The 70058-nt window shown below is 44.8% G+C and overlaps 8 protein-coding genes across 10 annotated transcripts; 4 read left to right on the top strand and 4 right to left on the bottom strand.

Annotated features, from left to right (window-relative positions):
- The first annotated feature begins 109 nt into the window (after window positions 1–109).
- Window positions 110–11683, top strand: LOC133917074 (cell division control protein 2 homolog). 2 transcript variants are annotated; one of them, XM_062361031.1, is made up of 8 exons: window positions 112–421; window positions 511–695; window positions 981–1101; window positions 2758–2931; window positions 10752–10915; window positions 11003–11090; window positions 11226–11279; window positions 11368–11683. In XM_062361031.1, the coding sequence occupies exons 1-8, from the start codon at window positions 413–415 to the stop codon at window positions 11455–11457; spliced, it is 885 nt and encodes a 294-aa protein (XP_062217015.1). In that variant the 5' UTR covers window positions 112–412; the 3' UTR covers window positions 11458–11683. The 2 variants fall into 2 exon arrangements, with proteins under 2 accessions (XP_062217017.1, XP_062217015.1); XM_062361033.1 differs by lacking the exon at window positions 2758–2931 and having other exon boundaries at window positions 110–421.
- Window positions 11684–12670: 987 nt separating this feature from the next.
- LOC133917073 (uncharacterized) lies at window positions 12671–15765 on the bottom strand. 2 transcript variants are annotated; one of them, XM_062361030.1, is made up of 5 exons: window positions 15391–15765; window positions 14264–14525; window positions 14047–14144; window positions 13680–13867; window positions 12671–13201 (listed from the first exon to the last, which is right to left on the bottom strand). In XM_062361030.1, the coding sequence occupies exons 1-5, from the start codon at window positions 15498–15500 to the stop codon at window positions 12915–12917; spliced, it is 945 nt and encodes a 314-aa protein (XP_062217014.1). In that variant the 5' UTR covers window positions 15501–15765; the 3' UTR covers window positions 12671–12914. The 2 variants fall into 2 exon arrangements, with proteins under 2 accessions (XP_062217014.1, XP_062217013.1); XM_062361029.1 differs by having other exon boundaries at window positions 13945–14144; window positions 15391–15763.
- Window positions 15766–24185: 8420 nt separating this feature from the next.
- On the top strand, window positions 24186–24871 carry LOC133917072 (uncharacterized). The gene has a single exon (XM_062361028.1). It carries the CDS (start codon window positions 24293–24295, stop codon window positions 24629–24631), a length of 339 nt encoding a protein of 112 aa, XP_062217012.1. The 5' UTR covers window positions 24186–24292; the 3' UTR covers window positions 24632–24871.
- A 3854-nt stretch (window positions 24872–28725) lies between these two features.
- LOC133917070 (uncharacterized) lies at window positions 28726–32150 on the top strand. Its single transcript, XM_062361026.1, is given in 4 exon segments — window positions 28726–28900; window positions 29049–29153; window positions 30848–31003; window positions 31006–32150. Coding segments are annotated over 3 exon segments (825 nt in total). The 5' UTR covers window positions 28726–28900; window positions 29049–29152; the 3' UTR covers window positions 31674–32150.
- A 755-nt stretch (window positions 32151–32905) lies between these two features.
- Window positions 32906–34902, bottom strand: LOC133917071 (uncharacterized). Its single transcript, XM_062361027.1, has 4 exons — window positions 34609–34902; window positions 33941–34188; window positions 33649–33835; window positions 32906–33176 (listed from the first exon to the last, which is right to left on the bottom strand). The coding sequence occupies exons 1-4, from the start codon at window positions 34813–34815 to the stop codon at window positions 33054–33056; spliced, it is 765 nt and encodes a 254-aa protein (XP_062217011.1). The 5' UTR covers window positions 34816–34902; the 3' UTR covers window positions 32906–33053.
- A 7702-nt stretch (window positions 34903–42604) lies between these two features.
- On the bottom strand, window positions 42605–48725 carry LOC133914910 (phospholipase D beta 1-like). Its single transcript, XM_062357875.1, has 10 exons — window positions 47832–48725; window positions 45668–45784; window positions 45397–45591; window positions 44998–45246; window positions 44842–44910; window positions 44601–44748; window positions 44245–44393; window positions 43941–44111; window positions 43588–43785; window positions 42605–42898 (listed from the first exon to the last, which is right to left on the bottom strand). The coding sequence occupies exons 1-10, from the start codon at window positions 48723–48725 to the stop codon at window positions 42605–42607; spliced, it is 2484 nt and encodes an 827-aa protein (XP_062213859.1).
- Window positions 48726–52252: 3527 nt separating this feature from the next.
- On the bottom strand, window positions 52253–55038 carry LOC133917069 (subtilisin-like protease 4). Its single transcript, XM_062361025.1, has one exon. The coding sequence runs from the start codon at window positions 54738–54740 to the stop codon at window positions 52497–52499; it is 2244 nt and encodes a 747-aa protein (XP_062217009.1). The 5' UTR covers window positions 54741–55038; the 3' UTR covers window positions 52253–52496.
- A 7866-nt stretch (window positions 55039–62904) lies between these two features.
- On the top strand, window positions 62905–63481 carry LOC133917068 (histone H4). The gene has a single exon (XM_062361023.1). It carries the CDS (start codon window positions 62983–62985, stop codon window positions 63292–63294), a length of 312 nt encoding a protein of 103 aa, XP_062217007.1. The 5' UTR covers window positions 62905–62982; the 3' UTR covers window positions 63295–63481.
- The last annotated feature ends 6577 nt before the right edge of the window (window positions 63482–70058 follow it).

The raw sequence follows: 70058 nt of genomic DNA, 5'->3' as shown, positions 1-70058 counted from the left end.
CAAATATAAAAGAGTCAAAACTTTAAACCCTAACACAGCCCAACAAAACCACCTAGATTACCAGTGAAAACCCACCGGAAGCAATGAAAGCAAAGGAGGGTTGGGCAGCAGCGAGGAAAGCTGCAGTCAAACAGCACATAAAAGCCACGAGGGCACAGGGCAGGCAACAGCAAGAGAAGCAAGCAGCGGAGCGAGGAGGAGGACCAGCACCCAGCCGAGCGAGGCGTCCCCAATGGCAGCAGCAGCTTTGCCCGCCGCTGCCGCTTTTCCCCACCTCCTCTCCCTCTCCTCCTCCTTCTAATCCCCTTCCCTCTCATCCATCCCCTCCTCCTCTTCCCTCCCTCACCTGTCTGTTTCGCACCCGTCGCCGTCGCCGTCGCCGCCGCCGCATTGGGCGCCGAGGGGAGACGCAATGGAGCAGGTAAGCGAGCGATCTGGTTCGATTCGGATTCGAGGGGTTGATTTGGCTTTTCTGAGCGTGTTTATGCGCTGTGTGCCTGTGTGCTGCAGTACGAGAAGGTGGAGAAGATTGGGGAGGGCACGTACGGGGTGGTGTACAAGGCGCTGGACAAGGCCACCAACGAGACGATCGCGCTCAAGAAGATCCGTCTCGAGCAGGAGGATGAGGGCGTCCCCTCCACCGCCATCCGCGAGATCTCTCTCCTCAAGGAGATGAACCACGACAACATCGTCAGGTCCGGTCCATGGCCTTGGCCCCCCTCCATTCCTTTGCATTGCCCGTATTAGTAGTTGTTACTGCGGATTTAGGAATGATCAGCCGAGCTATCCCGGATTGATCGATTGGTTGAAGTGGGCAGTGGCTCGAGGTAGTTTTGCTGTATGCAAGAGTGGCTAGGTGCGATCTAGGACTGTTTGATGGATCAGAACGATGGTGTTATCCAATGAAGTAATGTTGCATCATTGATGGTGAGGTGGTCTGATATGCTGGTGTGCTGAGAAGCTTTACTTGCTGCGTGTAGGTTACATGATGTCGTCCACAGCGAGAAGCGCATATATCTCGTCTTCGAGTACCTGGATCTGGATCTGAAGAAGTTCATGGATTCCTGTCCGGAGTTTGCGAAGAATCCCACTTTGATTAAGGTGAGAAGTGCAAATTATGAATGTGTTTGGCTGCAGATTGCTTCTGTCAATTTCCATATATAGCTAAACTTGAAGCGTTGGCTTGAGCCTGTATTGATCACAGATTTCGTATGTATCTACAACTTGCTAGTCTTGGAATCAAGCTTGCGACAGAACAATATCAATGCGGAGCAGGAAACTAGTCTAACTAAGCATAGCATAGCACATGGTTGCAAAACCACAGTGCTCATCTAGCGTCTTTCCATTGCATGTAAAAGAATTTTGGTCCATTGCATGTAAAAGAATTTTGGTTCAAAAATTTCAAAAGAAGACAGGTGGAGTCCACATCATTTTGTGAGTTCCATATATGGGTCGCCTGTTGTCTTCTTCCATTGAACGCCACTGTGTTTTTGTATGGTACCAGGAAAGAATTTGTTTTGACGCTCACTAGGCTGGAACTTAGCATAAGCTAGGATGCACAATTGGGGAAAAGGACCCATGTGTACATTGCCTCATGCACCTCTCTGCTTATGAACTTGTTGCAGTGCGAACAACTGAACATCAGTGTTTTTTTAGGAAAAAATGCACATCTACTGTTTGGACATTTTTGTATTTTAATTAAGTAAATTTCAAAAACCTACAACTATTTTGACATATGTTGCAGAAAACTACAACTTCTAGTGTCTATTTCAAAAACCTACAACTATTTTGATATATATTGCAAAAAACTATAATTTTCTCACAATGGGCTCACCTGTCATCCTCTATGACATGTTGTCAAAAGATTAACTGTGGGCCCACCTGTTGCCAAAGAATGACATGTGGGCCCACGATGAGAAAATTGTAGTCTTTTTTTTTCCACATGTGTCAAAATAATTGTAGGTTTTTTAAATGGGCACCAGAAGGTAAATAGTTGTAGGTTTTTGCAACATGTGTTAAATAGTTGTAGGTTTTTGAAATTTACTCTTTAACTTTAGAGATATTATGGAGTCATGGAATTACATTGTTGTGGTAAGATCGGACTGCTCTTAGCCTCAAATGACTCTCACTTCAGTAACATTGTAGGACCATTAATCAGTATTTGTGATCCATGCACTGCATATTTCCTTATAAAGGTTCCCTGGGGCTCTACCGAGCACATGGCTTATCTCCTCAAATAAACAGACGCATCACCCACGTGACTGACATAAATCAGCATAAGCTGTAAACACAATATGTTTCACTGCTAATGCTGGTTCTTTGCTGTAAAATGACTGGAAATATGGCCAACCAGCACCACCCGGTCCACCTCAATACTGTATGAACCCTACATGGGCACCACTGCTTCATTTCCTGTTGTTTATGTGTAGCAATGGCTGCAGCTATTTAGTGCACACAGAACTGGCACTGTATTTCTTTCCTCAAATTTCTCTCAGAACTACCATTTCTGACAGCAATAGTTTTGGATCTTCTGTAAACCTCACAATATCATTATATGATCTGACCTGTTTAAAGATTTGCTTGTTTAGACTCTAGTAATGAGACACAATGTGTTAATATGTTTCAATCATCCATTTTGCTTTTCTTATATACCAACGTAGTGTGAATCCCTTTTTTCCCATTCCTAATATATTTATGCATGACCAGTAGCAGCTTTTGATTGCATTTTGGAATGTGACTATTTTCTTCTTTCTCCAGTCATATCTCTATCAGATACTCCGAGGCGTTGCTTATTGTCATTCTCATAGAGTTCTTCATCGAGATTTGAAACCTCAGAATTTGTTGATAGATCGGCGTACTAATGCACTGAAGCTTGCAGACTTTGGTTTAGCCAGAGCATTCGGAATTCCTGTCCGTACATTTACTCATGAGGTACTTTTCTTATATTTGAGACTCGAAGTTTGGATTTTCCTGTAGAAAATACATAAACGTTTGGTAGGATATGGTGTTGGGGAACGGGTTGGCTACGTTAGCCTAAAAACAAAATTTTTCTCTACCGCGTTCAATCAAGGAACAATACGAGTAGGGTATCATAGATCGTTACCACTAGACGCGTAGTGCAACAAAAGAAAAGTTGGAGTAAACCAATCTAACGTCGTGCGCGCCAAACTCCTCGAGCAGCTTCTCGATCAGATTCGCGACCAGTCCCGCATAGGTAGTCACGCTCCTCGATCAGCTCCGAGCAGGTGGTCATGCATCTTGACCAGTTCCTCGACCAGTCCCGACCACAGGCACCACGTCCTCGAACGGCTTCGTAACCACGTAGAGGAAGTAACCGATCATATCGACCACCTCATTGACCATGAACTGAAAGCCTCGACCACGTCCTCGATTGCAATTGAGGAAGTAGTCGAACCAGTCCTAGTGTCCTTGTCGTTGATCAACACCGCAACAATCGTAGTAGTGTCTCCACGGTATCCACACGTACAAGGATGGAATGTCGTACGTCGGTGTGCTAACACCGCGTGCCCGACTAGGATTTCGCAGGGAGTTCGGGAAGAGGTGTCGGCTAGGGTTTTGGTGGTGAAATCAACTCTTGCGTCCACGACTCTTACCTCCTCTTATATAGAGTACGCTAATAAGCCTTTAATCACATTAAATGTCATCATGACTCTAAATCCTAATGTGTATTCAATCATATTAAATCTCATTCACAGATCCAATCTGCATATGTGATCGTCTCTAGGGCATATCACCAACACTCTCCCACTTGCACTAAAGTCGATTCATGCAAGTTTTGAATTATATCCCTTTAAGTGTGTGACTCGTTAGGTTCATGTGTAAACGGTTGCTACTTGGAAACCCTTTGCGAATTGCAAATCAATAGCGGTACCTAGCAACACATATTGATTCCTGAGCACACATAAATATCATATCGGCTGAATTTTGATATACACATGCACCAATCCCTTTATCACACGATACCAATCAAGCTTGAGGCGAGATTCGTGCCACCCTTGTGATAGCTCGACAATTCACTCAATCAAGTAGTGGATTTATCATGATTAACTTTTTAATCATATTAGCATGACTATGTACTTTCTCAATTCAACTACCTCGAGGGCCTCAGAGATATCTCTTCCGTTATCTAAGAGAGGCAAATTTCGTCTTAATAGCTCACATCCCACGACATGTTTCATAACATACTCAAAAGCAACATTTATAACTACCTAGTTACGGAGTAGTGTTTGGAAGCCCCTGAGTGTGTTACTACACATTCTAGAATCAATGATGATCTCAGGTCCAAGGATTTTGTAGGTACACCATTCGAGATCACAACTGATTGCACTTTATATAACTATCCCAGCAGTGTCTCGAGGTGGCCAGGTCCAAGGATTCTATAGGTACACCATTCGAGACCACAACTGATGGCACTTTATATAACTATCCCAGTAGTGTCTCGAGGTGGCCAACACCATGTCTCAAGGATCATCTGTCTAACACCATGTTCGCTAATATATGCATATATTATTGATTTGATATTTTCATATCTATGATCCATGAAACATGATTATCAATCAATACATGTGTTGATTTGTGAATCATCATTATTTTACATGATGATATGAAATTAGGAACCATTTTAGAATGACATCAAACAATAAGTCTTAGGAGCAAGTCACATATTTACTGATCAATGTCTATAATGATCATTCAAGGAACGGAGTAACAAATTATTCGAGACAATATAAACATAAAAGTGATATAATTATCCTCATGATCGCCTTTACGGCATATCACCAAAACTTTCCTACTTACACTAGAGCCAGTCACATAGGTATCTAATACCTATTGTTCGATAGTGCATCTTTTTCAGGCTGTAGGATAAGATAGGCTAAAGATCCAATCCGATAGGTCCAATGCCAATTGCATATATTTACATCACTTCTCCATTTAATTTAAATGATGTATCCATACCAAAGTACATGTTCAAAATTATAGTGGTACCAATGTACCTAGTGCTCGGGCAATAGGTCAACTATCGACAATAGAGATCCATTGGACTGAACACATTGCGAACCACACATAACTCATAAACTAATTTTCTGATCCAAGTAGTTTTCAATGCGACTTTAAAAGCGGTGGTGTACTTAGCAATAATTGTAGAGTAGGCAATGGTTCTTGCATAGAGTATTTCTAGCTAACTATTTCATCATTTACATAAAACCAGATTTCACATCATGATTTCTTTGTTGGTTTGGAATCTAGCATCGATGTAACCATTTACGACGACTTTTTCTTTCCTCCAAAAACCATGGTCACATCTTCGTTCTTATCTAGTACTAGAGGATGATTTTTCCTGATGACTATCAACAGGACTTTCTCATCAAGTGTGACAACATGCCGAGTCTTGCAAAAATTGATGCTACATGGCATTGGCAAGAAATTTTACTTGGAATCTTGCATATTGAACTATTTCAATACCTTATCAATGTGCGTTCTTCAAATTAATCTCATTAGCCTTTTTTGGGTTTTTTTATTTAGGATATCATGCTCATTAGGTGTCACCACACATTGATTCTCGCAAATGCAACACTTTGGCCTCCTTTTAACTATCTCTATAGATCTTTATTTCCTATTTATACTGTCTTTCTTAAACTTCATCTTGAAACTATTTCTCAATGAAGATTTGAGAAACTTAATGCATTGGATTGTCATCTCGATTAATAACATGTCATACATATTGATGAGATCAGAAACACAAATATGCTCCCACTAGTCTTGTTATGAACACAAGGTTCTTGCTCACTCTTGATGTAGTCAAACTCTCTTGGCCATTAAGTGAAAAATCTAACTTCGAGATGCTCACCTCAATCCACAAATAGACTTTTAAAGCTTGCATAGCTTCCTAGCATATTTTAGTATCATCAAAACTATTAGCTTGTATCACATATATGCCTCAACTTATGTTTCCATAAAGGAAAGTTGTTTTGACGTCCATTTGCCATATCACAATATGTAGCAATCGCTAGGATGATCTCAATACACTTTTAGCATTGCGATAGACAATGTGTTTCATCATATGATCAATACTTTGAATTACCATGAAACTTCTCACCACCGATCGTGTTATATAGACACGAACATTTCCATCAGTGTCTACTCATTTTCCTTCAAACAAATATATACAATAGTTTTTTTTACACCATTGGGTGGATCGACCAAGTTTCAAACTTGGTTTTTTGCATGGATTCTAATTCGGATCTCAAGTTACCTCTCAGAGTCTGGTCTCATCATTGCTTCCGTATAGTACTTGGGCTTATTATTATCCAACAATAATATATTGCGCTGCTCCGTGGTTAGGAACATAAACTTTTCAAGTGCACGATTGACCTTTTTCGATCGACATGAGGCTGGTGTCTCCACAACATGTTCTGCAACATTTAGTTGTGGTTTAGTAGGAGCTGAAATATTTTCTGATAGTTTCCGAATCTCTTCGAGTTGCACCGTGCTCTTACTAATTTTCTTTGAGAGAAACTCTTTCTCCAGAAAAACTCTATTCTGGGCGACAAATATTTTGCTTTCTTCTCGGTTATAGAAATAATATCTTTTGGTTTCCCTTGGTTACCTCACAAAGAAACACTAATCTGATTTGGGAGTGAGCTTATCAGACATCAAACGTTTTACATAGTCTTCACAACCCCAGATCTTAAGGAAAGACAACATGTGACACTTCTCAGCCTTTATCTCATATGGCGTCTCCTCCATAGATTTAGATGGAACACTATTTAACGTAAAAGCAACAATTTCTAAAGCATATCGTAGAAAGACAATGAAAGATTAAATTGGCTCATCATACACTGAACAATGTCTAACAAAGTGTCATGGGCATGAAGTACTGTTCACCCACTTACTGTTATGTGGGCAGGAGATCAAGCTTGCCGATAAATTAGGAAGGAAATAAATTAGAATTAGAAGGGGTATTATAGAAAGAGATAAATTAGATTTGGAAGGTAAGATTAGTAGGGATAAGTTAGGGAAGTCAGAGTTTGTTTAGGAATTAAATCAGAGTCGGTTTAGGAAAGAATAAAGGAGTTGTATTTGGTACTGTAGCACGTGGGTACTGTAGCGCAAGGTCCGTTGGCCGGCTGTATATAGTTGGCAATAGATGTGTATTAGGGATCAAGCAATGAGAACTAATCTAATCTCCCTCAATATTCGTCTCTCTCATCTATAGTCTAAATCTCCCATCTCTAGCAGCTGACGCCGCCTAGCTATCCTCTCGGCGGATGTTTCATCTCTAGCAGCTGACGCCGCCTAGCTATCCTCTCGGCGGATGTTTATCCCCATTATGATCCAAGGATCACAACACAAAGTATGGTTCGTTCGTTTAGACACCCATTTCGTGGAAGCATGTCATGCGGAGTCAATTGCGAAACAATTTCACATTGCTTTAAATGAGCATCAAATCATGGCTCAAGTATTCATCTCCACGATCCAATCGCTGGAATATAATTATTTTGTCCGTATGATTTTATACCTCCTTCTGAAACTCACTGAACTTTTCGAAATATTCAGATTTGTACCGAGAACCACTTTTAGCTATAGAGCTCCTTAGCTCGCATACATTTGTATGTAAAAGAGCTAATAGCTCACTCGCTCTTTCTCTTAGACCGGTGAAAAACAACTTAGTCATCTTGCTAAGTAAACAAGATTCACACATGTCAAATGATTCAAAATCAAATGAATCTTGAAGACCGTATCTATGGAGCTTTTCCATGTGTCTCTTATTCATATGACATAAGTAACAATGCTAAAGAAAAATGGGGTCAATATATATTATAAATTCACATATCCTCAAAATCCATTCATCAATGGATCATGACTGGACTAAGTTGCTAGAAAGCTAAACAATGTTTGTCTAGAATTCTTTACTTCCAAAGCAGATTTTATACCAAATTCACATTTTGCCAAAAACTCAAGTTTGATTCTAGTATCAACTACCCAAGACTCACAGGAGAAAATAGCAAGATCCAAGTCTATATCATTGGTATCTAGGTCTAGAAGTCATATTTCATTTCCTTTTCTCGAGAACTTACAAGTATTCCCGGTTTCCCTTTGAACTATTATCGTATAACTACGGCTTTTTAAGTGATATGCTCCACTTTTTGAACATCTACATAAACGAGGCTTTCATGATCAAGTATTGTTTAACCAAGCTTGATTCTCCACAAAGCAATATGCCATTCAATCATATTGAAGTCATATTCAATGTGAGGTAATAGACATAAAGTGAGTAATCATAATGTTTTTTATAAATTCCACGAGTTACAAGATAGCATCTTTGAGCTAGTTCATCAGGATAAGAATCTCTACAACACATCATTTACATCATTGAGTGAGAACAATTTTTAATTCAATTTGATATCAATCGTTACAATTTAATCCGGAATTGTAAGGGGAACTATTTCCAAAATCTATAGCAAAAATATATGCAACGATTTAACACAATGTTTGTGCGTATCCTCTAATAAATAATTTATCAGAAGATACTCCTACTGGATGTTTTGGAACCGTTTACCTCTAACGTCATACAATGAGACAAGATTCATATTTAAGTAGATTCTAGTGAGCTTTAGCATCACTGTTAGAAACCTAGATGACATAGGTAAACAACACATTGCTTATCACATCTCTATGTTACTCTTGTTTGTTGGGTGACATCTAATGCCTCGGCGTCCAACACCATGCCTCAAAGTCTAAAACCGTTTTGATAGCTTTGTTAAGTAAACTAACACTATACGTGTGGATGTCTGACATCCACCATAACTGGTTAAGATAAACGATGGTACTCTGCTTTAACAGACCTAACAAAAAATAATCAAAACCAATGTAGGTGCAGCTATTGGAAGGGTATCAATTACTCTTAATTTTTCTGAGGAAAGCTATTCTATCATGTAAACTTATCTATTTCATAGAAAACATGAATAAAATATCACGATAAGGACATAGATAAACATCACAGGCAATCATATTAATTATAACATAGTATGACCCCTTCACATGGTGACCTTCATCGCCACGGTCCTGTCTTTCGAGTCATCATGCTTGAAGTCTCTATGATCATGTACTAGACTACTACTCTTAATAGCTAGCAACGAATTACATAAGAATATGAAGAATCGCAAGTCGACACGTAGGTTGTTATACAAAAGTATGACAACATTTGGCTGCAATTAACCATGACATACAGACTATTAAAATTACACACATGCATTACATACATAATAAGACCATACCAGTCAAAAATAGTCAAAAATATTCTCTGTAAAAACGAGTTAAGCGTAGAAACGAATTCTAATATCGCGATATGAACATATTATAACGATCTATGCGTGTATGTTACGCAACGGAAATACATAGATGGTATCTATGAAATCGTTATGAAAATTTCATCGATCTGATCATATCAAGCCGATTCTAAGTCATTCACAATACCTCAATTTTCACTAGATCAATCATCGCGTGAAGTTTTTCAGAAACGACAACAAACACAACCTCGATCTGTTGTTCTTCTAACCATGCAGTAACACGCGCTGTTAGCCTCGATGATGATTCCAGTCAGTAGGGGCAAGTCGCACGCGCAGCCAGGTGGAAGATCGAGCTGATCTTTTTGGTCGTGTGATTCTATCAACTCACACCTCATTTCAATCCCAATTTTACCAAACCTGCATCGATCGATCCATCCTATGAATCAATCACAAGAATAATAATAGATCCTATCTATTGCTACCACATATCATCTATATATGACCGATCAAAATAAAAAACTACGCATGTAGGCTCTAATACCACCGTTGGAGAACGAGTTAGTTATGCTAGCCTAAAAACAAAATTTTTCGTTCACTAAGGAAATCATGCAAGTAAGAGATTATAGATCGTTACCACTTGACGCGCAATGTAGTGAAAGAAGAGTTAGAGTGGATTGATTCAATGTTGTACGCGTCAAACTCCTCAAGCAGTTTCTCAATTAGATCCGCGATCAGCCCCACGCAGGTGGTCACATTTCTCGACCAACTTCGAGCAGGTGGTTGTGCTCCTCGACTGGTTCCTCAACCAGTTCCGACCACGGGCACCACATCCTCGACTAACTCCAACCACATAGATGAATTAGTCGATCACGTGGCCACCTCATCGACCATGAACAGGAAGTCTCGACCACGTTCTCAATCGCGATGAGGAAGTAGTCGAACCCGCTCTAGTGTCCTTGTCACCGATCAGCACCGCAGCAATCGTAGCAGTGCCTCCACGGTATCCATACGTATAGGGATGGAACGTTATATGCCGGTGTGCTAGCACCGCGCGTCTGACTAGGATTTCGCAGAGAGTTCGGGAAGAGATGACGGTCAGGGTTTTGTTGATGAAATCAACTCTTGTGTCCACTACTCCTGCCTCCTCTTATATAAAGTATGTTAATGGGCCTTTAATCACATTAAACTCTATCATGACTCTAAACCCCAATAGACATTTAATCATATTAAATCACATTTGCATATCCAATCTGCATACGCTATCGTTTCTAGGGTATATCACCAATATATGGATCATAAATCTATGCTCATTGCTCGATATTTCTTTTCTCGTAGCACGTCCATGTGATTTTACATCTGTGTAAGCTTATTTTTCTTTCATCTACTATAATCCCTGTTGCATTGACTCGCAACGGATGTCTATGGGAAGTATTTTTTCAGGTAGTAACATTATGGTACAGAGCTCCAGAAATTCTTCTTGGATCGAGGCAGTATTCCACACCAGTTGATGTGTGGTCGGTGGGCTGTATCTTTGCGGAAATGGTGAACCAGAAGCCACTATTCCCTGGTGATTCCGAGATTGATGAACTATTTAAGATATTCAGGTTCCATCGTTGTGCTGATAATCTGATTTTCAATTTTCATTTTTCAACTCGAATCTGATTTTGTTTGTATTCTGGGTACCTTTGAAGGGTACTAGGTACTCCAAATGAACAAACTTGGCCAGGAGTCAGCTCTTTACCGGACTTCAAGTCCGCTTTCCCCAAGTGGCAGGCTCAGGTATGAGACAACAGCATAGGCATGTAGTTAGGTCCGTGTTGCAAGTAAAACTTGTTTATATGGCTGACAGTTTGTGCTCGCTATGGCCTATACACTCCAACCCACTGAAATGCCCTGTTGGAACGTTCATTCCAGGACCTGGCAGCAGTCGTCCCAAATCTTGAACCTGCTGGTTTGGACCTTCTCTCTGTAAGTCAAATGGATTTTCGATGATGATCCCAACTATGGATCATATAATATCATTGCTTTCAATTAACTTGTTTCTATTCACTGACAGAAAATGCTGAGATACGAGCCAAACAAAAGAATTACCGCTAGGCAGGCTCTTGAGCATGAGTACTTGAAGGACCTTGAGATGGTACAATGACCTGCTACGTGCTCAGCGTTGTGTTGGCATATGTATGAGCTGACTCGCTCGTTTTATTCCTTTCATGAACGATGTGCTCTCTCTCTCTCTCTCTGCATTTTTTACATTCAGCTGGAATATTTCGAATCTGGTGTGCTTTGAGATGTATCCGGAATGTCAAATAGATTACCTCCTTGGTCTCTATTTGTTCAAGTAAATATTCTTTATATGTTTCTATTTTTTTCAAGCACCAATTGCACCCCTTTTTATGAACCAACTGTAAACTTGTTATAAGCGCGCTGTGATGTAGAGTGCCCTGCTTCATGCAAGGTGGAGCGACTCTTCCTCAGTCGCGTGAAAACCGAATTAGTAGTAGATAAATATCAGCCTTATGATGAGCATCGGACGGCTGGTCTCCTTCCTCGGTCTTTCTTCTCCACCAGTTTCTTGATGTCTTCGTCACCATGTATGCCTCCACTGCGTCGTCATCTGGCTCCTCCGCCCTGCTCTCCTCCCCACTGGATTCGCAGCTGCCATGCTAACCTTTCTGTTACGCTCACCTTGTCGCTAACATCTGCTCTTGCCCTGCCCTCCTCTCCGTTAGATTCACTACTGTCATGCTAACCTTTTTGTTATCCTCACCCCGTTGCCAACATTGCCCACCGGCTGCTTGCCTATCCAACGACTCTTAGGGTGCCATCGCCATCTCGTCACCCCTCCCTGTCGCCGCCCACCAGCTCTCCTACCACCACCCTTTGTCATCCCTCTAATGCTTCCAGACTTTTTTTCTGGCTTTTTCTTGAAAAAAAACAGAAGTTATATAAGAGGTTAGTTTTTGGCTTCGACTTCTAATGATTTTTTACTACTGAGGAAATGGTTATGACTAAAATAAATTATATAAACTGAGAAACAGATTGTGAGTAGCTTTTTTATCTTTTAATGTGCTGAGAAGCTAAATATTTATCGTAAAAACCAATAATTAAAATTCAAAAACCACAACCGTTTTCTCGTACAACCAAAAACTCTAAATCCACAGCCTATCCATATAGGACCTCCCAAGTCACAGAGCAACGAATGGCGGTCAGCAAGTTGACTGAAATTTTAGGGATTTTCAGTGGACTGACGGTAAGACTTTCCCTTATACAGTTGTTGCATGTTATAATCACACGCCGACCTGTTCAAGATCTCCAAGGAATAACAAACGGAAGCAAAGGAAAAACATTGTTATGGTACATCTATAAGAAATGACAGCACGACCTACCAAGTGTTCAGTTGCCTTACAAAAATTAAAGAATATAAGTGGCCACTTAAACCATATGGCCTTTTGAACTAAGGCAAGAAACATTGTGGAAAAAAGGGCGATAATTCACATACTAAGTTGCCTAAAATTACATGAAAACCTTCATCTTTACAAGGGCTGGGGCAGTGAAGGCATAGATTATCACACAAACGGCAGATGGTATTTGCCCTACCAGGCGTTATCGTGTCTTCTTCATGATTGCTGATGTGCGCACCTCAGCATCTTCCTTGGCGAAGCTCCACCAAAGGTACGACAGGGGAATAGCCACAGCAAGGCAGATTACACGGCCATCCACGTACCCCCATTGTGGAGGGATGTCATAAGCTTCCAGAAATACTGAAACGATGCCCCCAATAGCTACAAATATGATCTTCATGCGTGACGGATGCCTAGCCATGACAGCCCACAATGCCCACAGGAGAAACTGAGATATGCTAATAGCAGTACACACCTTCATGTTGAGGCCTGCAAGGTTTAAAAGGTAAGACATTGAGCTGTGCTGCATGTGTTGGCTGTTCAACATTCATATCCCGTGAAAATGGGAAAGAGTTCGCATTTACAAGGTAACAAGCTCAAATAAAGCACCACACTATTCCACCTACGCTGGACCAAAGAACAAATTCGTGAGCCTGAATTCAAATTTGATATTTCGTGGGGTTTCTCCATCTATATTCTGACTCCACCATTTATATGTATTGCAGGAAAATTCAGAATTGTTAGCAGAAGTTCAAACTTGAGTTAGAAAAAATTTGGTCGAGAAAATCCAGTAACCAACCATCCAGGTACCAAAATTTTGATCCCTGCTCTGATGAATTTTTAAGGATCAGAACCTGGACTAACGGTACTTAGTTCTAAAAAAGAAGTGCTATGCTAAGTGAACCGGAAAAATGCCACTATTCAGAATATCTGGGGTGCAGTTATCAGTTGTCGTGCTGAAGATTACCTTTGTCAAGTTCATAAAAGTTGAGGTACAAAACGTGTGTTGTCACAAAAGCCAGAATAGGAGCTGCAACCATAACTCTAGAAGCTTCATCCCTCAAATTCAAAGTCCGCAGTATCGCCAAAATGAGAGAGTAACCCAGAAAGGCAGCAGCTGATGAAAAATATAGCTTCTCTGTCCAAATGGTATCACTGTAATAGATAGAAGATCTGGGTCAGTGAGTTACCGACAGACAATCTATCTTTATTACATTGTGGATTGAACCTACCAACTGTGATATATGAACCTCCAGAACCACGAATTCATGGCTAGGAGCCCATAAATGTGCCACAAACTAGTATATTCATAGTATGTCTTATGAGTTACTGGCCTTAGAGGTAGCTTGTAATAAAGCAACAGGAAAAATGATAGCCACCCATTAAATTGCACAACAAGAGTGAGAGCAGAGAGAGCAGCAGATAAAGGTTCCTGTGAATGAAAGAACAGAAGGCGTGTAAGAAAGTGAAAAGAAACATGAAAGACTAATAAGATACAAAACTATAGAAGTGAAGAAATGATAACAGTAGCTCAAAGTAATAACAAACTACCTGAAACACGGAAGCACGCTGCAAAGGCCATTTGCCATGATACTTAACCGGCTGTAGGCTAAGCTCTTTCCTTTCATTTTCCCTTTCCATCATACAGTGGTACCTGCATTCACTCTTGCAGTTCCACTCTTTCCATTGCAAGTACAAAGGCTCATGTGTGTACCATGATTTATCAGCAGGCTGGCCATTAGTTGGCACCATACAGTGTTTAACAGAAGTCTCCTTCAGGGAACCCGTCCTTTGACATTCTTCAACACAAGCTCTGTTAACATAATGGGGAGCATGAGTGATTAGCATGACGGTTTCTCATCAATTCATTACACCAGAATATCGAAAAATCAATATGTCTGCGCAAGGCTAGTTGTTAGGACGAAGAGACGGTGTGAGGTTATCTTCCAAGGTTTATCATTGCTGTCAGCTCCTGAATTTAGTCAAATACTAGTTAATTTGGAATTGAATCGGACTACCATGCACAGCTCTCCTAGTCCAATATTTGGAATCTTAAAATGAAATCTTGCACAGGTGGAGTCATGTAAGCTAACTTGAACCCACAATGGAATATGGCCAGAATGGTACGGAGTAAGCATGGCACTGAAATGAATGGTATGTCCCGTTCCTTTGAGATTTTTCTTCACACCATGCAACTATGCTGGGCAAACACCGAATGCTTGTGCAAAGAACATAACCAGTTCAAGTTTCAGTTGTCGAGAAATTGTGATACCAGCGAGTACTCCTCAATTTTTTTTTTTTAACGATGCTTCTCCATAGCGTGGTTTTCGTTGGAGACCTGTGGGGTGCGGGACGGAGGCTAGAACCCCGTCGGCTCGGCTCCATCTGGGAGCATTGCCACCGAGCTCCATGCTCGTCCGCGAGTACTCCTCAGTTGATCTCTAATAATACAGCAATCATCTGGAAGGCAGTATATAACACTCTTAACTAGAACCGCACCGCGCGGCCGTGCATCGTTCCCGCTCGCGTAAACTAAAAGGAGAAAGAAAAAAAAAAGGGAATAAAAGGCGTCTTCTACCTCCAATCAATTGACACGACGTAGACAGCAGCACCCGCGGGATCGGGACCTAACCAATGAACAGCACAGATAACAGAGGATCTCGACGAGAGAGGCGTACTTGTAGAGCGGATCAGCGTCGCCCTCGGAGGCTTCCACCACGGCGACGGCGAAGGCCGCGAGGCCGAGAAGCAGCAGCAGCAGCAGCCACAGCCTCCGCCCGAGCTCCATCCCGTCCCCACTCCCCGGTCGTGCGGCCTAGTGCGGGAGGAGGAGATCCATCGGCGCTGGTGGGGAAGAGAGAGAGAGAGGGGTGGGGGGGGGGGGGGGGACTTTTCTCTCTCCAAGACCGAGGGAAGGGTGGTGTGTGATTGATTGATTCTTGCGTCCGTGTGTTTGGGGGGGAGCAGATCGACACGGGAGGATGATGAGACGATGATGATAACAACAGGCAAGGCGGGCGGGGCAGGGGCAGGGGCAGGGGCAGGGCCGGTGGCGAGGAGGAGGGATTTCTCTGGTGGATGTGTATGTGCCTGGCTCGCCCTTGATTGAGCTGTGCCTCGCGCTTTCGGTTGTGTGGGAGGGCGCCACGCCTGCAGCACTCCACCAGTCCCTCCACCTGCAGCCAATAGGCTACCGTTTGGTTCAGGAAACGGGATAAGATCAAACGAATCATCCTGTTTTTAATTATTTGGATAGAGAGTAGTATAATGGAGTAGTTTATAATTAATTAATATTTTTAAATATTTGGAACGGAGTTGTTAAAAAATGATGAAACCAGCGTCCCATTTCGTACATAACACTGACAGTAAATCCGAGATGCTAAAATATACTCGTTTTATCACACCATCAAATATATATATATATATATATATAATTATTTAGTCTTCAAATATATAAATAGAATCGTTCCATCTCATTTTACTCTCAAACCAAATACTACCTAATATCAATATTGCACCGCACTTGTCCTGTACATATGGGAAAAACAAATAGGTCGGATCACCATGGACCTCTTGATTCCTTTCTCCTGCCATCTTCGTTGGCTACAGGTAGCATATCGGTAGGGCTTCAGCATCTGTTTGGTTTCATCTAATTTTGTTAGTCTAATATTAGTCAAATGTGGTTTGTAAAAATGTATGATTAAGAAATTTTTAGCTATAAATATAATAAAGTTATTAAAAAATAAGCATATAACATGTAGATCAGAAGGCTAACAAAATATAATTTACCATAATTATAATAGTCAGCTAAAAAACTAACTAAAAATCTATATAATAATTAAATTTAAACATGATAATTTTATACGGGAAACAAAAAGATCCTTAACAACCAGAGAGGGGTCAATCTTCTTGGGGTCATTCCCCATCGTTTTGCATGGGTGGTCAGTGGCAACTCTCTCTTCTGCCGAGGATACTTGAATCGCGTCTCCGGCCACTGCTCCGGAGCAGTAGGAGCACCCTTTTGCAAAGATATACTAGCAGATACTAACACAAGTACAGAACTCAAAAATAAAGCCAGTTAATATAAACAAAAATATGCCGGATTTCCGGGGAGTTTTTAATTTTCTGTAAAAAATAATATTTGGCCACTCCCTGGGCCCACGAATCACAGTTCTTTCCAGATGGAATCACAAAGATTCCTACCCGCGCTATACCACTCGTCTGTTGGTGGGCCGTAGAGGCTCGGGAAGGTCAGGTGCGGACGTACGGGTATCGCAGTTGTTGGTGCCAAAACTAATCATTCAATCAAAGCCTCCCCGTGCCCCACGTTACGGGAGCGAACACAGAACGGTACTACGGTAGGTGCAGATCAGACGGTACGGATAGGGTCAGGGCACCGGCAAGCTGTGCATCGCCGTCCGATCGTATTCGTGGACCCTGCGTCGGACTATTCCTGCACCCGTTTTTAAAACGGGCAAGGAAAATCAGTGTAGCTGACACGTTAGGCGTTGACTCGAAGGAGCCAATGATCCTAGAGTCATATTATGAATTAACTTCCAATGATCCTAGAGTCATATTATTAATTAACTAAGGAGAAAAGATTGAGATGTCAGATGCCCAAACATTCAACAATTCGAAACAGAAGGGCTTGTTTGGGTCTGCTCCTAGAGCAAAATTAGCAAGAGCCCTGTTGTATGATATTTTATAGTTTTTAGGTTTTAGAGTAATTTTGTAAAAATGATTTACTGAAATAAACTAGATCTTGAGAGTGATTCAGTTAGAGTAATTCTCTGAAATGAACTAAATACTGAAATATGAAGAAGAAAAATCAACTTTTTCTGATTCACTTCTCTTATAGAATTACTCCATCCATAAAGTTTATCCTAAATAATCACTTTCAGCCACATAATTACTTCCCTTAAAGAATCATTTCTCGTATAAAATTTAAATCGGGATAGTTCTACCAAACATACCTAAAATCAGCACAGAGAGACGATTGATATATTTCCCCCTTTTTATATTTATTAATGACTTATGTCGCTCATTGACAAATTATTTAAGTTGAATTTTTGAAGGGCTAGATTATAGCATCCTCTATAATATATATTTTTCAAAAAAAAATTATGACTACTTTAGTAGTGATTTGAATTTTGAGATTATTGCAATGCTTATTTGTATTTTTAAAATTTTTCATCTATTTTTTTAAACTTGTGGTTCGTTGAAAGAGCGGCCTAACTGCAACAGGTGGGCTCGGCTTTGCTTATCCGGCGTGTCTCACTCTGCACTCATCCTGGGCCGAGAAAATGCAAATAAAGTATGGGCCGTTCAAGCATCTAAAGCCAGCCCATGTACTATCTCTAAAAAAGGCCCATAAAAGGCAGTCCAAACAGAGAGATCCATCATGGCATCAAAGGAAACAAGAGGTACAGTCAGCAGAGCGTAACATAAAGTAGCGAACTGTTGTGCGCCTTGCCAAACCCATTTGCCGGTGCTTGCTACTCCACTACGTACTTCTGAAGCGCTCGCTAATAGATGTTGGACTTGCACCTTTTTGTTTCCACGGGAAAAGCTAGCATGAATGCGCTAGTGCTCTGCCAAATCCCAGCTACGCATGCACTCGTGACTTGTGGCTTGCCGTCTCGCATTGGGCACCATCATCGTCAGTGCACGATCGTGAACTCCGACAAGGGATTCCACTAACTCAAAGAAGCCCCAAAGCCGAAGCGTGCGGCATGAGATTCTTGCAGATGCCAAAGATTCCACGAGCACTTTGGATATGTTTGGTTATTTAAATCTACGTTGATTCGGTGGATACCTATAATTTTAGAGAGAAATGTATCTTATTACTTACATCTATTGTTTCAGTCTAATCTGATGGATACAAATATATAGTCTCATTTTGGTCTAAGAGCGTTGACTGATTCTAGCTTTTACTACCATAATATCAATGAAAATAGATGATGTGTCACAAACGATTTTCTAAGACCGATAACTGATAAAATATTTTTAGAAAGTTGTTAAGACAGATGTGTTTGTAACAAGACGGTGTCTGTTTCTATCATACAAACACAAATGGCATTTAGAAAAAAATCATCTGTGATATTGTCGCAAACAGTTTCTTGTAAAATTGTATAAAAATCCGTTTGCATTTAAAAAGCCGTGAATGTTTTCAAATTTGACCACTCATCTTCCCGAGCTCTTTTGGTTTTCCACACGCAATCCGCTCATCTCTCCGCACTCTTTTGGCTTCCCACACATATAACCCGCTCGTCTCCCCTTAATATAAAACGACAAGAGATGTTCTTATTCCTCACTCGCCATCCCAATGTTCACATCTTCCACTGCATTGATAAGTATCATCCTCACTCGCCATTAACATCAGAGAAGCGAGATTTTAGCCGAGGTTGAATCCTTTCTATTGCACAGAGGTGAGTATCATATGTTTATTATCGCGGTTTAGTTAGGGTTCATATTCCTTTCAATCGGTGTAAATGATGACAAAGTTTTGAAACATATAACCGTCTATAATAGGATTTAAAATTCATCTGTAATAACTCATTTTAAGTAGTATTCACTCCGCATCCTGGCTCGACGGATCCATGCTCTGTATCATCTCATGCAGACAAGCACACTTGTCAATATTACAAAATCATCTTTATACAAGTAACTGATCACAATCTCAACTCTTGTATCAGCTCATGTGACCTCATATTCAGTCAACTAAACATAAACTCGGCTCAACCTATCCAGATAAATACAACCAACCAAACACTTCTATTTTCAACAATATAACTTCACTTGATTTACTTCCCATCAATCTACTTATACGATACACCTCTACAAAACCTCATGAGGAAAAACAAACACTCCCTTTGTGTCTTGTTCCATGCGTGACGCAAGAGCCACTACCGCATAACTACATATGAGTGCTGGTTGAAAAATGGTTTCAATACCAAATTTTCAATCGACACTCTTTATTTTGGCACTAATACTCGGCTAGTATCAATGCCGGTTCTCCACCTGCCATAGTTGTATTTTCTAGAGATTAAAAAAAGAGAAAATTAGCAGGGGCGGTATTCGAGCCGGCTCGGATGCTGCTCCTATCGCCAAGCTCCCCTTACTCCGAGCGCGCATGACCCTCCTTCGCCCTCTGCCTCGTGCTCTCCGCCATCCCCACCTCGCTTCCTCCCTCGCCGCTCGCGCATCAGAGAAGTCGTGGTCCTCCGCGACCACGTATCCGGTCGACGCGCTCGCCATGCTCCTCCACGCTAAGCTCCTCCATGGCATCACCTTAATCCATGTTGTCGCTCCTCCATGTCGAGCTCCTCCACTCCGAGCTCTTCCCCGTGGTGCTCCTCCATGCCATCACCCTCCTCGCTGTGCTCCTTCACGCCGAACTCCATCCCAGTGACCTCCACATCCGCGCCACCAAGGCGCCAAGCTGAAACAGTTGGATCCCCTGATGCAACGCCCTCTTCCATGCCGTCTCCCTCCTCCATGTTGCCGCCCTCCTCCACGCCGAGCTCCTCCATGTCATCGCCCTCCTAGCTGTGCTCCTCAATGCCGAGCTCCATTCCAACGACCTCTACATCCGAGCCACCAAGCCTAAGCATACAGTTGTGCTGCCAAGTACAAGAGAAAGAGGGGCGGTGGGGAACGAGAGAGAGAGAGAGAGAGAGAGAGAGAGAGAGAGAGGAGATTTTGAGAGACTGTGTGAGAGAGAAGAGGTGAGAAAAAGATCTGAAGTGAGACTTGCTTGAGCCAAAATTTGATTGGAAAAAAAATTCGAGTCTATATAGACTATCAGTGGCGGTTGTGACCAGAATCAGTATTGATAGTTCGAGATGCACGTTTGGTCAAACCAAAAGTAGAATGAATCAAAAATTCATGTTCAGGTGAACTATCAGCACCGGTTGTGACTAGAACCGACACTGGTAGTACGTATCAGTGCTAGTTCATGTTATAAATTGGCACTGATATTAACTATCAGTGCTGGTTTTAGTAGCTCCATCATTGTTCGGATGAGGGAGATTAAGAACCGCCACTGATACAACTTTAATGACGGTTGCTGTATAATCGGTACTGACATGATGCTACTTTTGAACAGTTCTGTCGTAGTGAGCTGCACATTTTCCTCCCTAATCTTTCATTCAGATGGCAGCTAGCACATGCATTCCTGACTAAAAAAGTCTGCTATATCTCTATGTGAGTGGGACTAGGGTTGCATGCATGGCCCAAACTCCAAATGATCTCCTGTTGTGGAAGTCGTTTTACGTTGGTTCTTACTTATTGGGGTGGTGGTGCAGACTACTTTTTTTTAAAACACACCAGTGCAACTAGTAGGTGCACGTACATACTCATATTACCGTATGTATGCACTCACACAATATCTACTGGAAGCTAGAGATATGAAGCTTAAAGATTGACGAAATTATCATAGGTGTCTCGCTGCCGATAGATACGTTGCTTACCATTGAAAGAAAATTCCACCTTGATAAGCAAACCTGAGGTTTAATCCCTAATGGGTAAGAGACACAACCATCTTTACTAAAGGTGTGTATGATTGGAAAGATGTTCGTGAACGGGAGATGACTAACCGGTCTTTTGAGATGTTTGGTTTGATGATAAGCTAGATGGAGTGGCCACCTAAGCAAAATATTCTCCTCAGCTGGATGAATCCATCCTTTGAAATTAACCAGATGGAATCATTTATGTTTTGGATAAGCTTTATCCTTACTGATGTGATATATTTTAATTGGTTAGAGTAAATTGAATGTACTCAAAGGTGCCTAGAGGGGGGTGAATAGTTTTTCTAAAAATTAAAACTAACCAGCGGATTAAAACAGATGCCGGATACTCCGGTCTGTCCGGAGTCTCCGGTCTATATTGAAACTTGAGAACAACTAAAATTAAACAGGAACAGCTAAAGTCTAAAAGGTGATACTTGGTCTAATAACAGCACAAAGCTTAAACTATAAGAGATACTAGCAAGATGATCACAAAAACTAATTGTATAGGAAAAATCCCAAAACTACTCAACTAAATAGAATTGCACAAATGATGAGACAAGAGATTATCCCGGAGTTCGGCCACCTCACAAAGAAGTGCCTACGTCTCCATTGAGGAGCTCACAAAGAGCCGGGTCTTTTCAAACCCTATCCTCTTTTAGCGACCACAAAGATCAAGCTAGAATTTCCTTACTCAATTCGATGTCGATTACAAACTTCTCGTGGCACTCTACAATGATTGGGTGCTCTACAGGCGACGCCTTACCGTCTAGGAGCACAAGACTCCAAGAGAAATGATCACAACGAATGCTTGATGACAAACTCAATGCTCAAATGTCTCAACTTCACTCCAAACACAATCTCACGAATTTGACGCTAAAACTAAGCACTAGAGATGTTTGGAGGGCTTTTAAATGCTCTTGGAAGGTTTTATGAATGTGGAGCTCAGCAGCAACAGCAAGCCTTTAATGTTTAGGGGTGTAGGAGTATATATAGCTCACTCTCAAAAACTAGCTGTTACTATTCTAACACACATACCCCGGAGTATCCGGTGAACACCGGAGTCTCCAGCCTAAAATCCAAAACGGCGTCAGAACGGTCTCAAAATTGTGTCAGAACTAGCCGTTACGGTTCTGTTAAGCTGCCGAAGTCTCCGATGAACACCGGAGTCTCCGGCCCAAACTTAGCTACCATAGAGACAAAGTCTGGAGACTTGCCGGACTCTCCGACCTCTCCAGGTACCGGATTATCTGGTGAACACCGGGAACTCCGACCTTTTAAAAAATAAATACTAACCGAGTGACCCTTGGCGGAGTCTCTCTCGGAGACTCCGGCCAAAAACATTTTTCCTACCAGAGTATCCGGTGAACACCGGAAACTCCGGTCTTTTTCTACCAAAAATAAATGCTTAACCGAGCGACCTCTGACGGAGTCTCCCTCGGAGACTCCGGCCTAAAAACTCACCAACTACCGGAGTATCCGGTGTTCACCGGACACTCCGGACAATTAAAAATTCGGAACTGAGGCTCTTCTGGCGGAGTCTATATCGGAGACTCCGGCCTAAATACTGAGGACCGGAGTATCCGGTGAACACCGGAGACTCCGAACTCATTAAACTTCTGCCAATATTCTCGGTGTCCGTTGATGAATGTGTCTCTCAACTTATTGGTTCTAAAGGTTATCTTGAGCATTGAGACACCATGACAGCAAATAAATGCAACCATCTTAATAGTACGGCTATCATAGATTCAATTTCAAAGATAGAACAATTTAAATCCTATTGAGTACTACTCATTGCTTCTCTTTTCTTTTCGAGGGGCATCAATCGTCGTGAGTCTTCACAATTGAGACTAAGACCTATTCATAACTTCAATAAACATATTAATTCCTTAATCGTTTTGTCATCAATAAACCAAAACCCACTTAAAGAGCCTAGATGTACTTTCATAAATACATTTTTTAGCCCGCTTTAAATGACATAATCTCAAAAACTTTTTACGATTTACGATCCTATTGTAACATTGTATTCATGACAATTAAATAATTTTAATTAAAAAACTAAATATATGATAAATAGGCCACATAAAATTTTGACTAACTCATCTAAATTCCATATGTCCAACCAAACAATAAACTAAATCGCTCTATTCATACTATTAAATAAAAAAATAGATCATTCTATCTAATAAAACATAAATAACTATATCCGGCCAAACACAGGTTAGAAGCCATACTTGGTTCTACGGTGGTCCGGAGTCTCCGGACTCTTGAGTGGTCACTTGAGACTTGGCTGGCTGCTTTGCTGATAGGCACCGAAAGGGGCTTCTCGTGGACACGGGGACGCCACTTGGTGCATGATTCGTTTCACCACTGCTGTGCCCATTGTAGGCGCCCAGTCGACCACCGTTTCAGCTGATGGCAGGTTTTCCCTACAAGCCCTACAGGAGCTACGTACCTTTCGAGGAGGAAGCGAAGGGAAACTGGAGCCTTGAAAACTAGATTTTTATGGCAGGTTTTTCGACCAAATTCTACTATGAGGTAGCACAGTCTTGAACAACGTAATGTACGGATGCTGCATATCTAACCACAAGTGCACCTGGCGCCAAGACAAAGGCAAGCCACATGACTCTACAAAACTGCATTCGAATCGTCATATCCAGCAAAGATGAGTAGTGCTCATCTCCAGTATAGCTAATTCGGCTACTGACGTTTCTACACGACAGTGATGGGTTTCCATACCTGTATAGTATCATCAGAAACGTGGATGATAATCTTGCTATTTTTGCACAGCAGCAGGGCATCCCAATCCCTGCGACACTGACAACCCCAGAGACAGAGAGCTGAGCTTCTCTTCCAACGGATACTTGCCAAAGCTGCATCCCACTTGGTGGCTGGCCCACGCCGCCAGTCCTCCTATCCCTGCACCTCCGCTCCACCCTGCCGTCTATATAAGCAGCAGCAGCCTCCTCCACCCAGACCCAAGAAAACAACAACTCGCACGCACTCACCGAACCGGCAAGGCAGAGCAAACCATCGTGGAGAGGCAGGAGCGAGCGAACTGCATCGTTCAATCATGGCGAGGCAGCAGCTGAAGGGGCGGTCGAGGTTGGCGGCGGCGGCGGACGCGGCGTCATGGTGCTTCGCGCTGTCGCTCGTGGCGCTGCTGCTGGTGTGCTCGCTCGGCGCCGGCGGGACGGAGCAGCAGCCGCGGGGCGGGGTGGTGGTGCGTGGCGCGGCGCTGTCGGCGCGGCCGTGCGACGAGATATACGTGGTGGTGGAGGGCGAGACGCTGCACAGCATCAGCGACAAGTGCGGCGACCCCTACATCCTGGAGCAGAACCCTCACGTCCACGACCCCGACGACGTCTTCCCCGGCCTGGTCATCAAGATCACGCCATCCAAGCCCAGGTAGACTGATCCATCGATCATCGATCGTTGTGTGATCAGTACAAACACACACGAGTGTTCTGTTCCAGCAAATCAAACAGGCTCTCGGCGGCGCATGTCTCGCCTGCGTCGTCGTGAATCATCATCAGCCACTGTATCTCTGCAACGCAGAGGAGTAAGAACAGAGTGTAGCTACTCTGAAGCGTGGTTAACCCGAATGGCTTGTACGGGACATCACTTGCGAATAGACAAGTTCGTGGGATGGGCATGTTGCTGTTGTTGTTCGTCTTCTTTCCTTTGTTTTCCTGCACGAGAATTCTTGCTTGCTCTGCTTCTTTCTCAACGGCTCAACTTCTTGCACAAACACATGAATTCGTTCAGACGAATGTATAAAAAGGTCACTACCAAAATACGAGTAGGTGCCTCGCTCTATTTGCTGCTCTGCTTGTGGCTTGTGTTGACGGAGGACCAAGGGGTCTCTCTATGCGGCGGCAGTGGTGGACTCAGAATGAATTGCTACAGGCTCATCTCTTGTTTATGCTCCAGCCCTCCATCTTCCTCTGCGTCATATCTCTCCTCCTTTTCTCCTTCTTTTCTACTACGGAACACCCTTCGCGCCCTTGAAGATCCGTCCATGTATGCAGCGACACGTAGCAGTAGGACGACCGCAGGGTTGATGCCAACGGCTATGGTTCTTGGCCGTTTTGTTTATTCTGCTGTAAAAAAGCACTATGATGTGTGGGCACGTGGAACAGTGGCTGTGTGCGTTTCTAGCAACACAAGGCATGAGCAACACGTGGATTTTGAGTGGACTGGACGCCGTGGACGGACCCGTTGGAGAGGCTCAAGTGGAGCACCTGTTCAGGAAACAGAACAGAGGTCGAGAATTTGAGATCAGCCATCGGTTCACACAATCTCGTGACCTCTTCTCCCAGTTGTGTCTCGCCGCGGATGTCGAGTTCGTGTCGAGCTCCGTGGCGCCTCACCAAGCTCAAGGCCCAAGTTGCCGAGCTATCGATCTAGGTTGGCCGTATCGTTATCCGCGCCCAACTCTGCGCCCCCTTAAAAATTGTTGGGAACCTTAGAGAAAAATTCTATCTAGATGATACATACAAGAGCAACTCAAATGAAAGCAGTTTAGACTGAGCTAAGTATTTCAGGCTCACTTCAAATTTAAAAATCTAAAATCAAACCACCGATTAATCGGCTCATGTGCATTTTGGTTTTCTTGTATTTTTATTTGTGATGGTTTGAATTGGGTCCAATTCCCTCTCAAATCAACTCCAAATTCTAGAATCCATCTTAGGCTCAATCTCTCTTTCAATCCCTCATTCTGTAATCTTTCGGCCCAGTCCGTCTACCTCTCTTTTTCTTTCTTTTCTCTCGGGGCAGAACTCCCTCTCTCTCTTTCAGCCTAGCAATGACCGCCCTTTTTTGCCCTTTTTCCATAGGGACAACACAACTTAACTATTAAGAGGGTTTTATGTTCATTTACTTGAGGTATTTATAGTTGTCACTTTGCTCAAACTTGCATTGCATTCTAGATGAAAGATTAGTTTGAGAGAGTGGGACACTTTGCCTTAGAAAAATTCTAAGTGATCAGGGTCTCACGATCTGACCACCAAATACACAGAAGGACAGAGGGTCTCTGGACCCATGAGCGATCTAACCGCGAAGGTGGTCAGTCTAACCGCCACACACGTAGAGAGGCAGAGGGTCATTGGATACATGGGCGGTCTGACTTCTAGAGCATAAACACGATGTCTTCCTTAGTTATAAGGTTTGGCGGTCTAACCGTCAAAGGTGGTGGTTTGACCGCCAATGAGTCCATAGCAAGGGTGGTCTCTGGATTGACTCATGGTCTAACCGTGGGGTCTCACCACCATCATGTGCAATGTTTAAAAATGTGCATATGCACCTACTAGACGTTGGGTTAGGCGGTGATATGTCTGCTAGAAAAATAGGGCAACTCCGATGACCATTGCCTGAGAAGCCTCATCGGCCACGTCTTCTTCCGCGAGCATTCTTCCTCGCTGAGGATCACCATCTCCCTCATCGTACCACAAGCCGAAGCCAGGAGACAACATTGTGCCCTCAGAGCTGAGCTGCTGCGGGCGTTACAATCTTCTTCCTCTTCTTTGAGCACATCCGGCCAAGCCCCTTCATCCATTTTCGTTCGGTGAGCACCGCCATGACTTCATGTACCGCTCTGATAGATCTCTCTTTAAGGTTGCATCACACTCCGCACCACATACACTTAGAGGTCCTCTGTTTTTGTCCCTGCCTTCATCGCTAGCAATCATTCGATGGTCATCGCGGCTCAAGAGCCAACTTGTTAGTTTCGTAGCAGCATCACAGAGCACGTGCACGCCTCAGCCAAGAGCGTCAGTGCCTCGTTGGTCTTTTTCGCATCAAGGTATATCCATCGCCACCATTGCTCGTCATTGATCACTGTTGCAAGCGTCCTCATGCCATGTGCCACACCACCTAGCTTGCAGAAGCCGTATGGGCCCGTAGAGTCATCGCGTGCCACTCCTTGGGCATATGACCCCTCTACACATCAACTTGTTGGTGCCACGGTGGTTCCTAACACCACCGCTTATCACAGTGTGCTTGCGATGCTCCTCTAAGGCCATGATAGACAATCAAGTTAAAATGTGTCTTGGTTTATATGTGATGAGTGATTGACAAGATTATCGATTTGATTTGTCAAGTTTTGGATTACTTGAGCTTGGTTTGAGTATTTTGATTATGGACTAACTGGAGTTAGAGTTGGAGAAATATGTTTGCTTGTCTCATGGTGTGCATGTGACAGATACAACTTGGTAATCGACAGCGGGTGATCGGGGCTAAGTATGTGCTTGGTGCCGAATGATCAAGGAGGCAGGACGAAGTCAAGAGTGATCTTAGTTGTACACATGGAAGTCAAGCAATGCATGGAACGGAGGATAAAGACGACATGTTGATAAAATCGAGCAAAATGGATGCCGGTGCAAGTGATAAGGCGGCCTAAGGAATCGGGAACAGAAGTGACTTATCAGTAGTCAGGATCACAAGATGGATTACACGTGTCGATATCATAGCGCTTGCTTAAGGTGTAAGCAAGTGGCGAGTCATGTTTTGAGAAATGTGTAGAAGGTTTCACGGTTAAGCCTCAAAACCATGGAGGACTAGAGGAGTATGTGGCAGTATTGCGAAGCTTACGTCGAGGCAAAGCTAAGTCGTGAAGACGTCGTGGTCATTCGATGGACGGAGCAAGAAATGGACTAAAATACCCTTGGTGGTAGGTAGGAGTGTACTACAAGAGAGAAATATTTTAGTAATAAGCTAGGAAATTTAGGGTCAAGTTTTCTAAACCTATAAATAGAAGGATATGACTATGAGAGAGTTTGAATCTGTCATTTGAACCACTTGTGCCACTCATTTGAGAGCCTAGTGCTAGAATTTTAGAGGAGAAGAAGATGAGTGCTTAGCCTATATAATAGGTGTGAGTTTTTGAAGAAAAATCCTTGTAATCTGCCTAAAATAGGGCTTACCTTTTTGAGTAATGAAGTTTTTTTTTTTTTGCATATGCTTAAATTCACCTCCTTCTAGTCTCTCTCTATTGGTTCCCTTACAAGTTCGTAAGTTTTTCTTTTTCGGTTGTGATTTTCTTATTGATTTTCGTTTTTGCCCTTAAGTTGTAATTTTTTAACCTTAGGAAGTTATTCTTCTTGTTTTTAGAGGCATAAACATTCATATACTCACGTATTTGAGAGGGTCTTGAATCCCCTTATTTCTAGATCATCAACTTGTAGAGTTGTTTTTTTCGATGACTGTCTTTTTGCTTTAGTTCTTCGTTCAAGTTAGGTTTTGTGTTTAAAGACATATGAAATGGTCTTAATAGAGCATATGTTTCAGATTTCATCCGTGGAGTCATGTTGCCGTGGAATTTTCATTCTCGCTTTGTCTTCCTAAAGTTTATGTTTACATTTATGAGTTTATGTTTACATTTATGCGTTTTTGAGGAACGTTGAGTGAATAAAGAGTAGATCATCTATTTTTAAAAAAAATTATAAGGCGTCTATTCACCCTTATTTAATCGTCGTTATTGGTCCTACACCCTTCGTTTCCATGGGGGAAGCATCCATGCCTCAGCAGATCGGGAATGTTCCCTCGTCGAGTCGAGACGTCGCCTCTCTCTCAACCTCGATGCGAGTCGTGACTACCTCCGCCTCTCTCACCCCCGATGCAAGCGACCGCCCCCGCCTTCCTTCCTCGACGCAACATCGTCCTCTCCTACTCCAGTGACGAAGTGAGTCTCCTCCTCCCCACTTCTTCGTCCTCCTTCTCCCCATCCTCCTCCCGCTATGGTTCCATTCTACCCCACGGTAGCGTGACGCTGATCCCGTTTGCTGCAGTAGTAGGGGACAAATCGCTAACCTCGGAAGCATCCTCGACAGGTGCACGGTCAAAAGCGCCTTCACAGAACTCACCATCGAGAAAAAACTCATGTCGAGCAAGACTGTGCGTGCGGGACACGACAATCCAGAGGCCAACTACACCAAGTAGGTGGCTTTGTACGTACCCTAAATTTGTTGATTTGGTAGAAAGATTGCTTCTTTTGCTCACGGAATCAGATAGAGACTATTAGAAATTGGTGGTAATGTTAATATGATCTTTTGAACTAAAATTACTGAATTAGAATCTAGAATCATAAATGGAAGCCAACGTAGTGCTCGTTCTTTCTTTTGTACCCAAGTTGCATACTTGCAATGCAATTCTAATGTAAGCAATTTGAAGCAGGACTTTGGCAACGTAATTTTGATTTTTTTCTATCTAAATCGTGTTTTCAGATGCATAGAGATAGGACACTTGTAATTGGAGAATTGTAATGTCTATTTTAGTAACCTAGATGCATATTGCGATGTAATTGTTGCATCCTACTTTGTCCTTCTTGCAATCATAGTTGCATATATCTCTATTATTACATCCTGGTGTTGCGTTTTGTTAATCAATAATCTCTGAAACACTACTGTATTATTCCCGTGAGCAAATTGATTTTTTTTTCCCAAGGATTTTATCCCTTCCACCCATAATAGTGGCAAGAAAAGAAGATAATCGCCCCCCTTAGAAATAAAATGCACTCTAAATCTCCTTTGAGTATTTACTACACTAAATTTACCTTCTCGTGCTCTCAAACAAGCCCTACAAGAATCCAGTTCCTTACTCAACATCTCCTATCGGACTAAGATCTCTTGACTTCACCGATTGGTGAAGTAATTGGTGAAGTCAGGTGGCTTTAAATTTTCATGGGTCGTTGGATCACATTTGAATGATTAGGATACATGATGAACAGTACAAATTGGAATGGCAAATCGACGGCATTCCTACATTACCTTGCTACAGTATTTTTAATACAATATTAACATCATATTACTGTTTATCATCTCACATTTTACTATTCCTCCACCGTCACACCTCTACATTCAGCGGATCCGGATCCACCACCCCACAAGCCCACACTCGACGAGATCGAGTTTGGAATCGATTGTGAGGAGACAATAGCCACGCTTGTGGAAGTTTCTAGAACCCCGGAGGGCCGAGCCGGGCTCTCCCACGAGCTCGGCGACACCCTCGACCTCCTGCCCGTCTCCCCTTCCCGCCTCCGCCTCCTCCGCAACCTCCTCGCCGGCGACGAGCTCAAACAGATCACCTTCGTCCACCTCTCCTCCATCTATAATTAGGCTTGTCAGTAATTTGGGATTTGGAAGTGGCGTTATGATGCACTCATCAGATAATTTTCTTCTCTCTGATATATGCAATGCTATAGTTTTCCTGATTTATCTACTCGAGATGTTATGTAGAGTAGCCTTCAGCCTAAGGATTTCTTAGGCTGCTGTAGAATTTCGCTTTTGTCATCTGGATTGTTTTGTTTGTAGAAGTTCACGGTTGTATATGATCCCGACCTAAATCACAAAATGCAGTTGCCTATTCACCGTCATGATGCACTTCATCAGATAATTGCATCACAGAGGCCCGAGCTTGACCGTCCTAGTTGGATTCCAGATTTTGCTTATCTCTGATATATGAAATGTTATGGTTATCCTGTTTGGTCTATTCTAGATGCGATACTAACTAGTAAATAGCCTTCATCCTAAGGATTTCTTAGGCTGTTTAGAACTCACAATTGTTCTCTGGGCTGTTTTGTTTGTAGAAGTTCACAGTTGAATATGACCCTAACCTAAATTATAAAATGTAGTGGACCACAGGGAAGAATGGTTATGGCTTCTATTCAAAGTCTGTGTTGAGGAGCAAAAGTTTAGGACTTTGTTTGAAGCCTTATGTTCAACTAATGATGCTGAGTGCAGCAAAGGTGATGAATATAATGCTAAGCATGCACTTCTTTTGGGTACACTGTCAAAGAAGCTACTGTCTCTGACAGTTTTGCACTTGATGTTTTTGGTGTACACAAGCATGCTGCTGAGACTGTAGATTTTACTCACCGAGGTAGCTCTCCTCTTCCAACTGGATGCCCTGCAATCGATGTCCTTGGATATTCACTGCAGCTCCTGAGGGACATATATGCTTGGGAATTCCCTTCATCAGAGATTCAAATTCCTGTTGACTCACTATTGCAGACTGGCCTTGTAAAATGCCTTTTGAAATACCTAGGTGAGCTTGAGCCCCCAAGTACAATCAGAAAATCAATGGCAAAAGGACAAGGCGATAACCAATCGGCACTTGAAAATGGAAAGGTCTGTCCATACAATGGTTACAGGAGAGATTTAGTTGCTATCATTGCTAATTGCTTGAACGGAAGTAAGAAGGTGCAGAATGAGATTAGGCAGCTAAATGGGATTGTGTTACTGCTGCAGCAGTGTGTCATTGATGAAGAAAGCCCGTATTTGAGGGAGTGGGGTCTGCTAGCTGTGAAGAATTTGTTTGAAGGAAATGTGGAAAATCAGAAGGAGGTATCTGAACTTGAGATGCAGGAACCTGTTATTACTCCAGAGATTGCTAACATAGGTCTAAAGGTGGAGATAGACAAGGAAACGGGACGTCCAAAATTGGTCAATACTCCCTGATTTAAGTATATCTGATCTCAAATAAATTTGGATTGGATGCTTAAAGATAATTGCATCTATATGTGCCCACATTTTGTGTGATTTGTTGAGTTGCTTATGCAAGAGCATTCTGTTATATTTGAAATCTAGCTTATACTGTTGTTGTGCAAAAATTGTGTTTATCTTATTTGTGCATGTACTTTCTTGTAATGTGCAATTCCTGAGCTACTATCTAGATGTATTCTCGTTGCACAGTTTTGCACATGAAGAAGGTCCTATTATGTGCTGTAGTTGGGCTCTCATCCTTCCACCTTCATCATCCTTTACGCAAAAACATCCCAATGCCTGTGGTTGCATTTAACTGTGTTAATTAATCTCGAGTATTTGTCATTTTGAATATGAATATAGGCCACTGTCATTTTGTCATTTGAACTGGTTATACGTGAGTTCTAGCTGTTGCATTGCAACACGTCAGCAGCAGTGTTATCTGACAGCATACTTCATTTTGCAGACTTGAACTCTCACAGGTCATGGTTCATATAGACACTGACAGGAGCAAAGTTATGTTGATGCTGTGCCTGGGAGTACAGGTCTTGGCTTTTAGTTGAGGAGTCTGCAACGTTAACTCCGATGTTGCGCATTTGATCTTAGCATATACCAATATTATGTGTATAAATAGTCTCTCCACGTATCGCCCTGAGGAATCATGATTAAGAAAAACAGATTTTTGCTAGAGTTATCTGGAATCTGGGAAAAGTAGAGCAGTGATGTAAAAAGATCTGGTTTGCGGTTTCAATACTAAGAACTGTATGCGGCAAACACCGCTAAATGCTAAGCAGGTAGTCCTTTCATACTAAAATCTGTATGCGACCAACCGCTTTTTTCTTTTCTTTCTGAAACTCTCTTATTTGGTTCCGTTTTGCAAACTGGAATTCATGTCGTCCTGCGTGACGCTAGGCCTCGAAAGTTTTTCAGTTTTCGGCCTAATGCTCCCAATGCTTGTTTGGTTTGTACTTTGCTTACTAGAGATCACATGTCAAAAATAAAGTTTTGTTCGTATTTTGCTTGGATTGTGCGTAGTACCAAAACTAGAAGCGACCTGTTAGGCTTCAGGCCGTCCACAGCTAACGCCGGCGAAGAACCGAAACTGCAGCTAAAAGGTGTAGCCAATGTCCGCAGCTATCGAGAGAATGAAGCTTCATTTGCACTTTCAAGTGACGGCAAATGCATCAACAGACAATAAAACGCGATCCTGATGTCAAACGATAACTTCCAACATTGCAACGGTTACAGGGCTCTTGTATAACAAATTGCAAAATGGGAAAATCGGCCGTTGATCCCAGATCCATTGTGCCCTAAAGAGCTGATTGATCTGAAACTAAGCTCGAAGTACTTCTTCAGCTAAGAAAATACAACATCTGAACGGAGTACATACTTGGCATTCTTTTTCACAACGCGGGCCTCATGCAGCATACATTTAGCGCCGTGTAGGTGGAGTAGAGCCATTCCTTGCACTGGTGCGACCTATCACGCGGTAGCCTCAGATAAGGATCAGTTTGACAGTGGCGGTATATCAAGGGAGCTCATAAGTGATAAGGTATGGTCATGCAATTTTTTTGACATCAGGTGCCTTACAAAAATTTACAAGGGAAAACACATGATTATGCATGCCGCTTTTCTATAATATATATGGAGTTCAGAACTGCAAGAAAGACTCATAGCTGTTATGTGCATTATATACTACGTTCTTACTTCTCTTAGTCACAATTCTCCTCATCTAGGTGGCCAAATAAATTGGATGGCAGCATGTGCATACTAGTCCAAGTTTAACCTTCTAATGACTGAGCTCTAGCGTGTCTGACAAACCAAACACATGATTTGCATTTCCTTATCACCAGAACAAGCTTTCCATTAAAAGAATTTCTTTGGATGAAACAATTCTTCAAAATTGATGTGATTTTATCAAAGAGACGAAGATTTTGGAACCAGGAAGTACCTCAGCAACAACTCCCCCTCGCTGGTCATAAAAGACAGTCTCCCCTCCAACAAGAGCTTGTACAGATGAACCCTTTGCACTTCCTTTGCCAGAAAGGTATATTAACAGTGTATAATATGTTCTAGAACCATCCCCAAGGTCGACACTTTCATCTATATGCCTACCAAAGCGCTGACCTTCAGTGTACCTGTAAGCAACAAAAACCACAAATTGATACCATCAGCAACTCAAGCTATCCAACAGCATGACAAGCCCAGCAGCAGATCTTTGCGCAACTCCTAACAGTATATACCTGTAGAACCTGATATTTGGATTCAATCCCGTTGCTACTTTGCCAGAGACGTTGATGTCCGTAAAAATTCTGTTTACCCCTGATTCCCAGATGGATTGAGCGAGCAAGGGATCTGTCACAGATATTCGGTCATTGTCTCTATAAGCCTCCCCCTTTAGCGGCCCCAAACTGCCCTGGTGCGTGAAGCCCATAGACTCAGCAATGTTGATGAAAGCCTTCGCCTCCGCAGAAGTGAAGAAGTCAGGAACCTATTTCAAGTGTGACAAATTCTCAGAAGAGACACAATCAGATGAACATAGACCTAATAAATTGCCGTGCCAATTTGGCAACTCTTTAGCAGTTGTTCCTTTTTCATCAAACAACATGCCATCAGAGTGCCTTCTCCTTTCAGAGGCATTCTTAGCAGGAGGTTAATCATGGTCTACCAGTATTAGCATTTCCTTACAGATAACTTTCCAAATATGCAGGCGTACGACAACCTAGTTGATGCTTCTCTAACCAGCTAAGATCAAGGTAGATCCGTCTAATCATGTCTGCTTATATGCAGCACCGATCCTAATTGCTAATTATCCTCTTCACAACCGCAGTTCGAGCTACAGGATGTTGGAATCAGATGCAAGCATGAGTCGATAGGGTAAGGGTACGCTGGGTCAAAAGGGGTAGCTTACGGTGAGGAGGTGGGTGCCCTTGAGGCGATTGATCTGGAGATCCTTCTTGGGCTTCACCGCCGGCCATCTCCCGCCGCCGCCGCCGCCGCCGCCGGAGGCGCTTTTCTTGGCCTTCTTGCCCGCCGAAGCTTTGTTCTGGCGCTGCTGGCCGGCGCCTCCTGCCGCGGGTTCCATGGCTGGTGCTCGCCTCTTGCGGTTCGGTGGCATCAGGATCAGGATTCAGGGACGGCGGTCGGCGACAGGAACGGGGCGGTGAGGTCGCGGACCGTGTTTCGGGCCGTAGCTCTATCCTGGCCGCACCCCTTCGATCCAACGGCAAATGGCTGCCCGCTAGAGGGCTGACTGGGGTCAACAACTTGTGCAAAATACCCCTACATCGCATCGCGATTAATAATCAATCGCCATCCAGTATTTTTTATAAGACCCCCTACTTTGGATATCCATTATTTTTGTGTGTAAAACGGGGCAATTAACTCTTTGTCATTGTTATCAGTGGCATGTTCTGAAATGCTATTCTATTGAAAAACTATGACAATACTATTGAATCCACTGAATTGTTGATATTTTGCCATTTTTGACTGATATGACGACATCTTAGCGGAATATTCCTCCCTGCACTTTTATGTCCTTCATCTTCATGTGCTTCTCTTTTTCTCTTGGACTGAGGCCAGCGGGCAACGATTTGTGGCGGCGGTCGACGAGCGTGGTCGTCGATGCCTAGCCCGCTCAAAGACCGCCCCTTCGGTCGCCTTCTTGCCACGCCCCCTCCCTCCCGCATCGACCCCCTCGCCCTCCCCATCCGTCGCAGCAAAGGCGGAGGCAGCTGTGGCCCTGGCCTAGGCTTCCTCACGGTCAGCGGCGTGGAACCGGGGGTTCCCGAGTCCCAAGGCCAGGACAACGCAGTGCCACATGGCGCCCTCCCTCGGGGACCATCTCCTCGAGGGCCCAAGAAAACCCAGGTCCATGGGGTGCTCGAGGCCAAGAACAGTTGGCCCCCGAGTACCCAGAGTGCCCCGAGGACCCGAGAAGAGTCAGGTCCGGGAGGGGGTGCTCGGGGCCAAGAACAGTTAGTCCACGAGTACCTAGAGTTCCCCGATGACCCGAGAAGAGCCAGATCCGGGAGGGGGTGCTCGGGGCCAAAAACAATTGGTCCCCGAGTACCCAGAGTTCCCCGAGGACCCGAGAAAGGCCAGGCCCTGGAGGGGGTGCTCGGGGCCAAGAACAGTTAGTCCCTGAGTACCCAGAGTTCCCCGAGGACCCGAGAAGCCCCTTGCCGGTAGACCCCGCAAGGACTCCACGATGAGGTGTCGATCGGTGGGAGGCCCGATGCTGCATTTAAGGGGGAGCGTGGCTAGTCACATCCAACCACTCCCCACATGCCTGTCATACTGAGTACGTCAGTCCTTGCCACCGCCTGACAGGAAAGCGTGGAAACAATTAATGCGGCGAGTCCCATCGCATGTCCCTTCGCGGGGCCCATGGAGACATACGGCTCGAAGATATCTTCGATGGGCTCAAGGCTTATCGCCTATCGCCCCGTTGCATCAGACCATGTCAGTTCTACTCTGACCAGACGGGCATGAGAGGGTACTCAGAGGCTGGCCGGTGGGCCCCCCTGCACCTGCTAAAGTTGGGACGTAAAGACCGACGGAATCGTTCGAGGGACGCATTTTCAACCCTCTGTAACATCAACTGTAGATCCATGATGGTTGTTTTCCATTTATTATTTACGGGAACTTATGCCCTCGTTCTGGGCACGCCCTGGAGGGCCTCCCCCGGTAGGATAAAGGGGGGGGGGCACTTCGGAGAAAGGGCACGGGAAAGACAAGCTCAAGACTTAGAAACCAAGCCATCAAGCCAACAAGCCAACAAGAGACTTCGAACAGCAGAAGCTCAAGATAGAAAGATAGGGCCCAAAACCTTGTAACACAGAGATCTAGAGAAAGACATTCCAAGAGCATTAATAACACATTAGACACACAGGAGTAGGGTATTACGCCTCCGTGCGGTCTGAACCTGTCTAAATCTTTGGTGCATTTACTCCTACTAGCCGACGATCATTCGTCCCACCTAAGTTCCATACACACGCATTAACCCCACGTACGAGGTAGATCCAGAATCAGCTCCCCGGCCGAATCTCAAAGGGGGTCCCTCAGGATCCCCGCTTGCGGTGTTCATCCACCGACAGCGACACACAAGAAGAATACCAACGCATGGTCATTTACAGAGAAGAAGGGGAAGGGAGAAGAAGAAGAAGGGCATTTCAGTAATTTTTCCCCTATGTCAAAAGAAATATTCCTCTAAGATGCCGCCATGTCAGTAAAAGTGGCAAAGTTTCAACAATTCAGTATATTTGGGTGGTAATTTATCAAAGTTTTTTTTTTGGTAGGATGACATTTTAGAACATGCCACTCGTAAAAATAGCAAAAGTTAATTGCCCCGTGTAAAACACCCTATTTTGAGCTGCAGCAGGAACTACCTTGTCTTTAAATAATAATTACTTCGCTGCTAGGATCTATTATTTGAGTAATAGAGTTAAATTACAGCGAAAAGTACATTTTTTTAATAATGGAAAGGAGTTACCAGCCTCTGCACTACTTGTTGCATATTGTCTGGTTCATTATTACAAAAGTGTTGCAAACTTCAAGCATTTGGAACGGAACAAAAATATAGTTCACAAACTCCATAAAAACCAATTAACTACCAGCAAATCTATTACTAAAGCGCCACCCATTCTTGACGAAGATACACATTATCACGATCTTCAAAGCTTGGCACGCCTTTTGTAGACGACACCATGTCCTCCTCCTTCTGCAACAGAGTCCAGTGCCTTAGCCAGTATGTGCCACTAAAAAGTGCCTGCATGAAAGTTGTGATTTTTTTTTTCTCAAACGCAATCTCATTACGACATAGCCAAATAGCCCAACATAAGACTGCTACATCGACAAAGATTCTGTTCTTATTAATTTGCCCAACACCTCTAACCCATTCGTCCAGCATATGACTTATGTTTCTTGGTGTGTCAATCCCGAGGGCAATTTTAATAACATGTCGAATTGATTTAGCAAAATGACAACCAAAAAACAAGTGATGTATACTTTCATTTTGATTACAAAAGCTACACTTAAGATCCCTATTTCAGTTACATTTTGCTAAATTATCTTTAGTCAATATGAACCCTCGTCCTACATACCACATGAAGATCTTTATCTTCAAATGGAGTCTTAAACGCCACAAAAAAAATATTGGAGAAGGAAAGGTCTCTGTTTGCCATATGCCTATACATGGACTGGACAGTAAAATATCCGCTTTTATCAAGGTTCCATCTAAAATTATCTTTTTCTTATATCAATTGTTTGTTAACTAGCTCTAGCCCTAAATTATGCTGAGTTGTTAATCTGTCTTTAATAATTGGCTGCAAAATGATATATTGAGCGATATAGTACTCATCACCTCTACCACCGTAGCATTTCTATGCCTCGCAATACCAAAGAGTGACGGATATTGTTCGCTAAGAGATGTATTATCTAGCCACTTATCTTCCTAAAATCTTATCTAGGTGCCATCCTGTATATTGAATGTGCCCCCTTTAAGAAATTCCTGTTTGACTCTCATTAGTCTATTCCAGAAATGTGAATCCTCATGTTTTCCTTCGATCTATGTGAGGACTTTACTCCCAAGGTATTTACTTTTGAACAATTGTTACCATACTCCATCCTCTCTCAGAAGCTTAAATAACCATTTATTGAGGAAACAATTATTTTGGATTGAAAGATCCAGAATTTCTAACCCTCGTTGATCCCTAGATTGACATAAGATTTTCTACTTAGAAAGTCTATATTTTATTTTGTTACTATCGTATTACCAAAAGAACCTAGATCGTAAATAATCTAGTCTTTTGAGAAGCCTCATGGAATTTCAAAGAAAGACATCGTGAACATTGACAGACTAGATAGAACTGAATTAATCAATACTAATCGACCTCCGCTGACAAGTGTTTACCCTTCTAACTACTCGGTCGTCGCTCAAATCTTTCCTCAACCTTTCTCCAATCACTGTTACAAAACTTTTGATGGTGCATGAGAATGCCAAGATATCTGAAAGAATATGATCCATTATCACATCCAAATAGCTGTGTATACTGATCTTCTATCTCCATTGCCCTACCATAACAAAATATTTCACTTTTGTGAAAGTTGATCTTAAGTCCAGATAGTTATTCAAAAACACATAACAGAAGCTTAATATTGTGGGCTTGCTTCAAGTTGTGTTCTATGAAGATGATGGTGTCATCCACATATTACAGGATTGACAACCTGTCATCCACCAAATGTGGTACAACTCCTGAGATCTGTCCATCCTATTTGGCTCTGACTATCATAATTGCCAATATATCCACCACAATATTAAAGAGGATGGGAGAAAGAGGGTCTCCTTGTCGTAAACCTTTGTGGTTTTGAAAGTGAGATCCAATGTCATCACTAACATTGATACCTACACTCCCGCCAGATACAAATTTTTGGATCCATTGGCACTACTTATATGAAAATTGCTTCATTCTTAGAGTTTGTTGCAAAAATAGCCATCTGACTATATCATAGTCCTTCTGGAAGTCAATATTTAATATTACTCCGTTTAGATGTTTCTTATGCAATTCATGGATGGTCTCATGTAGTATTATAACTCATTCCATAATATTTCGATTAGACATGAATGCAGTCTGTATTGGACGGATCACATGTTCTGCCACCCCACTTATCCTGTTAGTGCCAACTTTAGTAAATATTTTGAAGCTGACATTAAGCAAACAAATTGGACGATATTCTTGTATTTTTTAGGCAGTGTCCGATTTTGAAAGTAATGTAATTACTCCAAAGTTAAGACTAAATAGCGGTAAGAAGCCAAGATGAAAATCAACAAACAAAGCCATTAAATCGCCCTTGATCACCTCCCAAAATACTTAATAAAATTCAGCGGGAAAACCAGCAGACCCAGGGGCTTTGTTATGTTCCATTTGGAAAATAGCCCATTGAACTTCATCTTCTATAAAAGGAGCTGTCAAGAATTCATTTTCTTGTGTGCTCACTTGAGGAATATCATCACGACTTGCCTCATCCACTGAGAAGTTGTTTATCTCAGGAGGTCCAAAAAGCCATTTGTAATATTTGGTGATATACTTCTTAAATTGAGTCTCCCTAAATATCATACCTTCTTCTTGTTCCAGCTTGTATATTTATTTTTTTCCTATGTCTTTCATTGACTGCTAGTTGAAAATATTTAGTATTATTATCTCCTTTTAGTAAATCCTTTACTTTGGCTTTCTGGTACCATTTAAGTTATTCCTCTCTTAAGAGATGGGCCAACCTCTCATTGAGGTAATGCTTGAACCCAATTTCATATGCTAATAAAGTTGTATGTTCAGCTTTTTTTATCGAGGGTATCAATTTTGGATATTAGCATCTTGTTTTCTTTCCGGTTCATTCCGCTAACATGCTTGGCCCAGCCCCTTAAATACCATCGCAAGGCACATATTTCATTTTGCCATTTTTGCATGACATTAGTGTCTTGCTGCTCCTTTTGCCATATATCGGCAACCATATCATAGAAGCCATCGCGGATAAACCAACCTAATTCGAATTTAAATAAAGGTTGTTTACCATAAGAGGAAGATAAGCTAGTGTCAAGTAAGAGAGGGGTGTGATCAGATCTTGACCTATCTAAAGCCTGAACCGATGCCTTGGGGTATTTTAACTCCCACTCTGTACTCATCAGAACTCTATCTAGTTTCTCAAACGTTGGTGGATCTCTTTCATTTATCCAGGTATATTGGCATCCAGATAACTCAAGTTCTCGAAAGTCTAATGTTTCAATAACAACATTAAACAATCGAGGCCATCTATAATCAAAGGATCTACTACTTTTATCCTCGGGTTTTCTCATAATATTGAAGTCTCCCCCATTAGTATCGGGTTCTCTTCTTTGCTACACACATTGGCCATTTGAGTCATGAGAGCTGTTTTATGTTCGTCTTGGGCAGACCCATAAACATCATATAATGCTCACATAAAGTCGTCTTATTTATTCTTAAGAATGAATTTTGTATAATAATCCCCTTCTACAATTGACCTAATATGGAAAATTGCCATATTCACATCAAGGATAATTCATCCGGACCTACCATGTGGTGGCATAATGTGTCATAGAAAATTTAAGCTATTGCATAGGCGTCTTAGAAGCGAATCAGGGCATGTGCTTCTTCCTGTTTCTATGGGGGCTACAAAATTCAATTGTCTTTCCTTCACTACGTCTGAAATATAGTTGTGTTTAGCCAAGTCCCCCAGACCTCTGCTATTCTAAAAGATCCCTTTCATTAGAGATTAATTTTGGATGGTGTATTTGGTTTCTTAGGCAGGCGTTTATCCCTACCTCTGGAACTGGACTTTTTCCTTCTCGAGACAGTATTAAGATCATAACATATTTGATCAAAATCCTCTTCATTGAGGACCTCAATTAAATCACGGTATATGTGACTGAGATGCTTGTCAATCTTATCCATATCTTCCTCATCTTTATGCATATTTGACTCAGAAGTTCTGTTACTATGTATCTTGCTAATATTATTATTAAGAGACTTAGTGGTAACAGTTAACCTATCAATCTCAATATTCTTAATAGAAATAATCGAATTGTTTATATCTCTCATCTCTACCCATAACAACACCTAAGCTCTTGATATTGGAAGAAACTTTATTGTTGAAAAAAGAAATAAAGGATGCATTATTCATACCTTGTTCCAAGTTATTCTTTGCTGCCATACGCTTCACCTTCATCATCGTATCCTCGTCGGAGCATGCAGAAATCCTGTTACTTGTGCGCCGAACTCCCACCACACCCCCAGACACAGTAAAGATATCATCTATGGGTAACTCTTGCTGAACATCCTCCAAGCCAACAATCGTGTCACATGACAACAACAATTCCAGCATGGCCGTATTTGATATATTATCTTTGAAGTCATTCCTTTTGCACATCATGTGCAGCTCACGCCTGTGAAGTGTATGCAACCGTAGGTTATGAGCATCCGCCACATCATCTTGTATCTCCACGAACAGGCACCACAATCTGAGTTGTCATGGGCAGAGCAGCGAAGTAATAGGAATTTATGCCCTGCCTAAAGGTCGTGACATCATCGGGCGGCAGCACAGTATCGAGCCCGGTCTCCTCCGTCGGCACGCCGACGACCTCGTCAGCATTGGGGTTGAGCGGCAACATCGCCTCGGATCTGGCCCCCTCTGCCGGCATGCCGACGTCCACTTCAAAATCAGGAACAGTACATAGTCAAATCCACTGATATATTCATGTTATGATTTATGGAACTGAACTGACGAACCATTTGGTGACACTGTTGTTGATTACTAGTATTAAACTATTAATCTATAGCAGTAACTTTCCTCTATTACTGTTTTAATTTTTGAAAGCTCCAGCACTGCAGGTATATTGAAAACTTTGCAGCCTTGAATTTCAATGCTCCAAGCTGTCAAGTTATTGTGATTTTGGTACAGCAGCAAGCAGTCATTTGCTTTTCTGATTCAGCTGAAAGTTCGAGCTATTCACCTCGTTGGCATTGAATAATAGGGTGGCATATGTATCTATATCTTTATTTTTATAAAATATATAAGTCGTAATAAATCTGATTGGTCTTTATTGTTCATCCGAGTTGATCAAACAATTATTATATAAAATTGGATCATTTTTTTTTCTTCTAAAAATACATTCAATATATTTTTATTTGTCTTTCATACATTCTAAAAATTCATCCAATCTCCTATTATTTATCGTTTATAATTAAGGATATAATATTTAACTTCTATGTATTTACTGTCAGACTTCTTTAAAAAATACACCGTCTCCCATACTTAACTTACGGCACCGGCTTTCTAGAAAAAGTGTGCCGCTGTTCCCATGTCGCCTTCCATAAATTGCATTATGCTCTTGTTCATATCGTGAGGTTTTCTTGGATGTGCAGGAACGACCCGCAGATGCTCCCGCCGAGGTCCGGAAACGCGGCGGACTCAAGCATTGGTTTCACCTTGCCCCTGCGGTCCACACTGACGGGGTACTTGAGCAGATGGCCCCTCATCTCGGTCACCTCGCTGGAGACGAACTGCTCCCAGTTCCGCTCCCCGATGCGGCGGACCTGCCTCACGCACTCCAGGCTCTCCGGACGGGTGAAGCTCTCCTCCACGGCTCCGATGTGCTCGGCCCACAGTGACATCCTGTAGCCGAAAATCTGCAGGTAAAATTAAATCAGCACACCAGATTAGCACATTCCCGAATCTATTATATGTATTCTAAAGATCAAGATTTCGAGCAATTCTAAAGATCAAGTTTGGTACTGTTTATACAGGTCTCACGTATGTGTACGTGTGTGTATGTGTATATACATATATGTATGTGTACGTGTGTGTATGTGTGTATATATATATATATATGTGTGTGTGTGTGTGTGTGTGTGTGAATACATGCACATATATGTACATGTGTATGTATATGTATATATACTTATATGTATGAGTATGTATACATATTTTTTTTGCGAAATTCAAGAAAATAGCGAAAGTAATAATAGTTATATTGATAAATCGGTTGAAATAATCTAAAATACATAGGAAAATATCTAAAACTCAAAAAATATGAAACAAATTTAATTAGATTCGTATTATTGTCGTCTACATGTTAAAATTATGTGCATATATAAAAATACCACTATTTTTCCATAATTAAATAAATGTGTTAAAGATCGATAAATTTATAAATAAATATTGAGATGCCTAAAATTGGTGAACTTAATTTCCTAGTCTCTTTTGTCATGCTCTATCCAACAAAAAATGAGCGCTGCTTAGGCGCGCCAATCCGCTAGTTGTAATATGAACTTACGTCGTTTGTCACTTTGTCGCAGCAAATACTAAACATCTTTACCTGTCCGCGAGGAGCAGAAAGCGTATTTGCCCATGTGTGCTGAGGTTGGTATGCCGCCATTGCAATCTCTGTATCTCTAGTTCCTTCCATGGACCTCTGGTTGATATTAGCCGACCCAATGATCACGTACTCATCATCCACAATCATGCCTTTTGAGTGCACATACACCATGAATCTCCTGCTTTTCCGGGCTTGGTCCTGATCCAATGTACAAGTTGCCCAAAAAAAGGGTGAGTTCAGCACAACTGTTTTTTTTAAGAAATAGAAATAGATGCAGCCTGCAGTTTTGGCCACTTCTAAACTGTACAGCAATCAGCAGGAGAAAACAGAACTACACTCTGCAATATTCTCACCTGAGGGTTGCTGTCTGAGAATGATCCACTGGAAGTGCTAGGAGCGTCATCAGATTCACGATTGCCAAGGCAGAAGAAGTTCAGGTAATCCTGCGGCTCATATGTATTTTCTAGTCCTACTTCTTTCAATGCCTTATAAATTATCTCATACATCATTTGCATTGTCTTTTTCTACAATGACAAAAGGAAAGAGAGAAAGGAATTGCATGACATAAGTTGCTGTACTGTTTCAAGAGATTACTATGTTGTAGATAAGAATAGATTAAATCAGATCCAGGACAATAGAAGGGCTGCAAAATCTAACCTGCCAGTAAAGAATTCTCTGTGTAGGAGCACCCGTAGGATTACCTTCAGGCCACATTGGAATTACTATGTACACTGAAAATCTCTCGTTCGTATAGATCTTGTTTGCAATTTTAAGGGCTATCTCAATCGGTATTAAATTATTAGCACCTGCAATATAATAGATTCCGGAGTCCTGAAGTTAGGAAGAGTTTCATATTTCTTGCAGTCATTATGTGTGAAATGAGGGGATCAAGAAAGTTTGGAATATGCTGTAATTCATAAAGAAGGTAAGGTTAATATTAAAGAACATAAAAGGAGCATGCCTTTCAGATAAATTAGAGTATTTGAAGGAAATATTAGATCTTTTATGCTCACCAACTTCTTTATGTGAGTCCCAATTAAATGAAGAACCAAGGAAATACTGGTTCTCAATGTAGATGAAGTGTTGCGCAGCTCGGATGGCATTCACATAAGCTGTATGCACGCTCATATCTATCAGTACATTTTTCCCACAAACAAGATTCTGTTCACCACAGCAAAATATTGTATTAAGTAAAAGAAAGCGGAGCATCGCGTATGTGGTTAATATAAATGTAATCTAGTACGTTTCAGTTACCTTACTAGTGGCTTCGCGTGGATCTTTTGGAAAACCCTTGACAGAGTTTGAATCGATCGATCGGAAAATCTGCTTTCCAAGTTATAGTTTGTTCAGGGCTCCGCCAGGTATGGCATAATTTTGATCTGCAGCTATGGAATATTTTGCAAGACTTACCTGAACATCCCATCTCTCTGTATCATTGTCATTTGAATAGATTTCATCGTCAATAGCTGCAATATCAGGTATTTTTTCAATCCAGAGCAATGTATCATTGTGTGATTTCGACAACTTCTTAGACCCGCTGCGCTTTGATGCCTTTAACCATCGCTCCTCAAAGTTTTTCAGGACATCATATGCTGCTGGACCATCAATTTTGGAATGCAGATCATGCCATGGCTCCCTCGGGCCACGGGCATCAACAATCTGCAAGGAAGTGCTGCAAGGATCAAAATTGCATCAATTGTCCCAAGACAATAAGGGGAGGAATCTTGTCCATGTGTTTAAGCACTGAACATTGCGTGAGGTCTGTATCTGAGCCAATTCAAAATGATATATGTGAAAAAGGATCCTCACTGCAAAGTTTGGGTTATAATAGTCCTCCTTGTGCAATGTCTGAAGAGTCCGAAACAAAGCATGTCTTGGTGTATCATATCGCCCACCGCACAAATCAAGGCCTCCGACAAAAGCAACAATCTTCCTTCTATGGTTCCCGGCATCAGCATCCACAATCACTGTTTTCTGATGATGAGTAAAAATAGTTCCTGTTTCCTGGTTTCCAATGGTTACCATCAGTACATGGTCCAAAATGATTGCTGCAAGTAGAAATAGTTAAGTTGAATACAACCTGTTGCTTCACCCAGCTGTGCCTTTTCCCAGCAGACCGTGGGCAAAGCAGTATATGAACTGAAGAATGTTTGAAAAATCGACGGGTCTCCTCATCCCGTGTGCCCATGTAACCTTCCTACATAATAAACTCTGATGAGTAAGCAGGCTTTGCTCAGATTTTACAACAATATGCAATGCCATATTCAACGTATTCATAACGGATTTACTATTTATAAGTTTCCTGAGTTTTTCTCAAGTTTAACTAACTGGTTTGTGACATTGGATTTGTATGGAGATCAGGGGTTGTTTGATTGGATGTTGATCCAGTAGATTAAAATGTAACTTCTGTTGAAGAAAAAAAATGCAGTATTTCACTTTGATAAGATTGAACATCAGGTGATACTGGAAATTCCGAAACGTTTGGAGATAAATGGATCAATTGGATCTCTGGAAGTTTAAATTCTGGCACTTCTTCAGTTCTACTCAATGGAGTCCCTGGCAAAGTCTTTCACTGCATAAGAGGGGTATGACAAGGGGATCCTCGATCCCCACTCCTGTTTGTCCTAGCTGCTGACCTATTACAGTCTATCCTCAACAAAGCAAAAACCCAAGGACTGTTGAACCTGCCAATCCCTCTAAATGCTGGTTCAGATTTTCCTGTAGTTCATTATGCCGATGATACTGTTGTGGTAATCGAGGCGTGTGCAAAGCAGATCTTCTGTCTAAACACTCTTCCCAATACGTTTGCAGCATCAACAGGTCTCAAAGTTAACTACAATAAGTCAGTTATGGTGCTTGTCAATGTTTCAGCTGAAAAAATGGAGATTCTCTCAAAAACACGGAACTGCAAGATAGGGTCCTTACCATTGGCATATTTAAGGCTGCATCTGGGGCTAACAAAACCATGAGTCGAAGATTTCCTGCCACTACTTCACCGAGTCGAAAGAAGAATGGTCAGTTGCTCCTCATTTCTCACTCAGCGTGGAAAGCTGCTCATGGTCAACTCAGTCCTCTCATCTTTGCCAACATTTTACATGTGCACACTCAAAATTCCTCTGACAGTGGTCAAGCAGATAGATGCATATCGGAAGCATTGCTTATGGCGAGGTTCTGACATCACTGTCAAAAAATCTCCAAAAGCATCATGGAAAATGGTGTGCAAACCAAACAAACATGGTGGACTAGGAGTCAGAAACCTTAGAGTGCAAAATGATGCCCTACTTATGAAGAATTTGCATAAGTTATATAACAAGGCAAATCTCCCATGGGCCCATCTTCTTTGGAATAATTATTATACCAATGGCAGGCTTCCCATCAACGCCAAAGCTGGTTCATTCTGGTGGAGAGACAATCTTAAACTCCTGGACTGCCATAAGGGTTTAGCAGCATACCTATGGAATGCCTAGATGGTACAACAATCATATTTGGGCAAGACCTATGGAATGGCGCCATCCTTCAGCAGCATGACACACATTTCAGTCAGGGCCATGATGTCTGGTCATATATCTGGGGAAACAATCTCTATTCCTCAGTGAAAGCATACAAAAGAATGATAGGATTCCCTGTGATACATCCTGCTTTTAATTGGCTTTGGAGGTCCTCTTGTCAACTGAAGCACAAAGTATTTTTCTGGTTGCTAATCATGGATCGACTCAACACCAGAAATTTGTTGTTCAGGAAAAACATGGACCTGCCTTCATATAACTGTGTCCTATATGAAACGGTGGAGCATTTGTTTTTGCAAGATCTTCCTCGGCACTTCTTGGCCTCAATGTAGATCCTAGCCTTGCGCCCTTCATGGTACTCTAAGAGTTCAAAGGTTCTTTAGGAGTACCTTTCTTCATGGAGATTATAATCATGCGTTGGAGCACATGGACAACAAGGAATGATCTTATATTCAGTCAAAGACACCCATCAGTGGAAGATTGCAGAACCAAAATTCAAGAGAAAGTTTGCATGGTTATCCATCGTGCAAAAGGTAGATATCTACCTCAAATTAGTGACTGGCTAGATTCTTTTCATAATTCCTTTTAGTTTTTGTATTCTTTTTTTTTTTGTACTTTTTGGCATTATTAATATATAATATGTAGGGGAAACCCACCAGTTTCTTCAATAAAAAAGTAGGACCAGGACGTCAGAGAAAACAAAAATTGAAGCGTTTGGAATCACTGAATCATGCATACCATTTTCATGCCTAGGACGTTCCTGGAAGTGGGATCGTCCCACACGAGCAGCAGCACCCTTACCCCCTCCTGCGATTTCCTCTTGAGCAGATCGCCCAGCGCCTTGTCGCCGCCGCCGTCGCGCACCAGGTGGATCGTGTGGAACACCGACCACCCGGTGATGTAGATCAGCTTCCTCGCCTGCGATATCGCGTCGTAGACGTCGCGCCAGCACTGCCCGTGCCGGTAGCCGGCGCCATTTCCCAGCGTGATCTCCGGCAGGCACCCGTCGGGCACGTGCGCGTCTTGGTACAGCGTGACCCTCCCGCCGCGGCGCAGCTGGAAGTACGTGTTGGGCACGCCGGGGAAGTCTGGGCCTGGGGTGACGCCGTGGTGGTACATTGTGAGCCTGGCCACGGGGACGTACTTCACCGATAGCCGCAGTACCGCGCCGGGCGCGCACTGCTTGCCGTTGTGCTCGAGGACCGGGTACACGCCCTCGACCCTGTCCCCGGCCTCGAGCTGGTCGGCGCGGATGGCGACGGCGCCGATGAGCTCCGCGCCGAAGACGTCGCTGTCCTTGACGACGAACATGACGGCGGCGGCCTCATGCGCGACGGGCACGAGGAAGTGCTGCGCCCAGACGGGGTTCTCGTTGTCGGGGATGACGAAGGTGCGGGCGACGACGGAGGATGCGACCTGCACGGTGACGTAGGGGTCGCTGGTCATGGCGTCGGATGACGAGGACTTCTTGCGTAGGAGGTCGCTCATGGTCTTGGAGAGGATGTCCTTGTTGGGGAGGTTGCGCGCCTCGTGGATCCAGATGTCCAGGCTGCCGTGGAGCAACACCGCCGGCGCGTCCCCGGCGCCGTGCGGCACCATCCCCGCGGTGCTCCCCTCGTCGTCCCGCGACATCGTCCGCGCACCTTGATGCGATGGTTTCGTTCGTGTTGTATGGTGGTCTCGTTTCCCGCGCGTGCATGTCTCTGCTTCTCTCGACCCGGTTCGTCGTCACGTTGGCACCGCTGGATGGCTGCTTCCCCTGAATTGGAGGGAAGGAGTGACGGGTTACAACGGGACGCTGCTATTCGTGCACCGGGCGCGGGTAAATTCACGCCCCTTTTCGATAACCCTCATCTTTTTTTGGAAACTTTATTCCCTCCACTTTTCTATTTTCAGAAACTTTTATGTCAAGCTTTTAAGAAAAAAATTAGCTCAAACTTTTGAGAAAAACCTTTCTGAGAAAAAATTTAGCTAACATTTTTTAAGAAAAAATTAACGAGAAAATTTTTGTATCAAAACACTAATATGCCTGCTGGCACGAGACGCACGGGAACAAGATTTTTAGTTACAACGACGTCTCCTTCAGTTCGACGGGCTCCACCTGACATGGACTTTTAATACGTAGCTCTGCAGGGTCCACTTGTCATGCATGCTGCGACGAAAGTTTGGACAGTCGGGATTGTTGATCGTCTGTGACGGGGGCCAGATGTCGTGCCACGTGTGAGTTTTTTTTTTTTTTTGAGGAATCGTGCCACGTGTGAGTAGTAGCACGAGGTCGTATCGGGCTCGAAATGATCCAACAGTATAAGACCACATTATCAGTGCCCTTCAATCTGGCCCATATTGTGTGGCCCTTGCGTGAGCATTTTGATTTGGTTCTTGATCCTTTCCTGACTGACGCCATGGTGCCCTTTTGCAGGTTCATCCGCTCCGGTACAAATCAGGGAACGAAGGCCGCGGTGTTCCTAAAGCTCCCCTGGTCCATGCTCCTCCTAGAGGCCGGCCGCCTCATCCGGAGGTCTTTCTGTGAAAGATTCTATATAATTTTCTTGTCACGGACATACCCTCGGCTTGAGGCTGGCCCTGGCCTGTAGCGCTCCGTGTTTGTGTGTGTGAATCGATCCTGTTTCCAGGCCTCTACCTACCAGATGCATGCAGCTCCAAAGCTCTTGAGACTGATCACTCGTCGCAGTGTGACACTGTTCATCTCGTGGTGTTTTGATGCACTGGGTCGTTGAGTAGGACAACCAAGCGTGTCAAGCGATTTTTTTGCATGTTCTGATCGCGAGAAAGTGGCATCCATATGCTATCAATCTGACGCAGTGCTGGGAATTAACAGGAGGTTTCCGACACAAACGTGCCGCCTCGAGCGAGATGTAATGGGCATGGACTATTTTCCAGGCGTGTCAGCCCGATTATGCGTGGCAACTTTTGGCAGATGCCGTCAGCAAAAGATCAGGGATGTAACCTTTGCCTGAGAAAAAATGGAGCGCTTTCTCCAGATCCAGTGCATTTTATTTGCGAGTCATCATGCGTGCGCGCAGATCGAACAGTTGAGGACAGCGAGCAAAGTGGCTTGTATGCACCTGATCCTTTTTTTCTGTTCATGTCCTCATTCCCTTCTCTTTGGCGGATGAAGGGGAAATAATCTTAGGAGATTTGATCTTATGGATTTACGGTTTAAACTTCATTTATAGTGTGATATATGGTAAAAATTATCATAAAAGTTGTGATAAAATTAGAAAAAATCGTGTAAGAAAATAGATCCACATGTGTAACATTATGAATTGAATTTAGACCATAAATACATGAGATCAGATCTCATATCATTATTTTCAGATTAAGGAGTCATGTAGTGTGCAGTGACCTCCACGCCAGAACGCGTGCATAGAGTCCTGCTCATTTCTCGCCCTAGAATCCTACATGGTTACATTGCAGTTTGCAGAGGAGTTTCCTTCGCTTGCTCTAATGGGCATGGACTATTTTCATGCGTACTGCTATGCGATTCCATTTCTTTCTTGCCTACTTGCTCTCGGATACTGTCGAGTAGCTAAAGATAGTGTTTTTTTTGTTGGTACCAAAAATCAACTGTAATTCTCAGAGTACGCGGTCCCTTGAAACTACTGATCCGTGTGAGGATCATTTGCTTTCCTAAATCCAAAGAGCCTAAGAGCATCTCCAACCGACTACTTATATTTAACCTCCTATTTCTCTTATTTAGGGGCTTCTCATCCAGATTTTATCTCCTATTTCTCAACACGTTCCAACCGACCCCTCATATTTGACCCCCTATATTCGAATCACCTCTATTTTATTAATATCTGGGAACTCTCTCTCCTCTCTCTCCCCTCTCTCCCTCTCTCTCTCTCTCTCCCCTCTCTCCCAAATAAGGAGTTGGATGAGGAGCCCCTAGATGTAGGGGATGAGGGAGGAGATTTGAGGGCTTCTCAAATAAAAGGGGTCGGATAGGGGGTCGGTTGGAGACCGATTTTCATCATTTTTTCCTCAAATATAGGATAGTGGGTGAGAAGAGGGCTCAGTTGAAGATGCTCTTAAGACACCAGTCTCCTGAATTGATTTGCTGCAAGACTGAAAACTGTATGTCTGGGCTGATGTGCAGTGCATGTTAACCAACTTTGCGGTCAAGCCGGTAACGAACGAAGAGCTAGTAGATGATATTACCACCAAAGCGTCCCTACTTATATTTTCTGCAACTACCCACTTAATACAGTGTCACAAGGTAGCGAGAGATTTCCAGCGGCACTTAAAATTTTAAATAGTAGAGTTGCTACCTGTTGGTACGAAGTTATACACACCAACCAAGTACTGTTGCTTGCTGTCTCCATGCTTTTTTTTGGCTGCTCTGCTCTGTTTTTTTTTTCTGCTCTGCGATTAATGGCCCGTAACTGCTCTGCTTTTTTTTTTATGTATTTTCTATTTTTTGTGCAATTTTGCGCTGTAACTTTGCACTGCTACTAGGAGTAGTACGGTTTATGTTGCAGCTACAGAATGCGACATCTGCCAACATGCACAGAAGCTGCAGCCTGCAGGAGCAGTAAGGAATCGCCTGTTTTTTTTTTAATTCTGCTTATAGATTTTAGCTTAAAAGCAAAATTAAAAACAAACCGTCACACTTTACAATTCGTCTTGTATTATAAAATTCCATAATCCATAATAAAATAAGCTTTCACAGGTTTTACAGAATATATTTTTACAATGTGAAGCTAAAACCAACAGGCCTAAGATGATTCATTGCTCAGCCCAGCTTACATGTACGGTGGTGCCGGAAATGAATTTCACAGCCTGGAAAGTGACGCTGCCGTCTTAAAGTGAACGAAGCAGGAGCGCCATAAACCGCTGGGTTATGACCGTGTACGCGAATGCAAACGAAGACGCGTCTTCAGTAAATGACGCAAGCTAAGCTCTATCTGCAATGCGGCCGTCCCCTGGCTGGCTCTCGCTATCACTCCTGTGACGCTTCCTACTTTCCTGGTTGGCATTGACGCTTGACGGACCCAGCAACTGCAACGCCTTCACCGCAGCTGCAGCCCCCTATGGTCTCCACTCCAACCAAGAGCGGGCGTTGCCGTGGTACTGAACGAAATCAAGGCTTGCGAGTACTGGTTGCCTTTTCTTTTTTGGAGCAATAGAGAGGCTCGTTCGAGAGAGCCTCCAGTTACGGAGAGATTTCGAAATTTCGGAGCAATTATTGCCGAGATTTACATACACTAGACCATTGCAGCTGAGGTCGCTGCGTAACAGAGGTGCTAAACGATGATCGGTAGCCTATACAGCAATCGCCTACTTCTTCACCATACGTACACCTACTAGCCCTGGACACAGTTTAAGGAAGCACATGCATGAGCTGCTTAAACTGCTACTACTTACTTACTCCCAAGCTAATTAAGCGACGGCCTTAGCTGACGGTATCACGATTGGGCTCCTCACGACGTGCTCGTTGGAGACCCACTTCAGGTTCCCCTCGGCGCCGGCGACGGCTGGCTGGCCTTTCCAACGCACCGTCACCGTGAAGCTCTGCTTCTCGTTGACCTTGGAGAATCGCAGCATTGGGGGCCGCACGGTGACTGACACCTCCTTGGGCATGTCCACCACGGCCCTGTACACCGAGTTCGCCTTCCCGACGTTGGTCACGGTGCGGTGGACGGTGATGGGCTGGGACAGCAGCTTCACCACGAGTGATGGGTAGTTGAGCTCTGCTTCTGTGATGGCCTTGAGCTTGGCGCAGGCGACGCGGCGGTTGGTTATCTCCTTCACGCCGTCGTCCCCGATCCCCAGTCCGCAGAGGTAGGCGATGTACGCGTTGGTGTTGAGGTCGTAGACCAGCCCCGGGTCCACGGCGCGGGACGGGTTCACGTAGCCGGCGCCCATGGCGTAGAAGCTCGCCCTGCGGTACTGCTCGTCCTTGATCGGCACGCCGGCGTGGTCCGCGGTGTTCGAGGACGTCATTATCGCCGACTTGATCGCCGCGGGGGACCACGTCGGGTGCAGGCTCTTGATGATGGCGGCGATACCGCTCAGGTGCGGCGTCGACATCGACGTGCCGGACTCCATGAAGAAGGAGAGGCTGACGTCGTCCGCGAACTCGGGATGCATCTCGCTGGGCGCCCACGCGGCGAGGATGTTCATACCGGGCCCTGTGATGTCCGGCTTCAGGATGCCCGGGCTCGGCTTGTTCGGCCCGCGCGACGAGAAGAACGCGACGGACGGCGCCGGGGACGAACCCATCACCGTCCCCCGGAAGGTGATGCTCGCCGTGGGCCTGGGCGTGGCCTTGATGTAGGACGCGATCTTTGACCCCGCGGCGTAGCTCACGTGCGACGCGGGCAGCACGTGCGCGTCGGCGAAGGTGGTGTACCCCTCCGCCGCCTTGTTCATCAGGATCATGCCGGCGCCGCCATATGCGGACACGGTCTGCCCTTGCTCGACGTGTTCGGTGATCGACTGCGTCTCGCAGAGCACCACCTTTCCCTTCACCTTAGCCTCCACCAGCGAGCTGCAGTCGCGGGCGTCCGGGTCGCCGTTGAGGCCCGGGAACACGAGCGGCAGCTGGTGCCCGGCGGTGTTATTCCGGGGCTGGAACAACGACTCCCCGTCGAACTCCTGGCCGTTGCCGAGCCTCACAGTGGTGCGTATCGCGCGGTCCATGGTGCCGGCCGCGACCGTCATCATCCATGGCGCGCCGTTGGTAAGGGAGCCGGCGGCGGGGCCTTCATTGCCGGCCGCGGCGCTGACGAAGATGCCGTGCTCCATGGCCTTGAACGTGGCGATGGCGATGAGGTCGTAGTTGAACTGCGCGCCATCGGTCGCGCTGATGGAGAAGGAGAGCACGTCCACTCCGTCCTTGACGGCGGCGTCCAGACCCGCGATGATGTCCATGATGGAGCACCGGCTTCGGGCGCACACCTTGTATATGGCCAGGTGGGCGTGCGGCGCCATCCCGGACGCTGTGCCGTGCGCGTTGCCGCGCACGTCGGCGTTCTCGACGAAGTTGCCCGCCGCCGTGCTCGCCGTGTGCGTGCCGTGCCCCGCGTCGTCCACGGGCGGCGCCGTGCTGTTAATGGCCGCGCTCCCGAACGCGCGCGCGCCGATGACCTTGTTGTTGCACCCGCCCCTGGCGATCGACTTGAACTCACAGGTGCCCTTCCACTTCTTGGGCGGAGGCGGCAACCCGGCGTCGCCGAAGGACGGGTGACTGGGCAGGATGCCGGTGTCCAGTAGCCCAATCACCACGCCCCGCCCAAACCCTGAGCGGCTCCAGAAGCCGTCCTTGCCGAGGTGGAGGCCAATGAATCCCGGCGAGTGGGTTGTCGCCAGCGGCAAGAACTCCTCGGGGTACAGCCTCAGGCACTCCTCCTTGTTCCTCAACCTTTCGGCCTCCTCCTCGGTGAGCCGCGCGGCGAACCCCGACAGCACGTGGCTGTACGAGTGTATGATTCTTGGGCCGTCGTCCCCCGCCGAGTCCAGCGTGGCCTCCGGCAAGAACGACCGGTGCCACTCCTCGACCGAGTTGGTGCTGCTGTCATCCCTCGGCTCGAGATGCACCACATAGTTCTTGCGCTCCTGCGCATAGGCGACGGCCAGCAGTGCGAAGGAAAGCAGGGCAAGGAGGCTTCTTTGGTTCCTCATTATGCGGAAGCTCAGGGAGGAGGAGGGAGACAGTAGACAAGGGGAGGTAGCAGCTGCTATTGCTGGATTGATTTGAACTGAGGCAGACAAGCGAAGGCCCTACTGCTCACTAGCGCTGAATTGATTTGAACCGAGGCTCGGGAGGGGAGGGGAGCGGAGTGAAGTGGCGTGCCAACAACGAAGGGAGTGCCGGGGTTTATGTAGGGTGGCAGGCAGCGGCGGTGGCAGCGGGTGGGAGCGGAGAGGAGTGATGGGCAGCGCAGAGCACTGGCGGTGAGCTGGAGAGCAGAATAGAGGCAGGAGGACAGGAGAGAGGACTCGATTTGATTTTAAATTTGATGATGATGCCATCCCCCGGTTCCGAGTGACCGTTGGATCAGAAAACGACATGTCAATCGGGGCTGCTGGGCTGCCTCTCTATCTCTACAAGACTGGGGCTCGAGTGAGGTCCGTGGATTTGGCGCGCTTTCGTTGCTTCATTCATTCCTCGAGTAATAACACTTGACGAAATGACGTGGAGTGACTCCATCAGTTAAGGTATGGGGTAACTTGTAGGATCCCATCCTTACGAAGGTAAAATTATCTCTAACTGTATTCTCTTTATTTCGTATCTTTTCGATTCATTTTCTTGTTATTAATTTTTTATCTTTAATAGTTTTTTTTCGAAGGAAATCGTGAAGTGGAATAAGAGGGAATCCTGTTAGAGGGAATAATTTTGAGAATTCCTTCGTAATGAAAATCGTGAAGGAAAACTATTAGAGTGCTAAAGAGAATGAAAATCCCTTCACAACGAAAATCTAAACCGTGAAAAAAAACACTTAGCAATGGTCTAAGTACTACACTCCATACATGGCTCGTCCCAAGCATGAAGCATGTGTTTCCAAGAGCCTGTTCTCCTTCCTTCAAACTATGGGAACTTACCGCTCCTGCCACGCTTAGGTTTGAATCAGACGGTGTTGCTAGTCGTAGGGTTGTGCTTGAAACAGCACGTCGAGCCGCCGAGCACCACCGGCACAGGCACTGCAGCAACGATATCATTCCAATCCGCGTCGTCCCGTGCCGTGGATCGCAGGCCGCTGCTCGCCACTCGCGCCATGCGTGAGCTGGACGCTTCGGACGTTAGCGATTCGGTGCGGAGCCTTTCGGAATGGGGCCTACCTGTCGGTGACACTGCTGGTGATGGGTCGGTGGGCCAAATCTCCGCAGCAGGACTGTAGGAGGACTAGTGGAGGAGGGTCAATCATTCTTTGACTCTGCCGCTGCCTTTTTTTTGTCGACAGATGTCTGAACAGGAGCCATTTTTCGAAAACGTTTCGCCGGAATCGCTTGTCGCTTTGCGTGGGGAGAATGATAGAGAGTGCTCGGATTGTAAAATAGGGGCTTTGTCAAGGATGATATTTATTGGTCGTCCGAGGTCGACTTTGCTTTGGTACACTACGATTGTTAGAAAAGAGGGGCCTGTGCTCCAACATCTTGACGTGGAAACGGGAATTCCAAGATAGACAACGTTTTTTTAGTAGCACGAACAGCGTAAGATATGCTTGTCTACTCGAGATCGTAGTTGTGCCGCGTCCCAAGAATAGAGAGGCCGTCGAAGTAAAACAGCACTACGGCCTCAGATTTGATTTCTACACTAAGTTTCCAGTGCTTCAGTTGTGATTTCTGACGACCGAAGTCTCACAGCAACGATTCTCGGAGAACTTTTGCAGATCCACCAAACTCTTGCATATCATATCATATCTGCCTGCTCCCATGCCGAGTGCGCCATTTTCATACGCGTACGCAGTAATGGGGGCGCACGAACTGCATGCGGTTCCTTCCAGAAAGAAAATGCTCGCCCGCTCTCGCCCTCTTTCCCGGTCGCCGCGCCCACTAGCTCGGTTCCCCAGCACACGAACCGCCTCGGTGCGAACAGGGGAAGGGAGGGGCACGCACTCCCTCGGCTCCCAGGATATCGCTCGCCCGAAGCACACGAACCGCGTCGGCTCCCTCGGCCCGAAGCACCACGGGAATCGCCTGCATGTAAGCGAGCCCCCAGGATATGAGCCGCCCGACTAGATTAACTTAACCGTGACAGGCTTATCGCGATTCAACCAACACGCTGCTCATGGCACGCCAACACGTGCGTAGATACCAGCGTGGCGATGGCGAGCCGCTGCCTTCACCAGCTCTGCTCTGCCGTTGCGTATGGTTGGCAGCGAGCGTGCACGCTTGCTGCAGCCCTGGCCCATATTATACTGCTCGTTTCAATTCCCATGCCTGATGCAGTCGTGTGCAGACTCTGCTGCGGCAGCTGCCTCGTCTGACCTCTCAAGTCAGAACTGCTCGGCGCCCGACTTAAACCACATCTAGCACAGCTGTATATTTGGTATATTGCACAGTACAGAACACACATCGTTTTCCGTAGGAGTACTTAGCTATCAGTCTTATCCGGGTAGACTGGATTAGAGCTGCTAATAATTAATGGTAGAGACATCTGTTAACTTGTCGTCAGTGTTAGGGCTCTAATAATTGGTTCTTCACTTTGTTTCCAATATTCGTTTCTCTTTTCGTGGCCCCTGTTTGAGCATGTTTGGGAATGGGTGGACAAGGCCGTGTCGCCCGGATAAGCCCGGGCCGAATTCCTACATACCCGATAAAGCTCTCCAAAAGAAATGGTTAATGTTTAATCATGCAAAGCAGTGAGCGGTACGTCTGCCTAACCTAAAGCTAGCTAAGGGACTAGATAATCAGCTACACCTTATTACTAGTATATTCTAGTAGATAGGAGTATATGTATGTATTGCCGCCATGATGAGTAGTGGAGTACTCCTATACTACTCCATTCCCGTCGAAAGGCTTTCCATCTAGCTACGAGCCCAAAGTGGGCTGAAAAAACAATTATTTCCAGTAATTAGCCACATTTCTTTATTAATTCAGTCATGCACGCTAATGCATGGTTTGTGCGGTGTTTATTTGCCCGGGTTGGAATGGCATCGATGATAAGAATGCCATCATTATATATGCTCTTCGCACTACATGTTCCTGATCCAATTATAGGATAAACATTTTTTTTAGGATAAACATTTGGTTGGGGTTATCTGGATAGGTCGCCTCCCGAGCAAATTCCACCAGGTAAAACCGTAAATGTAAACCCAACTTCCTGGTGGAGGCTAGGCGTGGGTACTTAGGTCTGATAGAGGTTGTTTGGTTTTTAACTCTAATAGGCTAAGCTAAAATCTGATCAGATATCAAATAAAAATAGTGCTAAATTTTAGTCACTAAAATATCGTTTGATTTAAGACTGAGATAAAATTTGACAAGTTAAAAATTTTGACAGACGATTTACCCGCCTGAGATTTGCACATAAATGCTATAGAAAAATTTTAGTCGATCAAATTTTTTCAAGGCAACCAAATTTTAGTCTCAAATCAAATAGAAACTAAATTTTCAAGATACGATCAAAATTTAGTTTAGCTCCCTTTCCCCTAACCAAACAGCCCATAGTACCTACGCGAGGCCTCGTCTTGTTGATGTCTATCCATCGCTCCATGCGCGTCGATGGTCAAAAATCGGCATGGTGGCTGCCCACACGCCCGGGCCTATGTGCAAGCGTCCAAAATATTACCATGCAGATGCAGGGGGAAGACGAGTCCTACTAGCTAGTCGTTCGAATCCATGGGTCAGTCTCAAGCTTCAGATGAAATGAAACCACAGGCCACGTACGCACCCAACGAAAGCGATATCTCTCTCTCTATCTCTCTCTCTCGCAACAGCTCGCAAATTGTGATTGCATAGTTTATGATTGTGAAACGATACATGCATGCCTAGACGAGGACCGCGCACCCACCCGATATCATTCGCATCGAATCATTCGGGGGAGCAAGTCTGATGAGCATCCCAACAAATTAATCATCAATCATCATGGCGGACGAACGGCGCGGCGCCGGTGGCAGCGTGACGAGACGCGCGCGCGCGGTGATAAAAGTTGGCAAGGAGACACGGGACAAGAGCAGTAGAGCACGGGCAAACGTAGGTGACGACAGGCGAACCGTTGCCCCGGAGAAGGGCAGAGGCCGGGCCGGGCCGGGCAGACCCTGCGTCTACTCTACTGCTGCTGCGTCCCGTGAGCTAGCGTCGCCTGCACTGCCGGCGACCGGACCAAAGGCACGCGTACGCACGTTCTGATCGATCGGCGTTATTGCGTCGAGCTGTCGGGTTCAGGCGTACGTGTGCCCCGGCACGGACGGAGCTAGTAGTAGATGTCATGTCATTGCGCTGAGGCGGACTGCGATTCAATGGAGACGGATGTGCTTGCCCCAGCGGACCGGAGGGTGGCCCTGGCACGTCCTGCACTCCTGCTCCCAAGCATGCACGGCGCGGGCAGCGCCACCCATTCGTTTCCACGCTATCTTCTGTGCAAGGGCGAGCTTGTCGCTTGCACGAATGTGCATTGGGGTAGCCAGCTAGTACAATGCGAGCCCTGCTCAGCTTGCATGCCCATCCTGTCCTGGAACAGCCGTCAGATGGAGACCCCACGCGATCGATAAAGATTAAAGAACGACTACGGCTCATCCCAGTCCAGCAGGGCTAGCTCGAATATGGGAATGGAGGAAGGCTGCCAAATGCCAATGCAGCTACCTGCCTGCTTGCATCTCCGGTTCTTGCCAAATACCAATTGCTCTGGTTCTTGGATAACCATGCAATGCCTACCCGGGTCAATTATTGTGCAGAATCTTATTACCGTGCACGGCACGTGCTAGCTACTACGTATGTACCGCAGTAGGCGATGGAGTGTTGTCCTAAAGCAGAAGCACTGTAGTTCGCAGTAACTCGTGAGAGGTAGAAAACTTTGTTGCTGTAAGTTACAGAGGTAGAAAACGTATGTAGTTCGCAGTAACGTGCGCCAGTTCACAGCGAAAACTAAAAGGCCAGGCCGATGACGAGCGATGCGCTTATCCATGCAGCTGTCGTAGCTTTCGTCGCCTGAAAAGCTGTGAGAACATTCAGTTTTTGAGGACCAATAAAGCTCACTATAATGACTTGAAAGCATACTACTTTCTGTCCGAAAGACGCCATTGTCGCCAAGCAAGCTACAGCTCTGTTGTCTGGTCGAAAAACCTCTACCATGCGTTCGGCAGCTTCCGGGGCCGCCGCTCTTGGTACACTGCATGGCATGCCAGATATCGCCTTCGCCAACATTATGGCCGTTCTTCTGGTACCAAGAAAGATACGGCTTGATGTCACATTTTCCACAAGTGATTATACTATCGCGGCCGACATCTATATTGCAAAAATAAAGGACGCGGATGAGAACGGCAACAGGCCAACCTGTGATAGGACCAGTATCGTTCAGTCTCTCTCGTCCGCTAGTTTTCGGCTCGGGTGACTGCCTGCCGTTTCTTCCTGAGCTGCAGCTGCTCATCAGACTGAGAAGAGGAGAGAGCAGGTACCGAAATTCTGCTTTTTTCTCGTCTCAACACTGTAGGCTATAGCTTATTTGCAGAGCGAGTACGTAGTGCAGTAAGTGGAACACAAGTTTTGTAACCTTCTGTCCACGTGCCGGTTTATGAGGTTCCTTTTCGGTGTTTCTCGGCTGCTACACCTTGAGCTGGTGCAAGAAAGTGACCATTGCCGGCTGGCTGAAAAGTGGATAAGATTGCTCGGGCACGGTGAACTGTTAGTTTGCTGCTCATCGATGGCGAAGTGAGTTGCGTAGTGCAATTGCATGTCAAACCAATCGGTTGATGATTTCGCCATCCTTTTGAAAGCACTCCTTGACCTTGACCAAGTTAACGACAGGCGACTAATTGCGGCATGCTTGACCAAAACGGCTTCACGAGCCATGAATGCAAGTCCAGTTTGGGTTGCGCATGCCTAATTGGGCCAAATTGTGCTCCACCAGTATTAGGCCTGAGCTTGCAATAGGCCGGCAACTCAGAAGTAGCAGGCCTAATCTTCCAATCCAAAAAATGTCGGCCCTGAAATATTATATAGGCCGGCAACTTTCCGTCGCCCGGATCCGGCCTACGCCATGTCTTCCAATCCATTGCTGCAACATCACCAACAAAAGATGTGCAAAGGCAACAAACTAAAATAGCAAAAATCAAATATTATCGAATCCCACCAACGGAAAATGAAAATCAAATGTTGTTGGTGCAACAAATCAATAGATCTATGGAAACGATGCAAAACTCTTGTTGCAACAAATAAAACCATGTACTGCAACAAGAAAAACCTATTACTACAACATCAAAGATGTGCAGGAGACAATAAATTAAAATATTCAATGCATCTAGAGATGCAACATTCAAGAATAAACACTGCAAATAAATAAACAATATATGTGCAACAAGCAAATAGGCCTTTGCAAAAGAGGTAAATAGGGTTTTGAGAAGAGCTTGGGAGGAGGCTCGGCTATGGTGTGAGCCAGGGGCATCAGGTCTGGTGCATCTGGTCAGAGGAGGAGTGTAGTGCCTCCGGATCATGGTAGTTGCTTTTTTAGTTCGGTGGCGCACCATATAATCAGTTTAGATTAGACTTCGCGTGTGTGGATGTGAGTTGAAGTTCCTGTATGTGGGTTTTGTTGTTTGTTTTGAACTTTTCTTCTACCTTAATACAATGATAAGCAGCTTTGAGAAAAAAGAACAGTAAATTTATTTCTTGGCACTGCAGGTGTATTGGATTTCATAGGCTGTACTTGGTGGCCTTTTTGTCCTCCTGTTGGTATGTGGATTCCTTGTTTATAGATAACTAAATTATACTTGGCTTCTGCCTATCCAGATGTTCATTATGTTACTAATGTATTATTGTGCAGGTGCTTGGTTTAAATCCCAAGGCCATGGTACATTTTCAATTGTTCCTGCATCTGATCAAAAGCATTGCTGTATTGATGGTTTTGGCGGGTTTGGTCGTGGCGATTTTGTTTATATGGCTAGAAAGAAATGGCTAGATATGGTGCAAGCCTTTTTGACAATGAGACATAGTCCTCACCGTGAACAGGACAGATACTGATCAGACAAAACCAGAGGTATGTGGTCACTGTACTTGTTCACTTTCAGTGAGCATGAGCCGTTGATTGAACAATCACACGGAAATTATTTTTATCTACTGACAATGATCGTGTGCAATTGCTGCAGATGTCAAGTGTTTCAGTAGAATCTGGGCGCAGGATATGCAGGTTCTTTGCATAGTAGTTACATAAGCAACACAAGCATTGCTACCTTGTCAATTTTATGCCAGAGAAGGGCTTTCACGTTCTAAAAATTTTGTGTGCCTCTCAGCAACTGTAGCAGCCCAAGGTGGACATGTACAGGGATCCATAATTCCATTTACTTTGTGAATAGGCGCATCATAAATTCATAATTGTTTGTTAACGTTGTCCAACGACCATTGGTACTGCGACCACTGTCTTGCTTATATGCAATTACAGATACTGTCCCCTCCTCCTCCCCCCCCCCCCCACCCTGGAGGAATACAACACTAAACCTATCGGAATACAACACTAAACCTATCGATTTTCTGCAGGAGAATGTTGCATATGTTCGAAAATTGTGTTTTTCGTCTCAGAAAGTTTTAGAGTCTTTTTGCAAGCAAGCGCGTGCCTCACTGTTAAGGCGCAAGAGCATGTCCTTGCCGGTCCAGGATTCGAACCCCGAGCTTGCACCATATTAAAAGATCTTTAATGAAGATTCCGAGAAAGTATCGCTAATAGCGAGCCGTGGATGCTCAAGATGAACGTGCGACAGCCATACACAACGAGCCTAGGTGCACCACAAGCTTGTAGCTCTGTTCTATGGCATTTTCTCAAGAGGAAAAATACCAGAAAACCAAAGGGAAAATCGCCAGTTTAAAGGCCGATGACAAAAGGCCCAAACAAGCCGGTGGCGACACCACGGTCTCCGATTCCAGCCCAAGTAAAGCCCACTCCACCCACCCACCCAAAACATATATGACATGTCACCGATCCGCGCCGTCATCCCCGGACCAATCCAACACCGCACACCCACCCTCCCGGCCTCCTGTGGACCTTCCCCGCCACGTCACCGATCCGCCCCACTCACTCCTGCACAATCCTACACGTCCATCTCCGATCCAACGTGCCACACTCCACTTCCCACGGATTGCTCCATCTCCACCCAAACACCCTCTCCCACCCCTATAAATAGGCCCCACACTCCGCCCGCTCTCTTCTCCAAATCAATCCCCAATTCCCAAATCACCAACAAGGGTTCTCCTCGCTTCGAGCTCACCTTCAGGAGCCATGTCGGGCCGCGGCAAGGGAGGCAAAGGGCTGGGCAAGGGCGGCGCGAAGCGCCACCGCAAGGTGCTCCGCGACAACATCCAGGGTATCACGAAGCCGGCGATCCGGAGGCTGGCGCGCAGGGGCGGCGTGAAGCGCATCTCCGGCCTGATCTACGAGGAGACCCGCGGCGTGCTCAAGATCTTCCTCGAGAACGTCATCCGCGACGCCGTCACCTACACGGAGCACGCCCGCCGCAAGACCGTCACCGCCATGGACGTCGTCTACGCGCTCAAGCGCCAGGGCCGCACCCTCTACGGCTTCGGCGGCTGAGCCCCTCCGGCGCTTCGGTTCGGGTTCAGTGGCGGTCGATGGTGTTAGGTGTAGGAATGGTGTTCGGGTTCCGTTCCATCTGATGTCTGCACTGGTCTGTACGTTCGTTTTGTGCAAAAGTTATATGTTCTGATCTGAAATGGAGTTCGAAGCGTATGAAAGAAATGGATCTTCGTTTACTTGGCTACATTGCATTTGTTTTTCACATTTCTTTCTAGTTGGATGCTGATCTGTGCTGGTGTCCATACTTCAATAGTACACATGTTTCCCGCCGTCTTGGATTTCAAAAGTGAAAAATTGGGCGCCAATTTTTCTCCATATTCACTTCGAAATTCGAAACAGAGCGAGTGAAGGACGGTGGACTTCTTCCCTGATCCCTGTCCCCGGTCGCGGCGGGCGATGGGCGACATCCCAACAAGTGGGCCAGCCAGAGAACCCTCAGCGGGCCGGCGATCGTAGCAGCTTCCCGCAACGAAGCCGCAGCTCTCCGACTCGTGCACCCGCCCCGCCCCGCGCCGCCACGGATGTCCAGCTGCGCCTCTGCCGGATTTGCTCGGGACCGTGCTCTATCCAACCGCGCCTCTGCTGAATCGAGCCTGGCGCGGCTGTATCCTTGGGCGTGGATTCCTATCGCCTGGCCAACAAGCGCACGTATTTGCAATTTTCGTGAACTGAAGATAGTGATCCGCATTGTCAGCGGGCGGCTGACCCTCGCCTACGCCACTTGGCGCCATCCAAAGCCTCGCGACGGGGTTGAGTTGCAAATTTCCGCCGCGCGCACCACGTCCATTGTTCGATCGGCTTCCGCCTCTCCCTCTGGCCTCTGCCTCCAGAGCCCCTATCGCTATCGGTCACCCCGTCCGCTCCTGCTTCGCCCCCTTCGCGTCCCACCCCCGTTCCCCTCCTGCCCACCTGCCTCGTGCTGCTGCGAGATGCGTTTCCGTGGGCCTTGAAAAGCAACCTCGCGCGACGTCCCCCACCTCCAGCCGCGCGGCGCCGTCGTCCTCGGCTCCTGCATCGGTACGTGTTCCTTGGATGAAAAAATAGAGAGAAATGTAAGCAAATGGTAGTAAGTCTGCTTTTTTATTTGTTTACACAAATGTTCGCTGAATCAGTAGTGTTGAATTGATGCTTGATTTCATTTTTTTATTGAGCTAATTCTACTAAGTATTAACCTTCATCAATCTTGTACCTACTGCTGACCAAAAAACATCTGACTTAGGACTAGCCAGATTCAGTTAAGTAGTTATGCATATGAAACTTTGATGAAATTACTAACACAGTTGATGTTGCCATTTAAATGCTGAAATCTCACTGGTATTGCCGTATGCTTGTATCGGTCACCGATTACAATGCTTCATATGTGGAGCTTTTAGTTTCAGTTGAGTGTAGGAAGAACAAACATGTTTTTCTCTCTCTTTTTCAGATGAAGTGCTAAGTCACCATCACATCTTTTCTCTGTTTTCATATTCAAAATCACTATATGTTTGTCTTTCATGTTGCATATGAAAGTGCATGTGAACCTCTGGTCAATCTTTAGCTGAAAATATTAGTGGCCATTTTCATTGTGTTTAAAAGTGTACTGGATTTTTCTTATTGTAGCTGTTAGCATATAAATACAATCAATATGTCTATAATTTTCTATTTAAAATTGTCTGTTTTACAAGACAAATTATGCAATTCCTTATTATATGCAAATTCGATCATTTAACATACCATTTTCATCCATATCAGAACAGACGATTTGAAAACCCAGTATGAGTTCATGCTATTTATTTTGATGATCTATCCTATTTATCATGGTGCCATTCAGTTTTGTAGCACAACTGAAAATGACAGCTCCTTTTTGTCTCTTGTCATCTTCTTTTCCTTTTCATGGAGTTGGATACTATGATGCTGGTATCATGATGTTGCTTCTGTCAAGAGGAACCGGTCATAAAAATAGCCGATGTTTTCTAATCTAACTAGAAGTTGTTACCTGAATTCATAGTTTAACTTTTTAATACCATTGTTTCACAAATGGTACATTTTCCATCCATGACAAATCAATAGAGTTCTTTGTCTCACCTTGAACTGTATAATATAGTAAGTGCTAGCACTTTTATATTGTTATAGCAATACCTGTTGGTAATAACCATCTAGATAGCAGTTTTGGAGGATATCAGAAGCTAACAAAGATTTATTGCTTTCTCGATTTTTCATGAGAAAAGTAAGCATGTTAAACATGTGCAAGTTCCATCATTGTATCTTAGAAATCTGCTTTCAGAATCCAATGAATAAAGAGAGAGTTCACTTTTGGTTTGATGATGACCGCAGTTTCATAATTGCTTTTTTCCTGATGAAGATTGCATTTTTGTCGTGTTTTTCTCATCGTTTGTGTTCTTCTGCTGCAAGCTCAATGGGCATGCATCTTTTGTGAAGTTATTTGCTCGCGTAAGTTATTCTTCATCTGTCTTAAACAAGGATATACTATGAGAATATCGAAGGAACAAGTTTGCTTTTCCCCTTGAGTTTGTTCTCATACTGATGTTAACATTTGTTAGCTTCGGACGTATAGTGTCCTCTGTTGTAAATGGTATATTTCCTATTGAACTTAGCAGTTAGTTGTAACATCATAAGATAAACATAATGGCATGACCTGTGACTATGAGGACACATGTTTCATGGTAGGCGGTAAGCATTTATCAGAACTAGAAGCTGCTCAAAGTAATTACAGCTGATGTCCTAAGTATTGCAAATTAAGCTGCTATAGTTATATGTACCTTGTTCCAAGACACCTGTATGATATCCTGAGTATTATGTACCTAGCCACAGTAGTAGCGAGCTAAGATAGTGGTCCAAGTCTGAACTCTTAACTCAGCAGAACACAGTTGGTGCTATCTTTTCCTAATGAAACAAACTTGCAGTTGAGCCTTGGCTTCAGCCTAGTAATTCACTTTTTTTTTTCTCGAACATGTAGGAGAGATGCGTGTCACTTAATAAAGATCAAGAACCATCCGATTACAAAGCCGTGCCGTTTGCAGGTTGTTACATGCGCGCCTAAATAAAAAAGAACGACCCCAACCCCAACCCTCATAGCAACAAAGTACGCAACTCCTTCGCCCTTGCCGCTCCCCAGAGTCTAGCCTCCTTGAAGATCTCTCGCAATAGCCTGGTCACCCTAGTCCGATCGCCATCGAACACGCAACGGTTACGAAGCTCCCAAATGAACCAAACCACCAAGATCACCAAAGAATTGAGGCCCTTATGAATAGTCTTGGGAACTCGGCGCTGAGCATATCGCCACCAACACTGGGAGACAGCCTCGAATCCGTCCGGTGCCAACCCTTGCAGACCAACTCTTTGGAGCACCTTGAATCATACCTCTTTGGCGAAAACACACTCCATGAGCAAGTGTTGGATAGTCTCATCCGCCCGATCAAAGAACGGGTAGCACGACGGATGCTGCAGGCCTCGACGCGCAAGGCGATCGATTGTCCAACATCTATTGAGGGTGGCTAACCAGATAAAGAACTTGGCATGAAGGGGCTCCCAGGTCTTCCAGATTCTTTTGGCCTATTCGAGCGCAATGACGCCCGTGAAGAATCGGCGATAAGCAGAGTGTGTCGAGAACATGCCTGAAGCGGACGGCGTCCACAGGTGCTGGTCCGGTCCCCCTCCTGCAAAAGCATCCCCTCCAACGCACCCCACAACCGCAGGTAATCAACCAAAGCCAGCATAGACAGGACACCATGGATATCACGAATATAGGACCTATCCTGCAAAGCATCACAGACAATTCATTTGGCAATCACCCGTTTCGCCATGAATGGCATCAGCGCCATCGCCAACTCCACCAGCGAGTGACCATGCAGCCAACGATCGAACCAGAACAACGTGGACCTCCCATCACCCACCATGGTGACCACTGAGATCGCGAAGAGCGCATGAACATTAGCATGCACGGATAGGCCGAGGTTTGCCCATGGCCGGTCCAGGTGAGGTTTCTGCAACCATAGCCATCTCATCCGGAGGGATCAACCAAGCAACACTAAATTATGTATACCGAGTCCCCCGAGGTCCCGCGAGCCCGCTGCCAAGCAACTGTACAATGCCCTCCTTGCACATTGCATCTTCCCTTAGGAAGGCCCGTCTTTGCTTGTCAATGGCGCGAATCACCCACTTTGGCACATCCAAAGCCAAGAGAGTATAAATTGGGATTGCCGTGAGCACCAACCGAACCAGGACGGACCTCTCCGCTATGTTCAACAACTCTGCCTTCCAGCCTGGTAGCTTATCATTGAGCTTATCAACGATCGATTGGAGATCAGTCTTGGTCAATTTATGGATCGACAGAGGAACTCCCAGATATTTGCAAGAAAAGGTCACCACCTCGCAAGGCAGCTCAGACCAGACCAGTTGCAGGTTATCCTCCGGACATTGAATCGGGATGAATGAACTTTTGTGCATATTGGTACTGAGCCCCAATGCGACGCCAAAGGACAGCAAGATGCCCTTGGTGATAGACAGATCGCTGGCCGTTGGTCGAAGAAACATCACTACATCATTCGCATACATGGATACCCAATGTCCGATCTCTCTGCTCGCCAGCGGTTACAGAAGGCCCTTCTCACCAGCTCTGGTAAACAAAGTGTTCAACACATCCATGATCAAAATAAATAGCAATAGAGACAACGGGTCACCTTGGCGGAGCCCTTTGTGGTGCATGATAACCTCCCCCAGGCATCCGTTGAGGAGAACACAGGTTGACGAAGATGCCAAAAGGTTGCACATGATGTTCCTCCATCTAGGACCGAAACCAAGGTGCGCAAGAACCTCAAGCAGGAAAGGCCAAGATATGAAATTGAAAGCCTTAGTGATATCGAGCTTTAGCAGGACCTGCGGCTTGTTTTTCTTGTGTAAAAACTTGGTCATCTGCTGGACGAGGAGGAAGTTGTCATGGATGTAGCGGCCCCTAATGAAACCACTTTGGTTCACGGAGACCATCGAGGGCAATCTAGGCACGAGCCGATTCACCAAGAGTTTGGTAACCATATTAGCAAAACTGTGCACCAAGCTTATGGGCCAGAAATCCTTCACCTGCTCGGCATCAGGTGACTTGGGAATCAAAACCAAAAACGCAGAATGCAGAAGGTGTAACATCCTTCCATCTCGCTTGAGCAGAGCATGGAGCGCCGCCATGATATCCTCCTTGTTCCCACGACCAACATTCTTTATAGAATCAGCCCGTAAACCCGTCTAGCCCGGAGCTTTGTCTACCGACAATCTTTTGATTCTTTCCCACACCTCCAACTTAATGAATGGCAGCTCCAACACTTCAAGATCAAAGGTTGCAAGGTGGAAAGATGACACGTTAAGAGTAAACTACTGATGATGTGGTGTACCAATCAGTCTTTGATATAACTCCCAGACCGCCTGCTGTTTATCCTCCTGGGAGGTGAGAACCAGCTCATCAACCTTAAGTCTGGCCACAAATTTTTTTCGCTTATGGAACCTCACATGCAAGTGGAAGAAAAAGGTGTTTGCATCACCCTCCTACAACCACGTGAGGTGCGACCGAGAACGTGCAATGGTGTGCTGTAGAGACGCAAGAGCTAGACAATGTTTCTTCAAATGACGGTGCAACCAAGTCTCAAGCAAGACAAGTCACGGCTGTCCTATGCAATGTCAAAGTGATGGAGCAACTCCCTCGCTTGATAAAGTTGCGTGCCAACGTTGCCGATTGCACGGTGACTCCAGGCCTGCAGGCTACGGCTAAGGTTCGTGAGCTTGGACGCTAGACGTTGCAATGAGTAGCAGGCATCTAGCAGAGCCAACTACGACTGGATGACGACCTCCTAAAAGCCGGCAAGCCCAGGCCAAAAGCTCTCAAAGTGGAAACGTGGCCTTGCGACAAAATTATCCTTAAGACCTAGGATTAATGAGCAGTGGTCGGATATCCTCGCAGCTGAACTTTGAAGAAGGTAGTCCAAGAAGAGATGCTCCCACTCCGCTATGTAGAAAACCCGGCCAAGGTGAACCAACGTTGGCGAAGAGCGCTCGTTGGACCACGTGAACTGTCTCCCCAGGAGTGCAATCTCATGGAGCTCAGTATCGTCTAGGAATCTGCAAAATCGGCCCATCATGGCGTGGTCAACATTGGCGTTGTTTTTGTCCGTTGACCTATAAATCATGTTGAAGTCCTGGCTACTGCCCAAGGTACCATGCAACCTGACTGCATGTCGTGCAGCTCTTGAAGAAAAAGAATCTTATCCGTGTCAAGCTGCGGACCATATACAGTCGTGAGCTACCAATGTTGACCATTGACACCCAAAAATTGGATTAACACAGAGAAGGAATCGACCCGAGAGGATACAACAGAGCACACACTCCCCCTCTATGCCACCAGGATGCCTCCGCTCATCCTGATTGCCAGCAGCGTGACATGCTATTCGAACTCTGCTCCAAGGGCGGTGAGGAGTAACCTGGTGGTCATGGTAGTCACCTTTGTCTCTTGCAAGCAGACAATGTCAGGGCTTGTTGCATGCACGACCTCTTGCACTGAGTCACGTCGCGATTGCATATTGAGGCCACAGACATTCCACAGAAAATATTTGAAATATCCATCAATTAAGAGTTAGGAAACGACCACAGACATCTGAACAACACCGCCATGGAGAAGTTAACAACAATCGACGGCAAGAATCTCGATAGAGCACGCCTCGGCGCCCCTGGAACCGCCCAACCAAAGAGCGCTGCAAGCGCCGTCAGGTGGGCACGGGAGA

Source organism: Phragmites australis, chromosome 4 (genome assembly GCF_958298935.1).
Source record: "Phragmites australis chromosome 4, lpPhrAust1.1, whole genome shotgun sequence".
Lineage (NCBI taxonomy): Eukaryota > Viridiplantae > Streptophyta > Magnoliopsida > Poales > Poaceae > Phragmites > Phragmites australis.
This window is presented reverse-complemented; position numbering and strand designations above follow the sequence as displayed.

Coding starts and splice junctions, on each gene's coding strand:
- LOC133917071 (XM_062361027.1), bottom strand. CDS start 34,815: ATGCCACCGAACCGCAAGAGGCGAGCACCAGCCATGGAACCCGCGGCA. Junction 34,189..34,608: donor AGGGCACCCACCTCCTCACC/GTAAGCTACCCC, acceptor CACTTGAAATAG/GTTCCTGACTTCTTCACTTC. Junction 33,177..33,648: donor GAGGGGGAGTTGTTGCTGAG/GTACTTCCTGGT, acceptor ACCGCGTGATAG/GTCGCACCAGTGCAAGGAAT.
- LOC133917074 (XM_062361031.1), top strand. Junction 696..980: donor AACCACGACAACATCGTCAG/GTCCGGTCCATG, acceptor TGCTGCGTGTAG/GTTACATGATGTCGTCCACA. Junction 10,916..11,002: donor GAACTATTTAAGATATTCAG/GTTCCATCGTTG, acceptor GTACCTTTGAAG/GGTACTAGGTACTCCAAATG.
- LOC133917069 (XM_062361025.1), bottom strand. CDS start 54,740: ATGAGGAACCAAAGAAGCCTCCTTGCCCTGCTTTCCTTCGCACTGCTG.
- LOC133917073 (XM_062361029.1), bottom strand. CDS start 15,500: ATGGAGCTCGGGCGGAGGCTGTGGCTGCTGCTGCTGCTGCTTCTCGGC. Junction 14,526..15,390: donor GACGCTGATCCGCTCTACAA/GTACGCCTCTCT, acceptor TTATGTTAACAG/AGCTTGTGTTGAAGAATGTC. Junction 13,202..13,679: donor CTTTTATGAACTTGACAAAG/GTAATCTTCAGC, acceptor TAAACCTTGCAG/GCCTCAACATGAAGGTGTGT.
- LOC133917072 (XM_062361028.1), top strand. CDS start 24,293: ATGGCGAGGCAGCAGCTGAAGGGGCGGTCGAGGTTGGCGGCGGCGGCG.
- LOC133914910 (XM_062357875.1), bottom strand. CDS start 48,725: ATGTCGCGGGACGACGAGGGGAGCACCGCGGGGATGGTGCCGCACGGC. Junction 44,749..44,841: donor CACGCGAAGCCACTAGTAAG/GTAACTGAAACG, acceptor TGTGGTGAACAG/AATCTTGTTTGTGGGAAAAA. Junction 44,394..44,600: donor GGACTCACATAAAGAAGTTG/GTGAGCATAAAA, acceptor ATTATATTGCAG/GTGCTAATAATTTAATACCG.
- LOC133917068 (XM_062361023.1), top strand. CDS start 62,983: ATGTCGGGCCGCGGCAAGGGAGGCAAAGGGCTGGGCAAGGGCGGCGCG.